This window comes from Felis catus, chromosome B4, assembly GCF_018350175.1.
Source record: "Felis catus isolate Fca126 chromosome B4, F.catus_Fca126_mat1.0, whole genome shotgun sequence".
Lineage (NCBI taxonomy): Eukaryota > Metazoa > Chordata > Mammalia > Carnivora > Felidae > Felis > Felis catus.
Window position 1 is genome coordinate 45,440,310 of NC_058374.1, and position 72,089 is coordinate 45,512,398.

The 72,089-nt window shown below is 40.3% G+C and overlaps 5 protein-coding genes, 1 non-coding gene and 1 pseudogene across 6 annotated transcripts; 1 reads left to right on the plus strand and 6 right to left on the minus strand.

Moving 5' to 3' along the window:
• Positions 1-1,936: 1,936 nt before the first annotated feature.
• LOC109501453 lies at positions 1,937-4,946 on the plus strand (annotated as a pseudogene).
• A 3,554-nt stretch (positions 4,947-8,500) lies between these two features.
• Positions 8,501-9,436, minus strand: TAS2R7 (taste 2 receptor member 7). Its single transcript, XM_003988415.4, has one exon. The coding sequence runs from the start codon at positions 9,434-9,436 to the stop codon at positions 8,501-8,503; it is 936 nt and encodes a 311-aa protein (XP_003988464.1).
• A 4,158-nt stretch (positions 9,437-13,594) lies between these two features.
• On the minus strand, positions 13,595-14,529 carry TAS2R8 (taste 2 receptor member 8). The gene is given in 6 exon segments (XM_011283793.4): positions 13,595-13,642; positions 13,644-14,153; positions 14,155-14,172; positions 14,174-14,284; positions 14,286-14,318; positions 14,320-14,529. Coding segments are annotated over 6 exon segments (930 nt in total).
• A 1,840-nt stretch (positions 14,530-16,369) lies between these two features.
• On the minus strand, positions 16,370-17,510 carry TAS2R9 (taste 2 receptor member 9). Its single transcript, XM_003988465.5, has one exon. The coding sequence runs from the start codon at positions 17,405-17,407 to the stop codon at positions 16,394-16,396; it is 1,014 nt and encodes a 337-aa protein (XP_003988514.1). The 5' UTR covers positions 17,408-17,510; the 3' UTR covers positions 16,370-16,393.
• Positions 17,511-31,605: 14,095 nt separating this feature from the next.
• Positions 31,606-32,793, minus strand: LOC101089276 (taste receptor type 2 member 10). Its single transcript, XM_003988416.5, has one exon. The coding sequence runs from the start codon at positions 32,550-32,552 to the stop codon at positions 31,650-31,652; it is 903 nt and encodes a 300-aa protein (XP_003988465.4). The 5' UTR covers positions 32,553-32,793; the 3' UTR covers positions 31,606-31,649.
• A 19,385-nt stretch (positions 32,794-52,178) lies between these two features.
• LOC111561544 lies at positions 52,179-52,285 on the minus strand. The gene has a single exon (XR_002744192.1). It is a non-coding gene; the product is annotated as a U6 spliceosomal RNA (small nuclear RNA).
• A 653-nt stretch (positions 52,286-52,938) lies between these two features.
• LOC101080977 (taste receptor type 2 member 8-like) lies at positions 52,939-54,045 on the minus strand. Its single transcript, XM_003988466.2, has one exon. It carries the CDS (start codon positions 54,043-54,045, stop codon positions 53,116-53,118), a length of 930 nt encoding a protein of 309 aa, XP_003988515.2. The 3' UTR covers positions 52,939-53,115.
• Positions 54,046-72,089: the final 18,044 nt, after the last annotated feature.

Consider the following 72,089-nt stretch of genomic DNA (forward strand, 5'->3'; position numbering starts at 1 on the left):
AGTTCAGTTCTGAAATCAGACTTTGAACTGACCTTCTCCTTGGAAGCAGAATTAATCTCTGGTTGTGCTGGTGTTCTCAGTACCCTGATAGACTTGTCATACAATTTCTGAAGGAATGGGATCATTCTACAGATGGGATTGGGTACATTTCCCAAGGCAAAATGTATGAAGGTATATAAGCCTGAGGGTGGAAGCATTTGAAAGTGACCTGGATGAGGATTGAAGAATAAAGTAGGAGCTTTCTTTTTACTATTCCAGCAAGGTAGGAATCCCAGCTGTGATCTTTTCCAATGTTCCATTCCTTACTGAAAGCATAGGGGGGAAAAAAACCATAAAAAATAAAAATGAACAGTCCTCATAATAACACTAGTCATTAAAGATAATTGACAGTAACTTATTAGATAATGGGTTACTATCATTTCAATCTAAATACTGGCCGGCAAAGCTCATGGTCTTATATCCAAATCAATAGGTTTGCATAATTTAAAATGACTGAACAGGTGAAGACATTCACAAATAACCCATTAAATGCCCTGCTTTGTTTTCAGAAACAGATACCAAAACTGGGCTCTCCTAGTTACTCACATGCCCAGCAATATTATCTTCAGTTCAGAGCTCTCTTCCCCATTTCTTCTCTCCCAACATTGTCCAGAAGAGCTGTTTCCCAGCCCACTGGGAGGAACTTCCAGCCTGCTGACATTAAAACAAATCTCTTCATAAGGAGGTACCCCTCCTCCTACAACAGATTTTACATAAAAATTTATACCCCAGACTGAGGTATTTGCAAAGAGAATGATCACGCTACTCCTACACTCCAAAAATTTCTTTGTTGCCCATAGGATCGATCACAGTTTGTCCCTGGCAACATTCTTCACAATCTGGAAATTCACATCTCCAGCTTTCCCTTCCTGTGTTCTCTTCAATCTTACTGGATTGTTCAGCGTCCCGGGACCATCGAAAATACTACATTATATGCATAGCTTTAGCCACACGTTTCCCTTCGCCTTCTTCCCTGCCTCCGCTCTCCAAAGTCCAGATCACACAGCATCTCCTGCAGGAAGCCCTCCTTTCTCCACTGCTCTCAACTTCTATAGTTCTTTTGCCACTTTGCTGACAGTGACCATCATTTTGTACAAGCTAAATCTTCCATTAGATCTCGCATTCTTTGAGGACAGAGCAGTGTTTCACGTACCTTCATATCCTCAGTGCCAAGAATAGCACCACTTGAGGACATTGAAGAAGACAATGCAGAAGTTGTTGTTTTGCATGTGTTTGACCTTGGGGGCTTAATCATGTGATTCTAACTGAACAGGAAACACTCCCTAAAGGTGAAGTTCTTCTGCCCTACTTAGAGTTCTAGGCAACAAATTCAAGCAGTTTAAGAATAGCTTTTTTTTTTTTTTTTTTCCAGCCACGCTTAAATGCCAGTCACAGAGAGGATTCTACAGCCCGGTCATATTTTAAGGATAGGCGTGGGTACTTGTCTGTAAACTTTAATTACATGTTGTAAATTTTACTGCACAGGAGTGAAATGCCAAATCACCTTGTTCTTTTCTAGATACTTGGAAATCCTGATTACATTTGGGGAAGAATTTTCCCCATACGCAGTGAGAACGGGCCTGAACTGAGACTCACAATTAGTTACCTGTACAATATTTTGTCTTTTAAAATGGAGTTATACGGTTGGTTCCAAAGCAGGCAGAGAAACTGCAGTCTCCACTAGCATCTGCCCAGTGAGCCAAGAATCAGACTGATCCAAAACCCGATCATGCACACCTCACTATGCAAGAGCTGCTTTAGGAAGAAACCAAATGTATTTGCATTTCCACCTCTTTGGCACTGAATTGGTACGTGTGTTTGAAGGATGGAAGACAAAAGCTTACAGCTTCGTCTTCTCTGCCCTCGGAGAAGCCCTCCTGGCCCTCATCACCGGAAAATGTAGGCCTGTGCAAAGTTCGTCTCTCTCTTCCTCTTGATCAGGAGGACCTCTCAGCTGTTGAACGCGACACTGTCTGCAGTGGTGCTAATTCCAGAGAGGCCGACAGATGAGAGGCTCAGCAGCTTGGCAACCCCACGTCCCCGACCTCACTTACTCTTAGCCGCAGCTTCTGAACCAGCACCATTTCAAGGGGGCACTGACACAGCAGCCAAGTTCACTGGGGCCGGGCTGCCCTGGTGGGGGTGGCTGGCTCTGGGGCCAGAACTGGGACTGGGTTTGGGAGCCTCTCACTGGGTATGCCAGGAACCCCTCTCTGAAGCAACAGCTCTTCTCCTATGCTCTTCCGGGCTTTGCCCTCCCAGAACCGCTGGGGCTCTTTTGCCTGATGCTGGCCTTTTGCATCCTCTTGGTCATGTGAAGGAGCTGTCTCCGCCTCCCATAGGTCTTTTTCCTGTGTCTCTTCTGCCCTGGATGTGCCTTTTTCTATACCTCCCCAAGCCGCCTAGGGAAAGTGGTTGGCTCAGGGTTTGACAGAGAGAAGACAAATAAATACTGCGTTAACAAGAAAACAAAGACAAAAGAAAACAAAGCTTGCTGATATCCACTCGATGAGACATTCTATCTACCCAAAACTTAAGAAACTTCAGGACTGTGTTCTGATAGGAGCTAAGCACATCCATCTCGATTCTGTTCTTGAGAACAAGGTAGATGACCACGGGGTGGGTATGCAGACCCAATGGAGCCACAGAACGATTTGTCCCCCCGGGGCTTCCACTCTCAGTGAAAGATCATGGTGGCATTTTAGTTGCTCTGATCTGACCGTCTGGTCATATTTCATATTTAACAACTCTCAAAAAATGTAATTACCTCTTTCCCTAGGTCCCAATTACTCTGTCAATTGAATGCAATTCCTTTTGGGGAGGATTGAAACTGGGAAGGCACGTACCATGAAACTTGGCACCGTCATTCCCCAGTGGGACCCAGCCTCTTCTTCAGTCAATGAAGTGAAGTGACAAAGAGCTGGAAGCTGGAGAAGGAATAATGTTTTTCCATTACAGTAACTTCTTAGCATTCATTTTTTTTCTTACATAATCCAAGAAGCACCTTACTTGATTGTTTATCTCTCTGAGTCCTAGGAACATCATTTTTCTTAACGCTGACCACAGATTCCTGCAGATCAATACATGATGATTAGCACTCTGGCTGGCCTTGCTGCTCAATATGGTGAGGCTGGTTCCGTGTTACAACAGGCAATTCCGACGTATTCATGGGTACATGGAACCCGGGTTCCTGGCAGCCTCTCCCATCAGCCAATTCTGGCTTGCGGAGGAGTCTTCAGTAATGCCAGTGTTCCCCTCACCAGCCCATTCATGTTGCCTCAGGAAGAAAATATCTGCAGGGATCTCCTGGGGAACGTAGTGAGGCGGTGGTTTCTTGGGTCTTACGTAGTTAATCCTTTCTGACGTTACCATCTCTCTGAACTTTCCGATCCTTCTTAATACCATGTCAATGGCATTGCAGCAACTCTACCTTATACATGAGGCCAGCATTGTGTACAAGTTTCATGGAGCTTTCCCAACAGAATTTTAGGGCTGGATTTATGTGCCCTTGCCAGAATCCGAACCCTAAATCATTATGGAGGGTGCCCAGGTCAACAAATTCTCCATTCCCAGATGGCATAAAGAGAACCTTTTGATCCATCACTCTCAAGACCCGTGTCCAGTATGTTCTATTATTTCTGCTGATAATGTTAACAACATGTGCTAGTGTTAGCTTGAAGCTATATTCTTTTGGAACTTACCTTATTAGGTAAGTTTGCACTTACCTTATTAGGCTGTGTTGAAACTTTGTCCTGAAGTAATGAGGAGTGGCAGGGCATTTCTTGAGCAGAATAAATGTTAATTTGGCTCAAATGGAGTCAGTTGAACAGTTTTCAGGAGTGGGGACGCTGTCCTGCTCTTGTAAGTGGTAAGGGTTTGCCCTTGCTGGCCCCGAGGGTTCCAGGAAATCTGGACGTTTCATATTTTTAGGTTCATCCACCTAAAGAGCCCGATCTTGGGTCTGAGGGTTCCACCTTTTAACGTCAGAGATCATGATTTTAACATCATTGCCCCAGCAATTACTACCCCTCTCCTATATTATTATTCCTTTACTCTATTGAATCATTTCAATTTGCAGGCACACACTGTATCATCCAACTTAAAAACAAAACCAGTGAAAACACGAAAATTTTGTCTTGCTCCCATGCTCTGTTCTCCACTCTCCTTAATAACAAAACTTACTAAAATGTTACACATTCACCATCTCTCTGCTCTCCCATCTTGTATTCCCTCCTAAACCTTTTCCACGGAACCTAGCTTCTGTCCCTACGCTTCACTAATACTGCTCTTGCCATTGGATCATCAATTGCATCCATCTTGCCAAAACCAATGGTGACTTTGTTTTCCCAATTTTACCGTTTTTCTCAACATCATTTGAAAGCTGACCTCTCCCTCCTCCTAACACAATGACATCTCTTGCTTCTGTTCGGCCAGACATTCCGTCCTTTTTTTCGCATCTTCTTCGGAGCTCTTTCTTGTCTTTTTCTGCTGGTCCTTTCTCTGTAATTTAACCTCCAACGATTTGAATATCTCAGGGTTTAGATCTGGTGTCACTTCTCTATAACTTTTTTAGGTAATCCCATGTATATGTTGATGATGTCCAAATATTTATCTGTTATTTCAATCCTTAGGTACAGATTCATATATTCAGCTATCTATTTGACATTTTCACTTGGTTATTTCATAGACCTCTAAAATGTTACATGTTAAAAAAAATAGTTTTTTTTTTCATTTTTGCCCTCCCACCCCTTATTAACATTTGCCACTCCATTTTAGGTGGCAGTGTCACCTCAAATGCTAACGTAAAAACAATCTAAAAGTTTTCGGAATCTTCTTTTTCTTCAATTCCTTCCCTTCATCTAGCCAAGTAATAAGACTGATCTGCTTTACCTGTACAACGTATAGAATTCATCCATTTAAAAAGGTCCTAACTCAGGGCGCCTGGGTGGCTCAGTCGGGTGAGCGTCCGACTTCAGCTCAGGTCACGATCTCAGGGCTCGTGAGTTCGAACCCCGCATCAGGCTCTGGGCTGATGGCTCAGAGCCTGGAGCCTGCTTCCGATTCTGTGTCTCCCTCTCTCTCTGCCCCTCCCCCATTCATGCTCTGTCTCTCTCTGTCTCAAAAATAAACATTAAAAAATTTTAAAAAAATAAAAAAATAAAATAAATAAATAAAAAGGTCCTAACTCAGGGCACCTGGCTGGCTCAGTCAGTGCACCCTGTGACTCTTGATCTCGGGGTTGTGAGTTAGAGTCCCATATGGGGTGTAGAGATTACTTAGAAAAATAAAAATATTTAAATTTGAAAAAGTCTTGAGGTGCCTGGGTGGCTCAGTGGGTTAAGCGCCTGACTCTTGATTTTGGCTCGGGTCATGATCTCACGGTCGTGGGATCGAGTCCCACATCGAGCTCCAAGCTGAGCCTGGAGCCTGCTTAACATTCTCTCTCCTTCTCTCTCTGCCCCTCCCCCACTTGTGCACAAGCTCTCTCTCTCTCTCTCTCTTTCTCAAAAAAAAAAAAAATTAAAGGAAAGTAAGTGTGTGTCTCTTAAAAAAAGAGTCTTAAGTCTATTACCACCATCCAAATCTGAGCCACTATGATTTCTCACAGGGACCGCTTACTATACTATAACTTACTAGTTGGCCCCCTTAATTGTACTCCTCCCCATTCAACACATACCATATCTATTCTTATAACCAAAGTAAGCTGGTCTACATATAAGTGAAATTATATTACATATAGTTTCAATTCCTTCAGTGTCTTCCCATTACACTTAAAAAAATGTTTTTTAACATTTATTCATTTTTTGACAGAGAGAGACAGAGCGTGAGTGGGTGAGGGGCAGGCAGAGAGGGAGACACAGAATCCGAAGCAGGCTCCAGGCCTTAAGCCATCAGCACAGAGCCCCATGTGGGGCTCCAACTCACGGACCATGAGATCATGACCTGAGCCGAAGTCAGAAGACTGAGCCACCCAGGTGCCCGTTCCCATTATACTTAAATCTAAATTCCCTCTGATGACCTACATGGCTTTTTACAATCCTGCCAGTCACCCCTTGCTCTGGTCCTACTCTGCTTTTACTTCTTCAGACACTTGCTCCTCAGGGTACTGGCACTCACCAGGATATTATTTGTCCAAGATGGCGCATGACTGGGTTATAATTGTGACTCAAGTTTCGGCTTGAAATCTCAGTGTCTCAGGTAGGTCTAGTCTGACTACACTATGTAAAGCAATTCTTCTCCTCCAGTTATTCTCAGTTGCATCAGTCATGACTTATAACCCTGAGTTTGTTTACTTGATCGTTATCAGTCTTCCATAATGTTTTCCATGACTATGCGTTACGTGAGAGCATGGACTTTATCACATTTCATCTGTATTTATAGCACCCAGGGGCATGCTTAACACGCAGATGTTCAACGTGTGAGTGTGTATGTACTTATTAAATAAGAAATAAAAACAAGAAGGAAGGGGCACCAGGGTGGCTCGGCCACTTAAACGACCGATTTTGGCTCAGGTCATGATCTCACGGTTTGAGAATTTGAGCCCCGCGTGGGGCTCTGTGCTGACAGCTCAGAGCCTGGAGCCTGCTTCCAATTCTGTGTCTCCCTCTCTCTCTGCCCCTTCCCCCCAAAATGAATAAACAAACAAACAAACAAAAAGAAGTAATTTGTCTGCACTTTCTGTAACCAGTTGGCTATGTTCGTTCTCTTAGAGTAAGCCTAAAAAACTCTACTCCAAACACCAGGAGTAAAAGAAGTAGTACAGATGCTTCTTTCAACTCAGAGTTATTATCATTTTTGCATGATTTCTCCAAATTAATATAATCTCAGAAGCTAAGCCCCTTGTTTTGGCTACATCATTTTCATCCTCAATACGCCAGTAAGTGGAATTATGTATAGTAAGATATTCCTAATATGGCTTCTATTTCCACCTTAGTATCCTTTGCCTGGCTGTTATTCAGAGAAATTGGATACTGAGGTGTTATTTTTGTAATGTGAGTAGACAGATGATCAAGTTTCTAGGGTCCACAATATGAAGACATCAAACATGAAGTTTCCAGGATTTCCTTTAGCCCTCAGGGGTTTTTGTTGTTGTTGTTGTTGTTGTTGTTCCCTTGCCTAATAAATCTAAATAAATTGGTCTCTGCATAGGTGGGTGGTGGGGACAGGTACTCTTTAAGTCAATATTGAAAAGAATGTAAGCTTCAGTTTATGCATCTAATTGTCTATTGTTTCTTTAACTTACAAGGCAGTCAATATACATCTTTTTAAATCTATCGGTTTAATCAATATGTATCTTGCACTGTCAGATTCAGAGAAGAAAGATTACCATATGAAACTCAGGTGGAAGTAATTTTTATTTTTGCCAGAGTTATTGATGAGAATATTTATAAACATTTTCTCTTCTCCGCGCAAAGTTTATGGCTACTCAAGGCTGATTAATAACAGGGTCAATCCCTCCGCAATATCCTTTCCTCAACATAAATGACATGCTGTTGTTGAAGTTTCCCAAGTAGAAATTTCATAGATAACTTATGTATGATCCAAATAGTTTTCTGGAATGTAGAGATGCTCCGTATTGAATCAATGTCTCCTTTGACAGTTTTGACGTTTTAACATCTCAGTACATAAGTTTTTGATTGAAGATCTCATCTTATGAGGGTATCACGACAATCAGTTCCCGCTATAGTCCTAGTCTGCTAAAAGCAAACTTACGCGTTGTTTGGGGGGAGAAATATACTTCAATAAGCAATAAATAGTTCTTTTTTTAGCCAACCTTGTTTTATAGAAACTTTCTATATAAACTCTCCTTCTCTCACACAGAGAATCTTTCATTCATCTATAGTCTAAAATAATTTTTGAACTTGCTGTGACAGTATTTATTTTAATCACAATACATATCTTGCTTGTGTTAATAATCAGTATTAATTTCTGCCGCATTCCTAGAATTACATAACATTTGATTAAGGCTGTCACCATATTGAGCTTTTTCCGAAGGTGGAGACTAGTCAGATGATCTGAGAAAAATAGTGTAAGTAGGATCATGGGGACTGAGTGAGTTGCTTTTCATAAGAATGCAAATAACAAGGGGATGCTATTACAGTTGTTCTGAATTCATTGTACATTTTTGCATCTAGAGAAATGATTTAGACCTAACTATGAAAATACTCTCTCCTCTGACAGTTGATATTAGGATATTAACTTTTATATGTTCTGAAACATGTTTAAAAAAAAAAAACTCTGAAGGGAAGGAGAGAGAGAGAGAGAGAAGAGCAAGAGACAAAGAGAAAGAGGCAAAATCGTCTCTACATGGGATTTCCTAAGTTACAATTATAGTTACATTAAATATATTTAAGAGTAATTAACCATATGAAACCAACATTAATGCAAGAACTGAAGACCGCTAAGAAACATCATGTCTTCCTTTCTAGTAAATGATTGCCTTCAGATCCATTTGTGGTGATTAGTGATTTCTTCTTTTTAGGATACACTTTACTTTCCACAGCACCCTTAGAGACGCCTGCCGTAATTTATTGTTCCCCAGAATTAGAATCAATGAATGGCTTGGATAGATGAGAGCTATCAACTCACCAATCATCACAGCTAATTCAGTCTCTGGCATAAAGTAGCTGGAGGTGGCTACGAGAAAAGCCAAATAGTAAGCAATGAAAAGGAGGAGGAAGGAGATGACAGCTTTCATGGCTCCCACATGGGCTTCTATGCTGGGGTCCCTGCACCCCGTGGCACTGATCTTCATCTGCCTGGTATGTCTCCACAGGGAGAGGAGCAAGAGGAGAAATGAGATCACGGACACGGAAAAGGGGAATAGCGTCAACAGGTTGAGACAAATCTTGACGGAAGCATATTGGGCTTTATTTACTCTGCATTTCACAGTTATGTTTGTTTTCTTCTTTACCTTAACACAAGACCTGAAATCATCGTTCAGATTCTCAGAGACAACAAGGCTAATGAACACAGAGAAGGCCAAGCATCCCAGCAGGATCCTAGGAATCGCACTGTCAATTTTCCACTTCATCCAGAGGAAAAGGGGATGGAAGAAATTCGCGATCTTGAGGAAATAGAAGACGCTGAGGCAGGTGGCAAACCAGACATTTAGGTGGTTGGTGAGCGTCCAGAAGAAGTCAATGATTCTCATTTTTTTACCGGTAGTATAGACATCTGGATACAGCCCCAGTATAAAATAGTCTAATAGTATGATACATAATAGACAAATTCTGGATATGGCCAGACTTGTGAGGATTAAGTCAATGGAGGCAATCTTCCTATTCTTGATCCAGTTCATGCAGTTTACCAATCCAATGAATGCATTCCCTAAAATCCCCATTGCAAATTCTCCAGCTGCTATGAGCATCAAGGTGCTCTCCACTTTATCCAGCATGGTAAAATACAGAAATCTCCAACCGTTCCTAGTTGGACTGACGTCGTTTGATAGGTACACCTACTTCTTGGACTTTGTTGTAATTTTCTTTACCTCTCTTACTGTAGTCTCTCTTGGGATGGAGACTGGAATGATAAGTAGGGACTGGAGCTATGATCATTAAATCCTTATCAGTCTTGAGAAGTTAACGTGATTGGTAATCCCTGGCCTGGCCACCTCGTGTATCACGTGTATGTAAAACCTGTATCAGCAGGTTTTACTTTTCCACACATGGCCAGTTTAGGCTGAGCTACATTTTAGGATGCAAATTAGACCCGTTCCCTTTCATGATCCTGCACTGTCTTTCTAAGGCTATGTTTTTTTGTAAGCTTGGGATTCATTAATCTGTGGCACATACTAGTAACCTCAGGAGGACTGCTAGATTTAGCAAATAGAAACACCGGACACCCAGTTAAACCTGAATTTCAAATAAACAATGAATGATTTTTTTTTTTTTTAGCGTATGCACTAATCACATGAGATTGCTGAAGTTCAAATTTAATTGGGTATCCTGTGTTTTATCTGGCAAATCTAACCTCCACAGATTTTTCTAGCAAATAGAAAATGGGCCAAAATCGAAATTCACTTTGCAAAATGATAATATTGATTACTACGAAAAATCTAAAGTTTGGGTTAACATTCAAAACCATAGATTTTCAGGGAATTTAAAAGGTTAACGCTAAATATAGATTATTTGGTTCTAAAAAATATTTTAGCTCATTTATCTTGGTTGTTCAGATGAACATGCACAAGGTTTCATATCATAATGCATTGTCTTATTAGTCAAGTGACATTTAATGGTCATTTAGTTTGTGATGCTATATTTGTTTTTATGTTTTTAATGTTTATTTATTTTTGAGAGAGAGAGAGGGAGAGACAGAGCACGAGCAGGGGAGGGGCAGAGAGGGAGGGAGACAGAATCTGAAGTAGGCTCCAGGCTCTGAGCTGTCGGCACAGAGCCTGATGTGGGGCTTGAACTCACAAACCACAAGATCATGACTTGAGCTGAAGTCAGATGCTTAACGGAATGAGCCACCCAAGCACCCCTGTGATGCTATATATATATATATATATATATATATATAATGAGATGAAGGAGTCATAATAAAAAACAATATCGATTACCTTTATATTTTCCCTTTTCATTTAAAAGGTACTCAAGGGCAGTTGTACACATAGAAGAAGAGAGCAAAATCCTGTGTTTTGATCTACCCTCTGCCCTCTGCCATGCCAAATTGTATCTGAGAATCTACATCCTTAGCTCTTCTAGACTATTCGGCAGGACACCGATGATGAAACTTACCTCATTCCTACAGACGAACTCTCTTACCTTTATGCAGCTTCTCTAAATTTAGAGTTACTGAGAAACACTTTGCAACATAGTGTTTCCACGGAATAATTTTAGGGGTGCTCATACCTTCTTTGGGAACACATATCTTCTCATCCATCCTCAAAGGACAAACCTTCATTCCTGAGATGCCGCTCTGATTTGGGGGGGAAAACATGCCTCATTCTGTAGCCATCTTCACAGATGACTGCTTTCCTCTGAGCTTAGAAATGATCCCTGACCCAAGCACATCATTTCCTTTTCCATAGTGTCCTGGTAAATAAAGGGACTTCAGTAACTATAATCATACCTTTACCGAAATAAATTTTAGAATACGCTTTTTGGTTGTTTGCAAGTGAGAGTAGATTTTATACATAGCTGTGTAGTATAGCATGGAATTTCTGGTGCCGGTACTATGAAAGCAGGATGAAAGTTCCTTGAAAGATTAAAAATACAACTATCATATGATCCAGCAAGCCCGATTCTGGGTATTTATTTATGGATAAATCTTTTTTTATGGCTCAGTTGATTAACCATCCAACTCTGGATTTCGGCTCAGGTCATGACCTCACAATTTTGTGAGATCGAGCCCCATATTGGGTTCTGCACTGACAGTGAGCCTGCTTGGGGTTCTGTCTCTCCCTCTCTCTCTCTGCCCCTCCTCCATGCATGCTCTTTCTCTCTCTCAAAATCCATAAACTTAAAACAATAAATAAATTGAAATCGGGGTCTCAACGTGATATTTGCACTCACGTTTATTGCAGTATTATTCACGACAGCTAAATGTAGAAGCACCCTAATTGCCCCCTGACATATGAGTGAATAAAGAAAATGTGTTACATACAGACAATGGATTATCATTCAGTCTTAAAGAGAAGAAAATCTTGCAATATGCAAACACACGGGCGGACCTGGAAGACATTGGGCTAAGTGAAATAAGGTAGTTACAAGAAGGACAAATATTGCCCAGTTCCACTCATATGGGTATCTAGAATGGTCAAATCATAAAAGCAAACAGCAAAACAGTGGCTGCCAGGGCCCGAAGGGACATAAGAATGGCGAGTTGCTATCCTATGAGTATCAAGTTTCAGCTATGTGAGAAATATAGGTTCTAGAGATATGCTCTACAATATTGTGCTTACAGTTAACAACTGTTAACCATACTTTGTACACTTAAAGATTTGTGAAAAACGTAGATCTCATATTAAATGCCCTAACTACAATAAAAAAAAAAAAACAGTAAAGAAAACAGAAAAAAAAAATTTGTGCGAGAGGGTTTGGTCACCAGCTTACTACTTTGAACCTCGGTCATGGTCAGTGGAGGTATTTCAAACACTGGAGATACAGAAAACTAAATAGGGAGGAAAGGACTTCAGACTAATGGAGGGAACCCTTCCCAGAAGTACTAATCTTATAAACTATTTATTGCATCTAAACCTGCAGAAGAATTTAAAGTTCGTTGCAGTGAAGAATTAGCAGGTATTATGCAGAATACACTAATTTATCCCGTTAAGAGAACATCAGTTCTCCTGTCTCATACAACAAATAGCATCCAAAATGCTAGGATATTAGAAATATAGTTGATTAAGTTTATATACATAAGACTGTAAACATTGGGACTTTACGGAGTGAATTTTACATCATCATATGCAGAAAAATTGATAATCTTCAGGCAATTAATATTTTAGTTATAACAAAAGGAAATGAGTAGATTGAAATAGACCAGAATTTGACATAGCCAATGGCGGGAGCTGAAATGCACAGTCATTAACGGAACAGACGTGAATTTAGACGTGCCAGATCAAGTGTTTCAGTGCTACTCTAGTAACAAAGGATTTGTTGTTCACGGTAGAATGAGGTTTTTGTAGTGACTCTTTATTTTTCTTCTTTTTGTGTGCGTGTAATTTACTCTGTATGTGTTATGGGCATACATTGCTTTTTTACTGATAGCATGTAGTTACTCTACAATGTAATTACTCTACAATGTATGTTAATTTCTTCTCAATGAATTGCTTTTCTAGAGTCTTGAGTGGTAAGAGCCCTTGCAGGTCTTATTAAGAAAGGAACCTGAGCAAAGCAGTCTGATTGATATTACTTACCCCCATCCTTTTACCGAGATTGTGAAGAGCACTTAGGAATACCCTTAGGGAGAGATGCTTGAATGAGTTCTGTTCCCATCCTACTGCTGCCTGAACAGCAAGTTGTTTGTACAGAAACTTAATTTCAAGGAAAATGAATAGGAGCTTCCAGAATAAGGTCCGCCAGAATATATTATGTAGGAGACAACCTAAAGCCTCACTCACTTGGGAGGAGACAGATACATAACTAGGAAACTGAACCAGACATGGGACAGGGGAGATCCGAGTTCCTAGTTAATAATCCAAATGGGAATGACCCAACAGAGCCACCAAGGGGGCAAAATTAAGGGTCAGCAATGAAAATATGTGATAGGGAAAAAAATGAAAAAAAATCAGTGCAGTTCAGTGCACTCTACCATGGGCCAAAGTAAAATCTTGAAAGAAAGTAACTAGGCAGTACATGCCTAACCTCTGCAGTAAGGTGGCAAAAAGAGTAAGTGTGGGCTCTGAAATTCTCAGAGGAAAGAGTGAAGGTGAGAATCTGGGGTGTAAAGACACAGAAAGGATATATACATTCATGTGCTAATAGGCCTCAAGAGCACTTCAAGATGTGTACCCAAAATAAATGGGATAACAGGACGAAACAAGAATGTATTTTTTTTTTTTATTAGGCAACAAGATTTGGTTTTCAAGTTTACGTACAAAGCCAAGATTTTACATCATGCAGACCGTTTTGCCATACCTTGGCATCCTGATAGATGCCCTGCCTCAGCTTGTTATTCCCAATAATTAAAATGAGTGAATGACCAGAAGGATAGAGAATTGGTATAGCTTCTCCAAACATCACAGCGAACTTGCGTTCTTTCATAAGGTGGCTAAAAGTCACCAAAAGGGAAACCTCATAACACACAAAAAGGAGGAAGAGAAATGAAGTCATAGTTTTCATGGCTCCCGCCTGGGCCTCTGTGCTGGGACCTCCACAGCCTGTAACACTGGGTTTCATTTGCTTGACATGTCTCTGTAGGGACACAATTAAAAGAAAAAGTGAGATCAATGACACAGTCCATGGGACAATTGCCAACAGGTTAAAGAGGGTCAGCGGGTTGAAGAATTGACTCTTACTCACATGGAACATTTCAGGGCAGTTGCTTTTATGTTCTGCAATTTTATGAAACTCCTAATCATAATGTGGTGTCATTGCCAGTAGAAGGCTGACCAAGGAGGAGATGGCCAAACAGCCCAGCAGAATCCAGTGAATCACTCTGTCAATTCTCCCTCTTCAGCCAGAGAAAAAAGTGGGTGGGAGAAGTTGGCTATCTTGAGGAAATAGAAAACATTGAGTCAGGTGGCAAACCATATACTTAAGTAGTTGGCAACTGTCCAGACGATATGCATGATGGCTTTTTAGTTTAGCATTTTCATAAAAATCTGGGTAGAGATATCATTATGATGATATTTACTATCATTATACAGAGCAAACACATTCTGGAGATGGCTAGACTGGGGAGGATATAGTCAGTTGAGGAGATCTTTTTCTTCTTAATCCAGTCAATCCAGTTTACCAGTCCAGTGTATACATTCCTCAGAATTCCTATTATGAATTCTCCAGTTATTATGATCATGAAGATGTTGTCTTCTGTACAGAGCATATTGGTAGAGAGAACACCCTGGTCTCCATTATCACTGCAGATGGGCTAATTTACAGATTCTCAGTTGAAGGGTGGTAATAAGTTCTTCAAGTCATGAAATAATGCTTTCTTTTCATTCACTATTTGGATTTTGATATCATTCCAGGAGTACCAAGCTCTCTTTGGAAATAGGATGGCTTCTACATTTGTGAGGACTAAACCAACTGGTTGTTCCAAACATTTTGATGAGCTTTGAGGCTGGGCAAATTATAATCATCACCCTTTTAGTGAGTGGTAAGTGAAATGTTTGGTTGAAAATGCTCTCATACCCATTAAAAGAGATTCGATTTCATGAATTTGCAACAGGCTTCTTGCTATTAAGTTTTGAGTACTCCGTTCGACCTGTTGAACTGAGTTTCAAACAGGGAGCCACAGACAGCAGAAAAAAACCATGTATTCCATAAAAATCACAATGTGTAAAATGAAAGTTCATTTTCATCACCATAAACTGTAGGCCAATCACGAGTCAGGTTTCCTGGCTCTTGGAAATGAATTTTAGTTTTGGAAATGATCAGTACAATTGGATTAGAGAAAATTAACATTCAGTCAGAGGATAATAATTTTCATTTTCATATAAATGGTTAATCAGAGAAGGATATGGTACCAATCTAATTATACATGCTATAGTGTTATTAGTCAGGCAGGCACGTGGCAATATTTACAAATATTTTGCCTCTATGCAGTTTTTTAATAGAAGTGAAAGATGCTAGATTAAAATTTGCTAGTTTCATTTCATTGAATGTAGGAAATGCTCCCCGTCTGAAATGATCATCCCAAAATGTTGTCTCTTGGATAATACACATTTTCATATAAAATTAAGGAAGCACACTTTATTCTCTTATAATCAACTCTTTTTATAAGACTTACAACCTCACATTCTACATTGTAGTCATTTCTCCTGATGGGGCAATCACATTTTTAAAAATGTTAACCGAATAATGTTTTCAGGGAAGAAGACTAATTCTGCTATCAAATTGATTTATTCTTTCTTGGGAGACCCATTCCACAATAAATTTAAATCGAAGTAATACAAATCACAGAACGAGGGTTCTTCTTCTTGTATTTAAGTACTTAAATAATGTAAATAACATATGTAGTATATTTCCTATTTCTATTGCATATTGTGTTACAGGAAAGCATGAAATTAATAATTTAAGGAAACCTAGTTATCTGTAAAATGTTACCAGAAACAGAATAGAAAAGATAATGATGTTAAGAGAGAGAAAAAAAAAAAAACCAAACAAACAAGTCAAAGATTCTTGAGTCTAGAAGGGTAGAGAAAACATTCCAAAGAATCTTTGAGAATTGACCCTAAAGCTGGGTGGTTTTGATATACATATCCCTTAACTGTAGACCCCACACTCCTTTTCCTGGTCAAACATTTTCTTGAGATCACATCTCTTTTCCTACATTATATTTCACCCTGAAGAGGGTCTCACCCAGTGTTTTATCTCCTTCCTTAATGGGACAAATCATTCTAGAAATGGAGGGGGTAGAGCAGAAAAAATAAGAACGGACCTCCTCCGGCTCAGAAGAAGTACAGTTTCTTATAGGATCGATTTTATAGGAAGGGCTGATATGTTTTAAAACCTCTTCCCTGCAGCCTGTTTGCCTGAAATTCTTCTGCTGCTTTTTGAGCTCAAGGTTTTTACCAGAATATGACAGAAAGGAGAACCTCTTTGCCTTGGGCTCATCTTTCCTGCAGACACGAGGAAATGCACGTGGCTCCATGATAACATTTGACTTAAACAAGATGGAAATGTGAAGGAACCCAAAGGGAAATTTAGAATAATGATAGATATGCATGACTCTTAACAGCATACAATTAAGCAAATGAATGTAACCCCCGGGGAGAAGGGAGACAGTCTTTTGTTGATTTCTTTCTCCCCGTATTCAGGATTCTCTGCGGAACAAGAGGTTTCCTTCTTTTGTGGAAGCCCTTCACACACCTTAGCACCTTCAGAAAGGCCTCCCTCAGCTTGCTGTTGCCCATGATCAGGATGAATGAATGGCTTGATGGGAAAATGACAGTGACTATGCCACCAAACATCAGCACTAACCGTCCTTGGGGAATCAGGAAGCTAGAAGTGACTACAAGAAAGACTGCATAGTACATGATGAAGAAAAGCAGAAAGATGGTCACTGCCTTTATGGCCCTCATGTGTGCCTCTGTGCTACAGTCCCTGGACCCGGTGGCGTAAAGTTGCATCTGCTTAGCGTGTCTAAAGAGGGAGAAAAGTAACAAGACAAAGGAGATTAGGCACAGAGCAAAGGGAACTAGAGCCCCCAGGTTCAGGATAATCAGTTTGAAAGCGCTTGGGGCTTTACTCACTCTGAATTCCCAAGTTATGTTTTCCTCGTGATTGACTTCGACGTGACCCCAGGATCCCTCTTTCAAAAAGACACTAATAATTATGGAGGTGAGGAAGGACGCCAGAAAAAGCCCCAGGACGACTCTGGTAACGTTTAGCTTCAGCCAGAGGAACACCGGGTGGGATATGTTGGCTATCTTCAGTAAGTAGAAAATGCTGAGGCAAGCAGTGAACCAGACACTTGAATGGTTGCTCAGTGTCCAGAAAGCATCCAAGGTGTTTATTGTCTCATTTTGAGCATACGCATGTGGAGAGAGCAGCAGAACAAAGCCTTCTGCAGATACCACACACAACACACAGATTCTGGAGATGGCCAAACTCACCAGGATGATGTCAATCACGGAGCTATCTCGCCTTTGGAGCCAACCAGTGCAGTTAACCAGTACAATAAATCCATTTCCCCAGATTCCTATAGTCAATTCACCAGCAATCAAGACCATATATATTACCTCCACTGCACTTGGCATGTCAGCAGAGTTCCTGTCTGGGATATCACCGATGATGGTGTCAGCTTTCAGCTGACCAGTGAAGGATGGTGTTTAAGTCTGCCACTGTCGTCCTGCCGGGTAGTTGTCTTTTTCTGCCCTCTTTGTCGGCATTGATCCAGGTCACTGAGATAGCCAGGTCTGCCCCGGATGACAACGGCCTGCGTGCCGACTCCACTGATTGACCAGTCCTGGCTCTCAAGTGAAGAGATGATTGCAAGCCTCTAAGATGCAAATAGGAATGTATCTGATTTCTTGGATTTGCACAACCTTTCTCCTTTTAAGCTCTGTATATTTTGGAGTCTTTGAATTTAAGCTTTAGACCAGGAACTGCAAGAAAGAATCAATTACTTGGAAAACGATGGATCCAATTTAATTCGGAGACGTGGCAACATGACCACCTCTGATGACTTGCAAAGTACCCCCACGTTATGGTCCATTTTGTGCAAAATGCATGTTTGGGAGATTAAAAACGATTGCTAATTTAGAGTGTAGATAGTTAATGTGACTAATTTCAGCCTTACAGCAATGTATTCACTTCATTAATTAGAATAACTCAGGTAGGGGGGCGCCTGGGTGGCGCAGTCGGTTAAGCGTCCGACTTCAGCCAGGTCACGATCTCGCGGTCCGTGAGTTCGAGCCCCGCGTCAGGCTCTGGGCTGATGGCTCGGAGCCTGGAGCCTGTTTCCGATTCTGTGTCTCCCTCTCTCTCTGCCCCTCCCCCGTTCATGCTCTGTCTCTCTCTGTCCCAAAAATAAATAAAAAACGTTGAAGAATAACTCAGGTAGGGCAGCTGTGGTTTTCAATTTTCTAGTAAGGACGGTTATTTTATTTCCAGCTGTTTCGCCTGGGAATGGGGAAGACTGAGCACCGAAGATATTCGAGTTGTGCCTGTTATAACACAGAATTTCACCTCGGAATCTGTACTTGTATGCAGCCGATTATGCTTTGTTAAAATCTGAGTGCGATCTTCCTTATAATGCCTCTTTAATAACGGATACCAATTTCAAAGACAAAACATACTTGATCATATTGCTAGTATTTGTGTGCATTTTTGGTTGTTTCGTGATTTAAGACACATAACATCTAAATCCACAAAACAATAAACCAAGGTATAGTAATATTCTCTTGCACTGACTTTAATGTTTCACCAACTTAACATGTAAGCTGGAGGCTTCTAGGCTTTGCTATCACTGGAGGGGCTGCTCTGTTAGAGAAAAAGGGCTTGAGGTGATGATCTCAAGCAAATGCCCAACCTCATTTGTATACGTGTTTTACTTATGTTGGTGACAACAGACCCTGAGTCTGAAACATTGAGGACTGGAGACGAAGAGTGCCACCCATTAGGTGGGTTAGGAGTCAAGTACCTTTTTACATATTTAAAAGCCATTTGAATTTTTTTTGGTGGACTACTTACATATTTGCTCATTTTTCTACCCTTTTAATGAATTTCTATGGTGTTTATACCTTAGAGAAATTAACACTTTTCCCATGTTCTGTATCGACAATATTTCCCACTTTGCCATTTGTATTTAGCCTTTCCGCGTATTTTTTATTTTTATTTTTTTAATGTTTATTTATTTTTGAGAGTGAGAGTGACACAGCATGAGCAGGGGAAGGGCCGAGGGAGAGGGAGACACAGAATCGGAAGCAGGCTCCAGGCTCTGAGCAGTCACCACAGAGCCCAATATGGGACTCGAACTCACAAACCGTGAGATCATGACCTGAGCCAAAGTCGGTCAGCTCAACCAACTGAGCCACCCAGGCGCCCCTCCATGTATTTTTTAAATGTAAGCAAAAGTTTTCAAATTTCATATAGTTCTATTTATCAGTCTCTATGACTTCTGGATTTTGAATTATAGTTAGAAAATGTCTCCATTGAACTTTTCCTGTATTTTTCTCTTTTATTTGCACGATTTGTTTTTTTTTTTTAACACAACACTTAAAAAACAATTTGGGAATATATATGTATATATATCTACATTATCAAGTGTGGATCCAACTTGACTTATGGGTCCAAGATGGCTATCCACTTGTTTCAATTATATTGATTTGGTAATCCATCTTGCACCCCTGCTTGAGATGCCACCTCTATTTAAATGATAATTTCCCAGGGCACCAGTTGAGGATCTGACTTTGGCTTCGGTCATGATCTCTCAGTTTGTGAATTGGAGTCCCCCATCGGGCTCACTACCTGTCAGCAACGAGCCTGCTTCAGATCCTCTGTCTCCCTCTGTCTGCCCCTCCTACGCTTGTGCTCTCCCCAAAATAAATCAATATAAAAAAATTGTTTTAATAAAATAAAAAATAAGATAAATGATAATTTCCCTTATGTATTTGCAGATGAAGTGGCTACTGTTCTTGTCTTTTAATGCATTAGTAATGACTAAAAGGACTGTGAGTGGCATGGCTATTTCCACCTGCATAAGGAGAACTTATGACAAGTTGAGATTTTAAATTTCACCTCCTGACAGTCTGAAAACCAGAGGTCTGTGGTGGCCCTGAAAGATTCACTTGTTTTTTATGGCTGTAAGTCAGATCTAAAAGTTAATTGTGTAGATAAGAGATTTACCATATCAGAGGTATTCACAGACTCATCAAGTCTCATCGAATGAAATTTAGAGCAATGATGGGAAACGAGTAGGACCTTAAAACTGGGAATGAGGATATCTAGGTGCACTTGGATAAATAAAGCTGAGAATCTCAAACTCCTTTCTGGTGGAGGCAGTCCACCTTCCCATGTCAGAGGGAAATCTGCCTTGTTTTGCTTGAAGACCGTATAGCAACCTCACCCGGGAAAGTTACCATGCAAAGCGATGCTTATTTAAGACCCACCTCAGTCACCATTTTTGTCTCTAGACTCAGAACCAAGGTCCTACTGCAGCGAGCTCCAGGCAGTGGGGGAGAGGACAAAGCGGGAAGATAATTACAAAATCTGACCAAGAGGGAAAACATTTATCCTCCAAAAGAATTGCAAGATTTCACACATTTGTGTTGGCTGACAGTCAAAGCACACATGTAAGAACGGACTCTAAGGATTTCAGACCAAAGAGGATAGATCCCAACACTGGATCTGGATCAACGTATTGATATAGCTGCCCCTTTATAGAGTCTAGGTTCAGCATGTTCACTTGTGTCATTTCTCGAAATCTCTTGCGATCGGAAGCGCTCGAACACAAACACAGCTAGGCAGATGTTCCTTTAAATTCATTTTCTTTTCCTCGTTGAAATACGTTGTACCATTCTTTAGAATCTTACATTCTCTGTTGACATTTTCTCTTTAATTATGCTACTGATTATTGCAGGTCAAGTCAGGCAAATGACTATATTTTCCACATGTATCAAGAATGGAATGCTGCCATACTGGTCTTATTTGCAGACAGCTCGTATTTTTAATTATTCGCTGACTTCATCTACCCCCCCCCCCCCCGCCCCCGCACACACTCCAAATCCCTCGCTATGTCCACTGCAATTCACAGTAAATCATCAGCCAGAAACTTGCGTTCTCATTCATTTTTCTGACAGTTCATTTTACCTTCTTTCTTTGAGCTCAGAAGGTCTTCAACTTTGGCAGATTGGTGAAGACTGTGATGTCTTCAGAATAATTTTTTTTAAGTGAACAAAATGAAAATGCATGGAATCTTAGAGGAATCCAGATAAATTAAAGTATATATATTGTATATATTTATGTATATTTAAGTCATCTTTATACCCAATGTGGGGATCAAACTTATGACCCCAAGATCAAAAGTCTCATGCTCTTTCAACTGAGCCAGCCAAGTGCTCCAATTAAAGTATATTTTTCTGTGCTTCTCTCTTCATCTGGCAGAAAGAGCAGTAATAAAGGTAAACGATAATTTGAGGTCTCTCAAACAATAGTGATTTGTGATTTCTAGAAGTAAAAATCACAGGTACTGCTAACGTTTCTAGGATTGCTACCTGCATTCATACGTAGAAAGAATGCTAGGTTTAAGTTAAAGGTTAATGAAAAGGAAGATATAATTGGGTGCCCGGACAAGTTCATAGTCCCCTCAATTTTATCCATAGATGCCTTATTTTAAGACCTCACATTATGCTCAGTGAAATGAGTCAGGCAGAGAAAGACAGATACTGTATGTTTTCACTCATACGTGGATCCTGAGAAACTTAACAGAAGACCAGCGGGGAGGGGAAGGAAAAAAAAAAAGTTAGAAAGGGAGAGAGCCAAACCATAAGAGACTCTATTAAATACAGAGAACAAACTGAGGGTTGATGGGGGGAGTGGGAGGGAGGGGAAAGTGGGTGATGGGCATGGAGGAGGGCACCTGTTGGGATGAGCACTGGGTGTTGTATGGAAACCAATTTGACAAGAAATTATATATATATATATGTGTGTGTGTGTGTGTGTGTGTGTGTGTGTGTGTATAATATATTTTATATATTTTTATAAATTATATATATATTTTTATAAATTATATATATATATATATATATATATATATATATATATATAATAAGGCCTCACAACTAAATCCTGACTCTACTCTATGGACATTGCTTCCTCTGCACCCTTTCAAGTGGTAACTGTTCTCCCTCTCACACCCCATCGTCCAACTGAGGCAAAGCTGGCCTGGGTGTTTCCTTTCTTTGTCACTTTGAAGAGCTCATTCTCCCTACTCCCTCACAAATCACCCAGCAACTTGGAATTTCCTGTCCTCTATCTATACATTTTTCCAGTGTAATATTGCAATCATTCACCAGCCCTCCTTTTATTTTAGACTTCGGTCTATAGTTAAGTGTATTAGACTTCACCACCATTCCTTTTGCCAAAGTTCCCCCAACCATCTCTTAATTAGATAAAGTCAGCCTCTAATCTATTTCTCATGAATGGCTAGTAGATACAGTATTTCCTGAGTCCTTGTATGTTAAAAGCATCTTCCCTTCCCCAACAACCTTGGTACTTGGAAGACAGTGTGGCTAGTTAGAATATTATTGGCTCATGCTTTTTTCCTCGCGCTTAGTGTAAATTTTGCTCTCTTTTTCCTGTTGTGGACGAATGCTGTTGAGAAGCCGGATATCAGGTTTTACTCTTTCCCTTTCGAGTGACTTGTTTTCTTTGCCTGTTTACTCAGAGCCGTTTATCTTTAGCATGATGAGTAGGGGTATGTCTCTGAGCTTACCTTTCTGGAACGGTTTTCCCATGTGTGCCGTCATGCCAACGTATGGCGTCAAGAAATTTATTTATTTTTAATGTTCGTTTATCTTTTTAATGTTTATTCATTTTTGAGAGAGAGCTAGTTGGGGAGGGGTAAAGAGGGAGACAGAGGATCCAAAGCAGGCTCTGCAGTGACGACAGAAAGTCCAATCTGGGGCTCCAACCCACAAGCCAAGAGATCGTAACCTGAGCCGAGGTCTGACTCTCAATCGACTGAGCCACCCAGGCGTCCCTTTAAGAAATTTATTTTTAGGGGCGCCTGGGTGGCGCAGTCGGTTAAGCGTCCGACTTCAGCCAGGTCATGATCTCGCGGTCCGTGAGTTCGAGCCCCGCATCAGGCTCTGGGCTGATGGCTCGGAGCCTGGAGCCTGTTTCCGATTCTGTGTCTCCCTCTCTCTCTGCCCCTCCCCCGTTCATGCTCTGTCTCTCTCTGTCCCAAAAATAAATAAAAACGTTGAAAAAAAAATTAAAAAAAAAAAAGAAATTTATTTTTAAAACGCTTTCTTAAATCCTCTTTTTAAGTATTAGCCCATTTCCTTACTTTGTTTTTTCTCTTTAGGGAGCCAGTTATTTGTTTACGATGGCCTGCTTTTTCATATTTGCCTTTTCCTCTTTCATATTATTGTCTTTTACCATTTCTGTGTTCCTTCCTCCTTTCTTGTGTCTATCTTTTTTTTTTTTAATGTTTATTTATTTTTGAGACAGAGAGAGACAGAGCATGAACGGGGGAGGGTCAGAGAGAGGGAGACACAGAATCTGAAACAGGCTCCAGGCTCTGAGCTGTCAGCACAGAGCCCAACACGGGGCTCGAACTCACGGACAGCGAGATCATGACCTGAGCCGAAGTTGGCCACTTAACGACTGAGCCACCCAGGCGCCCCTCTCGTGTCTATCTTTTATCTCCTTTACTACTTTGTTAGGTCTATGTGCTCCTACGCGCACTAAAATTTCTCTTCACTTCTAGGGTGGTTTTTCTTTCTTTCAATTTTTGGTTTTATTTCTATCAGCTTCTGTGTCATGTCTTCCCATTGTTTAGAACACCTCTTCTTTGAGTGTTTCATTTATGGTTCCGGGTGTTTTTCACTTGTTTCATTCTCTTGAATTCATCTTAGCACGTGTATCAATTTCCCCCTGTTTCATGGTTGTTACTTTTCTAGTGTATATTCATGTACTGAAAATGCTGAAAAGGTTGGTTTTCCCTTTGTGTGTGTGTGTGTGTGTGTGTGTGTGTGTGTACCTGCTTTTTTTTCTGCCGTAGTTTTATATGTATGTAGATATTTTATTTTTGCTGTTATGATTACTGTTGTGGTGGTTCTTGGAATTTTAAGGCTATCCCTGCACCAACTACTAGCAAGGCAATTTTTTTTTTGACAGTTGAAGGGCTAAGGTTGAAGCTGGGTGGTCTTTAGTCATTTCTCAGCTCTGGGATCTTCTTTTTTTTTTAATTTATTTTTAATGTTTATTTATTATTGAGAGAGAGAAACAGTGTGTGAAAGGGGGAGGGACAGAGAGAGAGAGAGAGAGATGCAGAATCGGAAGCAGGCTCCAGGCTCTGAGCTGTCGGCACAGAGCCCAATGAAGGGCTTGAACCAACGAACAGTGACATCATGACCTGAGCTGAAGTCAGATGCTTTACTGACTGAGCCACCCAGGCCCCCCCTGGGATCTTCTTGAGTTACTACCGTTTGGACATTTTCATTATTATATGTCGTTATTCTATGGACAGACTTCCTCTTATTTTTCAGTTTTACCTTGTTTCTCTTACCTGTCTTGCTTGATCTTGGCTTGTGCCTCAAAGAGATGCTGCTTCAGCTTTCTGTTGTGTCTTGCTGTCTCCCTGAGAGGCGCTGCCTGCCTGACCGTGACCTCATGCCCCAAGCATTTTGCATGCCTCTTCATTGCTACTCTTCTGTAGCCAAGTGCAGTGTGCACACAGTCTAACTCATCTTTTTCTCAGGGTGTGGACCTTATGGACGGCATCTGGCTTTTGTCACTTCTAGGGTCGTTCTAAAGCCTCTGCTTCTCTGGGGGCGCCTGGGTGGCTCGGTCGGTTAAGCATCCAACTTCGGCTAAGGTCGTGATCTCCCAGTTTGTGATTCAAGCCCCACGTCAGGCTCTGGGCTGACAGCAGCTTGGAGCCTGGAGCCTGCTTCAGGTTCTAGGTCACCCTTTCTCTCTGTGTCCCTCCCCCGCTCATGTTCTGTCTCTGTCTGTCTCTGAAAAATGAATAAATGTTAAAAAAACATTTTTTTTAAACCTCTGCTTCTCTGAACAGATCACCTGGAGTTCTGAAAAACAGAATAACAATCTAATATACATAATTGTCCATTTGAAAAATATGAAAAAGCAGGGGTGCTGGGGTGGCTCAGTCAGTTAAGCATCTGACGACTCTTGATTTGGGCTCAGATCATGATCTCACGGTTCGTGAGACTGAGCCCCATATCGGTCTCTGTGCTAACAGCATGGGATCCCCTCTCTCCCTCTCTCTCTCTCTGCCCCTACCTCGCTGCCATGCTCTCTCTCTCTAAAATACAAAAAGTGGTTAAAATGGCATACTTTTTGTTGTATATATTTTACCATAATAAAAAGACATTTTAAATAAAAACAAAACTTTTAAAACTTGAAACTGCAGACCAGAAAAATAAGCAACATAGGAAAGACTAGAAATAGATAAGACAAGCTAAGCTTCTTCTTTTACTTGGGATGAAGATAAAGATATTTTTAAACCAGCACATGAAACTGTGGTATCAATAGAATATAGGAAAAGAGGGGAAGAAAATTAGAAGAAAAAAAAAAAAGAAATGAGAAGATAGAAAATTCATATAACCACATTATGGTAAGTGTAAAAATGTCCACTCAATGATCATAATTTTGAAATTCTAATATTAAACAAAGGATCAAAAATCAGATATTTGTTTTCTGCAGGAGACAATAAAAGAAAAATATAGAAATGTTGCAAATATACAGATGGAACACACAGTAATTAAATAGGAAGCAAAGTAACAAAATTAGCGATTTTTTAACATGGACAAAAGAAAATTTAAAGAAAAAACCTACATGAATGGACAAACAGGGCTTTTAATATAAGTAAACAAAATGATAATGAAAGTACTGGAAATGCTCAGGTGGCTCAGTTGGTTAAGTGTCTGACTCTTGACCTCACATCATGAGATCAAGACCTGCACTGGGCTCTGTGCTGAGTGTGGAGCCTGATTAAGATTCTCTTTCCCTCCCCCTCTGCCCCTTCCCCCCACCCCGAATCTCTCAATAAATAAATAAATAAGTGTAACGACCACAAATGCAATTAAAATTATTAATATTGCTTCAAGTTAAATGCAGCTACATGGGGCGCCTGGGTGGCTTAGTCGGTTGAGCGTCTGACTTCAGCTCAGGTCATGATCTCACGGTCTGTGAGTTTGAGCCCCGCGTCGCGTCGGGCTCTGTGCTGACAGCTCAAAGCCTGGAGCCTGTTTCAGATTCTGTGTCTCCCTCTCTCTGACCCTCCCCCAGTCATGCTCTGTCTCCCTCTGTCTCAAAAATAAATAAACATTAGAAAAAATTTTTTTAAAGAAAAAGTTAAATGCAGCTACAAATGACTCATCAATCAATCAATCACTCAGTCATCATGAATGAACGCATATCGTCAATTTCAAATTAACACATAATAAACATGGGTGTAAAAAAGCAGTATCATTAATATGGTTCATCTCATCCATGTAAGTTTGACTGTAGCACCATCAAACTCCTTTCAAGAAAACATGCAACATTCACCAAAGTAGGTCATATATTAGGCCAAATAAATCTTTCTTTTCTTTTTTTTAATTTTTTAACGTTTATTTATTTTTGAGAAGAGAGAGACAGAGCATGAGCGGGGGAGGAGAGAGAAAGAGGGAGACATGGAATCTGAAACAGGCTCCAGACTCTGAGCTGTCAGCACAGAGCCCAACGTGGGGCTCGAACCCACAGACCGCGAGATCATGCCCTGAGCCGAAGTCGGACGTTTAACTGACTGAGCCACCCGGGTGCCCCAAATAAATCTTATTCCTAGGCCAAGCATCATACAAATATGTTGCCTGACCCAACTTCAATAAAATAAAATATCAACACAGAAGCTACCTTTACAAGCCTCATATAGCTAGAGAATCATTCCGTTAACTCTTGAATTAAAAGGAAATTACAAGGAATATTTTGAAGCTCTCTGAGCTGATTGACAGTATTATAAAACTATGTGTCAACATTGCAGAACGTATCTAAATCGATATTTATGCAGAAAATATATAGCTTTGAATGCATTTACTAAAAAAAAAAAAAAAAAATAGAAGCTAGGAAAGAACAACCAACTGTTGCTTTCAAGGGTACAGAAAACCAGATGTCCGGAGAAATCCCTCCAGTCCAGAATACATTAAAAGATGGGAAAACAAGTTCATAATCACATTAAGTGCATGGCTCAGCTGCCAGGAAAATTTTTAAAAAATATTCTCAGATGCCAAAAATGGTGGGAAATTGCAGATTTTGAGGGGGAAAAAGAAGGGCTGAAAGTAGTGGGGGGAGGGGCATTTTCAACCTCCTTTATACCAGAACATACATTTTATTTTATTTTTATTTAAAAAAAATTTTTTTTAATGTTTATTTATTTTTGAGACAGAGAGAGACAGAGCATGAACGGGGGAGGGGCAGAGAGAGAGGGAGACACAGAATCGGAAGCAGGCTCCAGGCTCTGAGCCATCAGCCCAGAGCCCGACGCGGGGCTCGAACTCACGGACCGTGAGATCGTGACCTGAGCTGAAGTCGGACGCTCACCCGACTGAGCCACCCAGGCGCCCCTAGAACATACATTTTAAAGGACCATGCGCATGGCGGGTAGGGTACCTACCTTGGGCCTCTCCACGGTTAGAAGTCAGATTGAATGCAATCAATAAAGCAAGACTCCTGAAAGGCAATCCCTTAAAAGCAAATGAAAAAACTCTGGATGCCTAACAAAAGGTTAAAATTAGGGGTATTTACTTCTCGACCGCACTGAATTGAAGGGAGAATGTAATAGATCTGTTATTCTGAGAATTTCCGAGAATAAACTCGCCCACAAGCATATTTGTGACCAGAATTTGTACCACCAGTGCAGCCTAGAAAATCATGAACTGAAAATGCAATTTAAAGAAGTACAGGACAGGTGGTATCCCCCCGCAGCCTCACAAGCAAAGTCACATCCTTTCTGGCAGAGGGCACTGTAAGGACACTTTACCGCTGGGAGTTCTTTAAACAATCCCCACGGGTACAGTTCTAATGAAACCAAGTTCCAAGCAGAATCACAAAACATCCGACGACCCGGAGTCAGAATCAAGCCAGTACACGACAGCAACAAGGAAAGAAACAGATTCATAAATACGGAAAACCAGCTGATGGTTGCTAAGGGAGAGGACAACATGGGTGAAGGGGATTAGGAGGTACAAACTCCCAGTTATAAGATAAATGAGTTACTGGCAGATAAAGCACAGCGTATGGAATATAGTCCATAATGTGGTTTTATGCCCAAGAGTAGGTCACTTCACTGAGTCACCCCGGCACCCCTAAAACTTTTTAATTAATGAAAGTAAAAAAAAAAAAGAGTACAAACAATTAGCTAAATTATCGGAACTGCCAAGGCAGTAGACATTGAGAGTCGGTACTTACAGTTTATGAAAACTCTGGAAAATGTTGTTTTTATCATTCCTCAAAGAAAGTTAACCAAACAGACTTTTTTTATTTTTTGTTTTTACATTTATTTATCTTTGAGAGACAGAGAGAGCACAAATGGGGAGGGGCAGAGGGAGAAGGAGACAGAATCCAAAGCAGACTCCAGGCTCTGAGCTGTCGACACAGAGCCCAATGTGGGGCTCGAACTCACAGACCGTGAGATCACGACCTGAGCCGAAGTCGGACGCTCAACCGACTGAGCCACCCAGGCGCCCCCCAAACAGATTTTATATTCATGTATCCTGTTTTTTCTTTGATTATATTTCCCTGATTACATCAATTATTGCATAAATTACAGAAAATTTTGAAATTTACAAAACGCTAAAAGAAGAAAACAAAAATCATCTATAATCCTGCTGTTTGTGGATAAAGGACTTATCCATCTAGTTTACATATAAATGTAATCAAAACAAATTTTTAAGCAACGTACCTATGTATCTATACCTGTCTATTTTGAAATTTGTCTTGAAATCCACACAGAAACATGTTAACACTAGTTAGGTAAGTGTTACAAATATGCACAGTCTTAATTTCTCCTTCGTACTCTGTGTTTTTGAATTTTAGGTGCAGTGAAACAGTTTGATTTTATAATCAGACAAAAAAATGGATGAAAGGAACATACGCCGATAAAAACAAATCAAATGTTTTTCAAAATAGCAGTGGAAGAAATCGTAAATGTAAACAAAGGGATTTGAGTTCATATACATTACAAACTTATTGCCACAAACACCACAAATTAAGGTATTTACTGAACAGCAAATTAAGAAAAAAGATCATAACATATATGTCATAATGTTAACATATAAATTGTCAACTTGGTAAGAAACGTTACAAGGCGTGAAAAAAAAAAAACCAGAAGGAAAACAAATGAACAATTCTCCCGAATTATATGCCGTTGGTTAATAATTCTGTACAAGTGCTTAACTTCGTTAGTGATCAAATATATGCAAATGACAAAGATGTTTTGTGGTCAAAGTAATCACTTGAAAAATAATAATTTTGAATGATTTTGAGATTAATATAGGGTGGGTCATGTTTCTCGCTATCAAAATATTAGCTTACTGTTTCTGCGGGGCAACTTAGCAACTGCAAGGAATTTATCAAGTTCTTCCATATTGGAATTTTATTTATTTTTTTATTTTTATTTTTTTAACGTTTTATTTATTTTTGAGACAGAGAGAGAGCATGAACGGGGGAGGGTCAGAGAGAGGGAGACACAGAATCGGAAACAGGCTCCAGGCTCTGAGCCGTCAGCCCAGAGCCCGACGCGGGGCTTGAACTCACGGACCGTGAGATCGTGACCTGGCTGAAGTCGGCTGCTTAACCGACTGAGCCGCCCAGGCGCCCCCATATTGGAATTTTAAAAAATGTTCTATTTATTGATTTTGAGAGAGAGCGAGAAGCAAGCAGGGGAGGGGCAGAGAGAGAGAGAGGGAGAGAGAGAATCCCAAGCAGGCTACTGCCTATCAGCCCAGAGCCCACACAGGGCTCGAATGCACGACCCATGAGATCACGACCTGAGCTGGAATCACAGAGTTGGACACTTAGCCAACTGAGCCACCCAGGTGCCCTGATACTGGAATTTTTCTTTAAAAAATGATTTCAAATACTGCGCTCTCTATATACTAGTCATGCTGGACTTTCATTTCCTGCAATGCCCTCTACTCCTTGCTTTGGCACGTATGCACCCACCCCAAATCTCTCCTGTTCTGCCCACCTTACTCTAAGGCATTATTCAGATCCAAAACGAAACAAAACAAAAACATTTCAAGCTCAATGACACCTTCTCTACGCTCAGGACCAAATCAGGTCATTTGCTTAGCACCTTAGCACCCTTTAGTTTTTTTTCTCTCCCACCACCGTAAGTAGAATTGTTTAAATTATTGTTTGCTATGTATTTGCTTTTCTACCAGAATGTCTTACTCATTACATTGGCCTCTTGTTCAGTACTATAGCCTCGGCACCTAGCAGAGTTAGTGTTCAAAAACTATTAAATGAATTAAGCCCTTATATTTAGATATCTTCTAGGCCCGAGGCCATCGTATAGGGTCCATGGACTTTTACAAGTTGCCAAAATAGGTTACTCAGGTCGCATTCTGGGTTGGATACAAATATTCACTTTAAAAATCAGCATTTTAGGGACACCTGGGTGGCTCAGTCAGTTGAGCGTCCGACTTCGGCTCAGGTCATGATCTCGTGGTTCGTGAGTTCGAGCCCCGCGTCGGGCTCTGTGCTGACAGCTTGGAGCCCGGAGCCTGCTTTGGATTCTGTGTCTCCCTCTCCCTCTCTCTCTCTCCCCTCTCCTGCTTACACTCCTGTCTCTCTCTTTCTCTCAAAAATAAATAAAACGCTAAAAAAAAAATTGAAAACCAGCATTGTAAATGTCTGTGAACGCGGGTTTGTGTGTATGAATGTAAATATGTGTAAGACCCTAGAGCAGAGCATCTCACACTTCACACTGATTCTATGCTGGCTTCAGTCTTGTGTCCCTCAACACAACTCAGTGACCCTGGTGAGTCCTTTGGATCTGTACTTCTAGCAGAATCTTCGCTCAGCTCAACTCTAGTTGGTTCATGATTTTGCTTCATCTCAAATGAGTGGGTTTGAAGAATATAAAGGCTCATTTGATCAGTGCTCTGATCCCCTGTCCCCCATGTAGACTGCTTCCTGAGCTATTTCCTACAGAACACCTGCTGCTGTCACTACTGCTGCTCCATCAAACACATGCCAGTTAAAAAAAAAAAAGGAAAAAAAAAAGAACATTAAGATTTAAACAGTGAAAATAAAAGTGATCTTTTAAAAACTTTAAAATGCACACTCAAAAGCTGCATCTCGGTCTCTGTCTCTCACATCCACATTCTAAACGGCGAGATCGATTACAATTTCTTGGTCTCGCCTTCTTTTTTCTACGGGTCTTCTGGGTGAAAGGCTGTTAGTGCTTCACGGAAGTCAAGTCAAGCACCGTGAAAACTCTAGTTTTAGGTGCTTAGTCTCACCAGTGAAACCCTTACAGTGAATAGTCTCCAAGCTGTTTCTCCTCTGAGCGGTGTGTGGAAAGGCGTGAGTGCACGGAAACTGACCGAGCCACTGAATTTTCATGGTGAAGAGTGAAATTTCCTACAACGTAGTCAAAATAATTATGGGAGAGTTTAGTGACGCTCAATAACACAAGTACAACCGATGCGAGTATGTCGTGCAAGTGGAACAGAACTGCAGGGGCTTCCTCTTCACTAGAACATTCTCCGAGAACATCCATTTCTCCCCACGCGAGTCTCTGCGGCTGGGAGCAATCACCCTGTCTTAACAGCACTTGACCTGCTGCAGTGCTCTCAGAGAGGCTTGCTTTAGCTTGCTGTTTCCGAGAATGAGGATAAATGAGTGACCCCAGGGGTACAAGACTGTGGTCGTCATACCAAAAATAAACAGCAATTTTTTTTCTGGCATTGTGAAGCATGCTATTTCTATGGCCAGGCCTATAAAATGCAAGATAAAGAGGATGATGAAAGATATCAAAACTTTCATGGCTTTCATATGCGCTTCTGTACTGGGGTCTTGGAATCCAGTGACATTCAATTGCATCCGCCTGCTGTGTCTCCAAAGGGAAATGATTAACAGGAAACATGTAATCAGGAATAGCGTGAAGAGGAGAAGGACTCCTATGTTGACCAAAATCTGCTTAGTTAAGAACTCACTCTTCGGCATGTTGAGCTGCCAGGTTGCGTTTCCATTCCCCACTTTACCGTCGCTAAGAATCTTCACAATTTGAGGGAACGTAAAGAGCCATGAAATAAACAAGGATCCCATCAGAAGGGGAAGAACCCAATTGATTCTACCCTTCAACCAGAGAAACATGTGGTGGGAAAAATTTGCTATCTTCAGGAAGTAGAAGGTGCTGAGGCTGGTGGCAAACCAGATGTTTGATTGATTGATAATTATCCATAAGTAACTAATATAATCAATTAGGTGACCAGAAGAGTACATATCTGGAGAGAATATCTTTATAAATCCATCTGCCATTACTATCAATATCAGACAAATTCTGGAAGTAGCTAAGCCGGTGAAGATGAAGCCAATCATAGAAAACTTTTTGTTCTTCACACAGTCCATACAGTTTACAAGTCCAATAAATCCATTCCCTAAAACCCCCAGTACTGATTCACTAACTGCTATAAAAATGAGAAGGCCTTCCACTATGCTTAACATATCTGCCGATTCCCAGGATAGCTTCTGTTACATCTGTTTTAGATTACCTGCAGAATGAGACAAACGCTGGCTGCTTGATGGAAGAATTATGCTCTTCTCTTTCATTACACGAAGACTTGAAAGTGCCCCAATAATGCCTTGTGATGGAATCTGAAACGTCTTCATGGAGACCTCCTCAGGGACATCTATAAAACTTAGCCAGCCTGGAGAATGTGTGTCCAAACTGAAGGCTTACCTACAATTTGTTAAGATGCAAATGACAGTTTCTGTGTTGGGGATTTCACTTGTCCTCCCGGGACTATTTTGCATTTGTTAGCCTGAGTTGTGGAGTAGGAGCGCCCAACGTATATCCACGGGAAACAACACATGACCGAAACAAAACTTGGACTTCATCTTTTCTATATCAACTATAACATCATTTATGTTGTGTTTATGACAGTTTAGATGTGCATAAAGGAAAAAAGTAGTTGATAGAGGCGACAAATGAATTTAGCCAGTATAGACACTTACTCTGAATAATGAAAGGCATACAGAAACATATTTTCAGCATTTTCCTGATAATTTAGGCAAGGTATATTTCAAGTTTCAATATAAAGAGGACAATAGGTTATAACTCAATTGTATAGAAACACTAAACACTTGTTACTTTGTGTTACAGTAGGTATTAAAAATGATTAAAACATTAATGTAATACACTCGAATAATAATTTAATAATTTTGCTGCTCTACTAAAAACTTAAGCTCAACTCTGGGTATGCTAAATTTCACAAATATTATCTTACAAAATTGTTGCTGGGTTTTTCGTCTCATAAGTTATTCCATCTATGAATGCAGAAGATTATGTTGACTGCTTTTGATTTCAAAGGCTTTTATTAATAATCTTTTCATCAAGGCTGTTCCACTTTGATGGCATCCATTCATTCATTTAGTCAATGAGTATTTTACTGAGTGTCTAAATATATTATGCTCTCTCCTGGACACTGAAGAAATAAAATGATACACAGGACCTCAAAGCTTGTGTGATTCATAGAGTTTATATTCTGATGGAGGAAGCAGGAAACAATTACTTAAATCAATATATTGATCCAAACTTTTACTTTTAAAAGTAACACTTGACATTTTTTTGTGACGTTAATATGTTCCCAACGCTGTGCTAAGCACTTTATGGTCATTTTCTTGTTTCAATTTCACAAAACAGGCCTTTAAAATAGGCTCTCCTATTATCTTCATTTTAAAAATGAATAAACTAAGCTTTAGAGATGAGAACTCCCACTCATCTCGGCACAAACTCTGTGCAGAAAATTTCACAATGAGCTCACAATAAAATACCATCAAGCATAGGAACAGACTACGCATGAGTTAGGAAAGCAAAACAAACACGACCAAGCAGCAAACTTAGGCTTTACATGGACTGCACATATTGGAATTGACAGATAAGATATCTGCAGATGTAACAGCTATGTATGGAAAGTTTTAAAAAAAATAAAGGGTGCAAAGGCAATTTCAGAGAAGAACAAAAATAAGATACTGTCAGAAAGAAATGGGAACATTTGGGGACAAATCTTTTAGAAATAAAAAATAAATGATATTTGGGGCACCTGGGCGGTCAGTCAGTTAAGTGTCTGACTTAGGTTCAGGTCATGAACTCACGGTTTCGTGGGTTCGAGCCCTGCGTAGTTGCTCTGTGCTGACAGCTCAGAACCTGGAGCCTGCTTTGGATTCTGTGTCTCCCTCTTCTCTCTGCCCCTCCCCCCACTTGCTCTCTGCCTCTCTCTTTCTCTCAAAAATGAATAAATGTTGAAAAAAATTCAGTGAAATAAATTCTATTCCATGGAAATGTGCTAAACACTCCAAATAAAAGACTAACGTTAACAGCCAGGATTGTTAAAACCGTTTGTTTATTTATTTATTTTTAGGGAGGGGGAGAGAGAGAACACAGGAGAGCAGGGGAGAGAGAAAATCCCAAGCAGGCTCCATGCTGTCAGCCCAGAGCTGGACAGGGGGCTGGATCTCACGGACGACGGGATCATGACCTGAGCCGAAATCAAGAGTCAGACGCTTAACGGACTGAGCCACCAGGCGCTCCACTGTTATGGTTTTCTAGAAGGTACAGACCTTGCACATATTTTAAAGTTAGGTACGTCTATCTTTCCCCTTACATTGTCAAGCTCTTCCTCTGTGATTCAAAATGCCTTCTTGAGATTAAACGTACAGCTTTATTTTCTTTTAGTCCTTTTATAGTGTTTATTAAATAAATTTTTTAAAAATTAGGGTGTTAAGCTCACACCCCCTCTTCCCCCCCAACCACCACCAAATAGTTTCCGTACTTACTAAGGTTCTTGGTTGCATAATCAGAAACTAACTTAATTTAAACGGAAAAATAATCTTTCAGAAGCTTGTGCGTAACTCACAGAAATGAGAAATAGACTGGAAAATCAACCTGAGGCAATAACCAAGAAAGGGCATATACAGGTAACCTGCAGCCACAAGAAGTCGTTGTAGGTCGTCGCCTTCCCCACTGTCATGGGACACTCATGCCGTGACTGTAGGTTCACCACCTTCTCACCAGGAGCTTTGGTGGTGCAATATGAAACTGGCCCCTGTAGGCAGAAGTCAGGGAGAGGCCCAAGAAAGAGGCAGGCCAGTCCATGTTGACAAGGGGCAGCTTTAATAATAGCAAAGGGAACTTACCTACAAAGCTTGCCTTGGGCAGCAGCAAGACAAGTGAATCCCTGTACCCACTCTCCAAATCTGAAGAGTTTATAAAGAGGCCCTAATGGGGCTCATACTCCATGCATCTGCTTTCACCATCACATCACCAACTCAAGACTGTCCCAGAGCAGCCTCTGGGAGTGGAAAAGCCAAGTGGAACCCACATTCCAAGTACAGGAGAGGGAGTGAGGAAGCCTTCAAGTGTCTGGGTTCAGCTCATGGGTCAATTGGTGTCATATCTTTTCTCCATTACCTTCCCCAACACTCTACTCCTCCTGACCAGTTCTTACAATCTTTTACACCCAACTTTTTTCTCTTTTTTAATTTGAGAGAGAGAGAGAGAGAGGACATGTGGGAGAGAGAGGCAGAGGGAGAGAGAAACTTAAGCAGGCTCCATGCTTAGCCTGGAGCCCCACCCTGGGCTCAATCCCCCAACCCCGGATCATGACCTAAGCCAAAATCAAGAGTCGAACACTCGACCAACTGAGACACCCATTGCCCCAACATCTGCCTCTTTTGCAATGGGCCCTGAGTGGTCAGCAAGGGGCTATATTAGCATGGATGTGGTTCTTATGGAAGCGCTCTGGCTGCCTTGGAGGCTGCTGTGAGAGAAAACACCGGTTAGGACAATAATTTTTCTTCAAATGTTTATTTAAATTCTAGTTAGTTAGCATACAGAGTAATATTGTTTTCAGGAGTAGAATTTAGTAATACATCTTTCCTGCATACAGAGTTGACATTCTCATGTCCTTTTCTTATCTTAGCTTGTCTTTCAACTTCTAGACATGAGTTTCAGCCTTCAGCCAGGCATCAGTGGCCAGCTAGAACTGCCCATCATGGAGGCCAGACCACTGGCCAGACCACAGTGCTCCCTTCCTTGCCACAGTGAGTAATGTACTGTGCATTGTTCCACCAACAAGTGCATTTTCTGGCATCCCTTTGCTCACGAGGTGGTCCATATGTATCTGATATATGGGCCACCTCTCCCCACCTAGAGGTTGATGGCCAATTCGAGATCTCCCCATAGAATGCCTCTTTTCCAAGGCCCATTTCTTTAGACTCCTGCCTGGCTCACCAATTGTAGGCTCACAACCCTCTTAGAAGCTTTCTTGGAAACTGGCTCCTGTATGCAGAGGAGAGGGAGAAACCAAAGAAAGAGGCAGGCCACTCTCCATGTTGGTAGCTGGCATTTTAATAACGGCAAAGGGAATTTAAATACGAGGCTTGTCTTGAGCAGTAGTAAGACAAATGGGTCTCCACACCCACACTCTAAATCTTAGAAGCTTATAAAGAGGCACTAATCGGGCTTGGTCACATACACCATGCAGGTGTCTCACTCTGTTTTCAACATCACATTACTATCTCAAGGCCATATCTTGGGGCAGGCTCTGGGAGCAGAAAAGCAAGTGGAACCCATATTCCAAGGACAAGGGGAAGGGTGAAGAGCCTCCAAATACCCAGGTTCAACTTTTGGGTCAATTGGCAGTCACATCTCTTTTTTTGTTTTTTGTTTTTTGTTTTTTTTTTTATTTAAAAAAATTTTTTTTTTCAACGTTTATTTATTTTTGGGGCAGAGAGAGACAGAGCATGAACGGGGGAGGGGCAGAGAGAGAGGGAGACACAGAATCGGAAACAGGCTCCAGGCTCTGAGCCATCAGCCCAGAGCCCGACGCGGGGCTCGAACTCACGGACCGTGAGATCGTGACCTGGCTGAAGTCGGACACTTAACCGACTGCGCCACCCAGGCGCCCCTCTCTTTTTTTGTTTTTAATGTTTATGTATTTATGTATTTATTTATTTATTCACTTATTCATTTATTTATTCTTGAGAGAGAAAGAGCAGTCACATCTTTTTTGATCACGTTTCCCAAGCCATCACCCCTGCCATCATTAAATTCACTGCCATGAAAAAAGAACACTTGACACCTTTGCAGTCACTCGAAAGAATCTCTAACAGACACGCATCTTTGGATCACTTCTGCAAGGTTCAAAGGAAGCTATCATCTAAAGGGAGCTCTCAGAGGTCAGAAAAAGCAGCTGCCTTGACTCAGATCCAATCCTGTATAAATCATTTTCATTGTATGACAGATTGTTGCTGCATCCACCTTGTGATATGGCGGAACTGAGAATGTTCAATTCATGATGGGTAGCTCTGGTCTCATAGTCACTGGGTATCCCTTGGTTAGGTGTACAATCTGTACTAGGGTTTAGTAACACAGCATGAGTAGTTCTCTCTGCAGAAGGTAAGGCCTTATCCCAGTATTCTTAGGGTTCTGGGCCGCAATTCCATCAGGGCTTTCACATGACATCTTTATCTACCTCTCATAGCATTGACTCTACAAGGTCATGTGGCCCAAGTGCCAGGACAGCTTGCACCACAGACTGGACCCGCTACAGAGGCCTCCTTTGCTTCGGCCCCTTTCTCTCTTGAACACCTTCATTGAGATTAGCATAGCTTCCCCCTTCATTCATTCATGACCTTGTTCAAATGCTACCTTCTCGGTGATACTTTTCTTGGCCATCCTATTTAAAATTGCAACACTTCCACTCTCCTGCTTCATTTTCTTCATTGTAGTTATCAATATCGAATATAATTTATTTTTATTATTACTCACATATGAGTACAAAGAGGAGGGTATTTTGTTTATTTGTCTACAGCTATATCCCCAATAGACTACCAAAAATGTATTGTAATGAAAGAATAAATAAATGCTCAACTAGTATGTAATTTCTCTTTGGAACTTCTTTGAAAAACCTGTCAATGGACTTCCAGTTTCTGGTTCCACAGGTAAGGAGCTTGGAGGTCACTATGCCACCCTAACAAGTATAAAACTGAACATTATATTTAATGTACATATATATACGCTTATGTATACTTTTATATAGACAGCAATAATACAAGGGATGGAAGGAGTTATGATTATTTTGTAATTATAAAGTACCTGCATTATCCACGAAGTGATGCCATGTTATTTGCAAGTAGACTTGGGGAGAGCTTGGCTGGCTCAGTCTGTGGAGCGTGGGACTCTTGATCTCAGAGTTGTAAGTCAAAATCCCACATCGGGTGTAGAGATTATTTAAAAATTAAAAAAAAAAAATCTTTGGGGCGCCTGGGTGGCTCAGTCGGTTGAGCATCCAGCTTCGGCTCAGGTCATGATCTCGCAGTCTGTGAGTTTGAGCTCCGAGTTGGGCTCTGTGCTGGCAGCTCAGAGCCTGGAGCCTGCTTCGGATTCTGTGTCTCCCTCTCTCTCTGCCCCTCCCCTGCTCATGCTCTGTCTCTCTCTGTCTCAAAAATAAACAAACATTAAAAAAAAACTTTTTTAATCTTAAAAAAAAAGAAAGTGAACTTGGATTAATTGCAAATGAATATTGCAAATTCTTAAGCAACCATTAAAAAAGGTAATTATAAAAAAAAGAAGTATAGCTTATATGCTAAGCAAGGAGAGAAAAAGGATTATATAAAATTTTCGGTTGAAGCCACAAAAGGCAGAAAAAAGTGGAAGACAAATATAAGAATAAAGAGCAAGGGCAACAAATAGAAAGGAGTAATAAATATAATAGATATTATCCAACAGTATCGATAATCATTTTGAATGTTAATCATCTAAATGTACCACCTAAAAGATAGAGACTGTGAGATTAGATTTAAAAAACCTAAAATATGTTTGTCTAAAAAAAAAACACTTTAAATATGAAGACACATATAGATTAAATATAAATGAATAGAGAAAAATATACCAAGCTAACACTAATCCAAAGAAAGCAGAAATAGCCGTACTGAAGTCTGGTCTGTTTTCAAAGCAAGGAAAGTTATCAGGAAGATCATTAAATAATGATAAAGGGGTCAGACTCCAAAGAGACATAATAATCCTTAACACTTTAATGCCCAAAAATAGAGCATCAAACTACACGAGGCAAATGCTGATAGACCTGCGAGGAGAAACAGATGGATGAATACACAATAATAGTTCGATATTCCAACAGTCTTCAGTAAAGATGGACCAATCTAGCAGGCATAAAATCTGTGAGGACATAGTTGAACTCAATAACACCATCGATCAACAGGATATAATTGAAACATATAGACTCTTCATCGAACAACAGTAGATTATACATTTCTCTCAAGCTCACCTGGAATATTCATCAAAATAGACCACCCTCTCGGCCACAAAGTGCACCTTCACAAATCTAAAGAATAGAAGTCATGCAATATCTGCCTTCAGACCAGAATGGGATTAATAGTCAATAAGAGAAAGATAACTGGAAAATCCCCAAAGAGGGAGATTAAACAACACGTTTCTAAATGTGTCTAAAGCTCAAAGAAATAATCTCAAGAGAAATTTAAAATACTTTGAACTCGGGGCGCCTGGGTGGCACAGTCGGTTAAGCGTCCGACTTCAGCCAGGTCACGATCTCGCAGTCTGTGAGTTCGAGCCCCGCGTCGGGCTCTGGGCTGATGGCTCGGACCCTGGAGCCTGTTTCCGATTCTGTGTCTCCCTCTCTCTCTGCCCCTCCCCTGTTCATGCTCTGTCTCTCTCTGTCCCAAAAATAAATAAACGTTGAAAAAAAAAATTTTTTTTAAATAAAATAAAATACTTTGAACTAAATAAAAATGAAAACACAACTTTTCAAAATTTGGTGGATGCAGGGAAAGCAGAGCTTAGAGGGAAATGTATAGCATTGAATGCATATATTAGAAAAGAAGAAAGACCTAAAATTGATCAACTAAGCCTCCACCTGAGGAAACGAGAAAAAGAAGAACAAATCCAACCCAATAAACAAAAGAAAAGAAATAATAAGACTTTGATCAGAAAATGATGAAATTTAAAACAGGAAATCAGTGGGCAAATATCAATAAAACAAAAAGCCGCTTCTTTGAATGGTCAATAAAACTGATAAGCTTCTTAAACTAACAAAGAAAAGAAAGCGAGGACACAAATTACTGATATCACAAATGAGAGGGACGTCACTACTAATCCCATAAAGGTTTTTAAGCAAAATCCGATCTGAAGAGTAGAGAATTTGTTTTTAGTTAGCATTGCTACAAGTTATGATTTGGTTTTTAGATGAATCAAAGTACCCACAGTTAAGACCCAGGACTCAAACTTATTATACCCACATTCTGTTCTATATAAAATTATATATGAACTACCAGGAAAATTTCCAACACTGAATATGAAAACAATTAATCTATTGACAAATATTTATAACTGTTCTGATATTACCAGGGCTCTATGGGGATGCTCTTAGTACCAAGATGGACTTGTTCTGAGAAGGTCTCACAACAAGAAGCTCTCCAGACATCAACAGTTCTACCATTCAACTCAGTTCTGACATTATTTACTGGGAGATAGCATCAGACTCCACAGGTTAAGGGCTCAGTCCTGCATGACTGCACCCCTCCGCCCCCATTTCAGATGCCAGTCACTAACCCAGGCTGTTACCTGTACCTCTGAACTAACTATAAATCGGAGATCCCTCTTTGGGTTTGCTTAATTTCCTAAGCAGCTCGCAGAACTCAGAGAAACATTTTACTTACTACATTATCAATTTATTATAAAAGGGTATGCCTCAGAAACAGCCAGACGGAAGAGATGCATAGGGCAAGATAGGGCAAGGTATGCAGGAAAAGGTGCAAGCTTCTGGAACCTCTCCAAGCCTGCCACTCCCCCTGAACCTCCAGATGTTTGCCAAACTCTGAATCTTGTCCTTTTCAGGTACAGAAGAGTGATTAACACATGGGAATGCTTCCTACATTATTTGACAAGGTCAAATGTATTAGGTCATAATTTAAACTGTCCTTTTTTCATTGGGAATTAAGAACATTCATAGATTCAGGGCAACTGGGTGGCTCAGGCAGTTAAGCATCCGACTCTTGATTTCAGCTCAGGTCATAACCTTACGATCATGAGATGAAGCCCCGCATCGGGCTCCGGGCTGAGTGTGGAGGCTGCTTGGGATTCTCTCTCTCTCTGCCCCTCCCCATGCTCAAAAATTAATAAATAAATATTAAGAAAAGCTAAAAAAAAAAAAGAAGAAGAAGAAGAAGAACATTAAGAGATTCAAGGGACCTTGATGGTGGAACATTTCTTGGTTGGTAAACAAAAATTCCACTCAAACATCATTTACAATTATAGTATTAATATAAGTGCGATGAAATTTTTTTTCTGTTTGCAATATATCTTTATTCTTTTTCTTTTAATATATGAAATTTATTGTCAAATTGGTTTCCATACAACACCCAGCGCTCATCTCAAAAGATGCCCTCTTCAATACCCATCACCCACCCCCCCTCCCTCCCACCCAAAATTGTATTAATAACAACAAGAATTCTATGAACTATGCCAGAATCCAGAAATACCTGTTTTGGTTAGATGCTCAAATTCTTTGATAAAATACACACCGTAGCATAATACTATGCCTACATATTTTTTGTAGTAAGTGTGTGGGAGAAGAGGGGAATATAAGATAATTATTTCATTTAGCTTTCTTGCCAAAATGTTGGAAAACAAAAATGTATTTGCTTGTGGGGCTCCTCGGTGGCTCAGTTGGTTAAGCATCGGACCTCAGCTCAGGTCAGAATCTCACAGTCTGGGAGTTCAAGCCCTTCATGGGGCTCTGTGCTGACAGCTCAGAGCCTGGAGCCTGCTTCGGATTCTGTGTCTCCTTCCCTCTCTCCCCCTCCGCCGTTTGTGCTCTGTCTCTTTATCTCAAATATAAATATTTTTTTTAAGTTTTAATAAAAGTTTTAAAAAATGTATATGCTGGAGTCTGCATGAGGAAACACTAGATACACAAAACTATGAAAAGTAATTATTTCTGGAGGGGTTTCAGTTTGGGTTTATTTGAATTTGCACTGAAGATGTACTTCCAAAAATATCAAAGTATTGTAATATAATTGAAGATAAATATGTCTTTTGGTCTTCCATCCATGGTTCCTGGCACACAGTTCCCAAAACTCTCGGAATTTCCTAAGTGATATGAGCAGTGGAGGCATCCTTCATTATAATTCATAGTCTCTTGTCCTCAGTTCCTGAAATTGCTTCAGAACCATAAAGGTGAAATGGGTCCACATCTGGGAAGAGTTGAAATGATACTCAGTGACACAGTACAGATACGAAAGGAAGAATCCGGTGAATCAAGGAAGATCACACAGAATTCTTGCCGCCTTCTCTCACAGGCCGACCTGTGTAGCTGAAAGTGCCTTTCCTTTCAGATAATGCTTCAAGTGCCAAAGAATCCCCAAGAAGAATTTCCTCCGTTGGCTGTTTCCAAAAATCACGACGTGAGCGACCTGAAAGGTATAGAATTCTTATCCTGTAACCAAACATCCAAACCAAGCCAGCTTGCTCTGCAACCAGAAATACTCCCACAAGTGTCATGAAAAAGGTCAATTGATGCAGTGCAAAGAACACAAGAAATTAAAACACAGTTGTTATCACTCTGAAATAGGCCTCCATGCTGGGGCCTCTCGAATCCCTGATGAGCTCAATGTGCTTCGTGTATTTCAACAAGAAACAAGCAGCAGAAAAAAAGAAAATCAAGGAAAGGGAGACGGGACAGAGGAACCTGTAGGGCCCAAAGCAGGCCGCCCCACAATGTGCCACTTTGGCATACTAATTATTTAAATAAAAGTTACTTGGGGGCGCCTGGGTGGCTCAGTTGGTTGAGAGGCCAACTCTTGATTTTGGCTCAGGTCATGATCTCGCAGTCTGTGGGTTTGAACCCTGCATCTGGCTCTGTGCTGACAGTGTGGAGCCTGCTTGGGGTTCTCGTTCTCTCTCTTTCTGCCCCTCCCTCACTCACAAGTGCACCCACAGTCTCTCTCTCTCTCTCTCTCTCTCTCTCTCTCTCTCTCTTTGTTATTGTTTTTGGAGATGATATCAGAAGACATCAAAACTATGTAGCAAAGGAAAGCTCATGAACAGGAAGGTTATAGATACTGCTTTCAGCAGAAGCATGAAAACTACCTCATTCACCTTTTGGGATGAGCACTGGGTGTTGTATGGAAACCAATTTGTCAATAAATTTCATATAGAAGATAAAAAAAAAAACTACCTCATTAATGCTCCATTTTAGCCAAAGGGAAAGCGAATCTGAGAAATAGGCATTCAGGAAGGAAAAAAAAAAAAAAAGACATCAGGACGAGTAGCAAAACAAGTGCTCAAGTGGTTGGGTAGTATCCAGATACTAGTTAGGACATGGTTTCTTTCCATAGTATGGGGGAGTTTCCCATACAACGGCACTGAACACAAATTGACAATTGTTAGCCACAACCGACTGATCCTAGCAAAGTCCGAACTAATAAGAATAAACGCAACCAAGCATAACTTCTGAAATGTTACTTGCGAGTCCAATGAATCCAATTCCTTAAAATACCCATTATGTCCCACTTGTTACACCTATGGGAACTTTCTCCAATGTATTCAACATGGCTGCAAACGGAAGACTCTAATCTGCAGTTTGTTGACTGATACCCACATGATTTACTAGATAACGGTATGGAGTTTATGTTTAATTAGGCAATAGTATCCTACTTGTTTTTTACCGTGGCTCTTTTTTGCTATGCAGCCCAGTAACGTGCAATGCAGCTGTGGAATGACTCTCTGTAACATCCATTGAACATTTCCAACCAGCTCTGCTGAGGATTTCCAGTCTTGGTCCAGATGTCAGCCAGAAACTGTAAATAGCCTGTGTAGAGAGATGGTTCAAAGACCAGGTTCTCATTTGCTAATATGTAAATAAAGGCACGGATTAACTTTCACTCTTTTGAATAAAAATCCCTCTCCTCTTTCAAGGAGCTGCTTTGTTTGGTTTGCAAGTCTAAATTGTGAAATAGGTACCTCTGTCAAATGACATAAATTCAACCGAGTGAGTAAAACTTAAAAATCGAATTGGCTTTATTAATCAATTCATGAATCAAACAGCATCCCACCTAGCAAGTAGCGGGGAGCTCCAAAGGGTTACAGAAAAGGAAATGTTTTTAAAGGTAGACAGGAAGTGGAAAAAAAGAAGATTTTAACAAAGATCCATTGTTTTAGGCAAGGTCACCCTCCTAAGGGGAATGGAAGGGGGCTATCAGTAAATTTCCTAGGGCTGATCAGGAGATTCCATTTTGATTGGTTAAAGGTTATATTGTAGGGTGGGTTGAAAATACAGTTAGGTTAGGTATTAAGTCTTGGTTTATTGACTTGGGAACTTAACCCAAGTGACATACCATTTTGGACCTGTGGTTTTCTTTTTAATACCCCCAACACTAATTTTCACCACGTTAAAATATCTCCACATGCAGGCAAAGCTAGCAATCCCTACATTTCTGATTACTATACACTCATCGTGCAGGTCACTGCATTACAGAGTAAAACACAGGGTTTGTAATTTTCAGAAAACTTGGCAAGCAATATAGAAATCTAACCTTGGTATCATAATTCCCAAGGAAACGTAGGCCTTTCCTTGCCTTTCCTACTAGCTAGTTTGCTAGTTGGAGGATGCTCTGGGACTAACTGAACTTTAGCACCTCACCCTCTAAACACAGACAAATCTACCATAAAGGAGAACCCACCAACAATCTACACACGGTCCAAGGAGAGTTTCACCATCCTGTTTTTTGGTAGCAAAATACGTTCGGAGGAACGTATTTCATGCCCTGAGGACCAGGGATGAAATAAGAGTTTAGGGGATTAATGACACCTCTTTTTCTCCCTCCACCCTCCAGTGTACCCAAAATAACTCTCTTTCTCTAGTCTATTGTCTTATGTTGGATTAGTCATTCCATAGACTAGGGAGAGTTCACAAAGGCTAGTTCTTAATTTCTCAGACAAATCCAATATCAGTTCTGCAATTATGGCTCCTAGTCCTTTGCAGATCATCTAGTCACGGAAGCCGGAAATCTATGCCAAGCTGAGTTCCCTGCTACTCGCTACCAAAACCAGTTAATTTCATGCTCTTTTTTTTTTTAATTTTTTTTTTCAACGTTTATTTATCTTTGGGACAGAGAGAGACAGAGCATGAACGGGGGAGGGGCAGAGAGAGAGGGAGACACAGAATCGGAAACAGGCTCCAGGCTCTGAGCCATCAGCCCAGAGCTTGACGCGGGGCTCGAACTCCCGGACCGCGAGATCGTGACCTGGCTGAAGTCGGACGCTTAACCGACTGCGCCACCCAGGCGCCCCAATTTCATGCTCTTAATAGCTCTCAAATCTATCCTTTTTCGCCAAGCCTGTGGCAACTATCTTAGTTCAGACTCATTTTTGCCACAGCCTGGAAGAATAGTCTCCTCATCATTCACTCGACTTACAATCTTATCCGTTTATAGCAATCCTTTCCCTCAAGTGTGTATATGGTCTTCTTTAGCGAAAACCTGACCGCTATTTCCAGGATAAAGTCCAAATGCATCGATACTTTCATGCTTTATTCCTGGCACTCATCCCTCTTCTGACTCTTGCAGATATTGTTTTAGATACAGTTGCTTCTAGAAAAATGTCCCTCTTGAGGTGCCTGGGTGGCTCAGCTGGCTGAGCGTCCCACTTTGGCTCAGGTCATGATCTCACAGTTCGTGAGTTCCAGCTCCGCGTGGGTCTCTGTGCTGATGAGCCTGGAGCCTGCTTCAGATTCTGTGTCTCCCTCTCTCTCTGCCCCTCCCCCACTCGTTCCCTCTCTCTCTCTCTCTCTCTGTTTCTCAAAAATAAACATACTTTAAAAAAAAGAAACTGACTTTTCGAAAAATCTTCCTCTTCATCTAAAATTGGATTTGGTGCCTTTTTTTTTTCCATCCTGTATCTCTCTAATTATAGTATATTTTGTGCTTTATTATTACTGTTTTGTGGGCTGTCATTTTTTGTATAGAAGCAAAATTCTGATGTTTCACTGTCAAAATCCTCTCAGTAAACGCAAAACCTGACAAATAGTAAACAATAAAATTTGCTGGATTAGAATAAACACCATCATAGAAAGTTTTAGACATATATAAAAGTAGATAAAAATTAAAATACCAATCATGTGTTAATATTTATGCTGATTGCCTTCCAGTATTTTAATATTTAACTACTCATGAGTTATCATTATACACAGTTAGAATCATACTATTTTTGTAATGCTGACGTCTACTTTTTAATTACTAGCTTTAGAAGCTAAGGCCTTTTATGAGTTTTATAAATTGTCCACAACAATGATTCTAAGAGCCTACTAACATTACATCAGGACCTGTAACACTTTTATTTCAAGTAATCCCTTATTATGAGGGTACTTTTATCTCCTTTTTGTTCTACTTTATTTTCTCTGTTATGTACAGCACGGCAATGTTTATCTAAGTATATGTAAATATTATTCTTAGATGAAACTTCAGCCCATGAGATTATGATTTTAAATGTATAAGCATTTTTACATTTTCTGATGCATATTTTCTTTTCTTTTTAAATCTGTATTTTGAGAGAGACACACAGAGAGAAAGAGAGAGAAAACACAAGCGGGGGAGGGGCAGAGAGAGAGGGACAGAGAGAATCCCACACAGGCTCCACTGGCCCGATGGGCTGAGCCCAATGCCGGGCTCAAACTCTGGAACTGTGAGATCACGACCTGAGCCTAAATCAAGAGTCGATGGATACTTAACCTACTGAGCCACCCAGACGCCCCTGATGCATATTTTTCAATCCAAATTGTTATTGGCCTGTGCAAAGTTACTACCATTAGTTAATAAAAAAATACTTAATTTAGAAAGTGGAACATGGCATTTTTCCATCGTGAAGTATCTGTTCATATTCATAACTTGTTTATTTGAGGAGTGTTAGTGATTTTCTTATGTATTTTCACCAATTCTTTTTATGTTGGAGTTGCAAGCACATTTCCTGTTTCCTCTAAAAATGAATGAATGAATGAATGAAAGAATGAATGAATCTCAGTTATCATTTGCTTTTTAACTTACTTTAGAAGTTATTAATTCATATTCAAAAAATTCATTCATAGTCACCAATGGAATATTGATCAACATCTATACTCTTCCCCTTCCAGACAGAAAATCTTTAATATCTTTACTTCCAAACTCTTTACCCCACGATTTCCACTATTGTGATAACTTGGAACTTAGTTCCAGGTTAATACTATTTTGCCTTTCTTTTTTTTTTTTTAACGTTTATTTATTTTTGAGACAGAGAGAGACAGAGCATGAACGGGGGAGGGTCAGAGAGAGGGAGACACAGAATCTGAAACAGGCTCCAGGCTCTGAGCGGTCAGCACAGAGCCCGACGCGGGGCTCGAACTCACGGACCGCGAGATCGTGACCTGAGCCGAAGTTGGCCGCTTAACCGACTGAGCCACCCAGGCGCCCCTATTTTGCCTTTCTTTATTAGCTCATCAAACTGCACAGATCTAGTAACAACAGCTTTCTAAACAAAAGTTTTATTTTTCTCATCTCAAGTACAACACAGTACAAAAAAATCATATTTAAAATTAGCTGGGACACTTAAAAGAGACTTAGGAATAGAGTCAATAAAAAAAAAAAAAGCAGAACACCTAAAAGGAAAGAATAACTGTGAAATGTTATTAAATAACCTAAAAGAAGGCTTATGGAAACTAATTTGGATGTTATATTCTTAGAAGGAAATGCAGGGTTGCCTGGGTGGCTTGGTCGGTTAAGTGTCCGACGTCAGCTCAGGTCACGATCTCATGAGCTCTCAAGTTTGAGCCCCATGCCAGGCTCTCTCCTGGCAGTGCAGAGCCCTCTTTGGATCCTCTGTCCCCCTCTCTCTCTCCCCTCCCCAGCTTCTGCCCACTCTCTCTCTGTCTCCAAAATAATAAACATTTTTTAAAAAGAGAAGGAAATTCAGTATGTTTTAGAGAAATCTATAACTTCAGTGCAAGTCTAGTAAGAATCCCAACAGTATATTTTATGGGATTTGAGAAGTTGATTCTGAGAATCCCTTAGAAGAGGAAATGTTGCAGAATCGATAAGAAAGTGAAGAAGAATGAGAGGCCACACATTGGCAGACTGATCTGACAGTGACTGTTTAAAAAATAAATTTGAACATAATTATGAGGAACACATACAAAAGTTCATCACGTTTAGCTCTAACTACCAATGTCTTCACACAGTTATACCATTCCTGGCCGCTGTGGACATTGGAGTTTGCTACCTTTACATAAAGGTACATTACTTAAAAGTTTATTGGCCGTCCATTCAAACTAGTCAGATTTCCTACCTCACAAAGTATATGAAAGTAACTAGGAGTTTGATTGAAGATATAACAGTTAAAAAAACATGCGTACAAGACAAAAAAAAAAAACTAACAAAAAACAAAACAAACAAATTAGGGAGATATTTTTTAAAAATTGAATGTGAAAGGGGTGCCTGGGTGGCTCAGTCGGTTAAGCGGCAGACTTCGGCTCAGGTCATGATCTCGTGGTCTGTGAGTTCGAGCCCCGCGTCGGGCTCTGCGCTGACAGCTCAGAGCCTGGAGCCTGTTTCAGATTCTGTGTCTCCCTCCCTCTCTGACCTTCCTCCATTCATGCTCTGTCTCTCTCTGTCTCAAAAATGAATAAACATTAAAAAAAAATTTTTTTTAATTGAATGTGAAAGTCCTCTTATGAGCTGAATTCAAAATTCCAGAACTGGGGAGGTTGGTAGGGAATGAATGAAATAGAGGATTAAGAGGACACTTATGGTGATGAGCACTGAATAATGTATAGAAATACTGAATCATTATATTGTACACCTGAAATGAATATAACACTGTATATTAATTATACTCAATTAAGAAAAACATAAAGAACAAAATCTCAGAACCATAAAAGAAACAAGGGAGAAATTTAGCACATAGAACGGAAAAATAATTCCATGAAAAATAATACCATAGCAAAATTTTTAAAAAGAAATAATTTATTGGAAAATATTTGCAACGTTTGTGACACACAGAGATAATATTCATAATTAATGAGGGAGTCTTATGGGTTCATAAGAAAAAGTTAAATAGTCTTGTTAGAAAAGGGATAAGGTTTATGACAAGACCAATAACTAAATTAAGAAAAATTGTGCAGTATCTCAGTTTCTTTCAAGTTGTAAAGGACGCCATTTTCCCCAAAACAAGCAGTCCATCTGCCCCCACAGAAATTCTGCAAAGTCATAGCTCCACTTCCTTGTCCAACATAATTACCAGACCCAGGGTCTCCTACCCATGATGCTCTGGTCTTTAGGCAACTGGTGACTTTAACTTGGAGTGAGAAAATTGACTTTAGTTCCCTCTACCTACCAAGGCATATCCTAGATTAAGGTCATAAAATCAAATGTGCTGGATGGGAACATAAAGGTGTAATGTTGCTGAGTGCAGACCACTGAAGGTTCTAGGTGTGGAAAATTAGAGACACAATAGTTGAAAGTATAAGTATATTAGTCAAGACAAGAAACAAAACAAAAACAAACACACAAAAAACAACAACAATGAAAATCACATACATGAGCTAAATCTTGCCCACTGATATCACCCGCAAGTATAGATATTAAAAATTCACATTGAGGCAAATCACACCAATGAAAGAGAAATACTAGCTTGAACACACAAAAGAACAAACCTTCAAGAAAATGCAGGGAATGCAAAGGACACAGAATACTAAATCAATATAACACCCAGCACTGTTGGTAGATCAGAGGAATTTGAGAGGCTTTCATAACTATATATCGATAATATTATCGCATAGTAAAATGGCAAACAGAATACTTGGAACTTAAAATCACCTCTGTCTCTTTAATTATTAGTATAGTCGTGCTGAATTAGAGAAGAGACTCTTCGGAATCTCAAATTAGTGAGCTGGAAGTTCCAGCCTAATAATTTGTGTAAAATGTTTCAGAAGAAATAAGAAAGAAAAATTCTGACAAAGTAATGAGGACACTTGTAAAATAATAATATAATATAAATGTCTATCTGCTGGTATTTGAAAAATACAAGAAGATAAATGAGAAGAAATAATCAAATAATGGGGGAAAACTCTTAGCCAAATAAAACTCTGGATTGAAAGGGTATTCCAAGGGCTAAACTGAGGACATTCTTGAGGCTTTAATAGAAAGAGAACACCCATAATTATAGTAATAATAAAAATTAAAAAAAAAACAAATAAGCAAACTCCACAGCTAGATATATTGGAGAAAGTTATAGATTGCAACAGTAAAGATCAATGCTTCAAACTTTCAAACGCTGTTTGATTCGTATACCACAGGAAAAATTACAATTCTCAGGATCAGACTCCTAACTTAGGCTGCTACAAAAGACATCCACAGTCTCTCAACCAGTTTCTGGCTACAGTTTCAGACATCATATCTGTATTGGAGTAAATCAACATAGCATATGCAATTATTCATCTATCAATGTTTTTGTTTTTGGGTTTTTTTGTTTGTTTGTTTGTTTGCTGTAGCACTGTAATAAAGTGTAACTGTGACTATAATAGCTTTTTCTGAGGTCCCTGAGCATTTCTCTGAGTCATTAAACATAAGGGTGGCCTTGGGGACCCCTGACATAGATGCCTACAAAAAAATGAGTCTGCATTAAAATATCTGGTATGATTGACAGCTTTCCTTAGCCAAAAGAGAACCCGAGGGGGACACTGGCTGTTTAACTTTGTTGCAATCATAAAGAAACCAAAAGCAGCAGGAATGCTGGGGAGAAGAACAAGAATCAGCAATGAAACAACCTTTCCCACATCAGGTGTTCAGGCTTGAATAGGATCTGAAAAAGGTAAGTGAGAAAAGTTGGATATTAAATGACAGATTTAAACTTTGGTTTTGGTCTGGATTGGACGCGACGTATAGCTGCTGTAGGATCTGCCTAAGGTTTTATCCTGGCAAAAGAAGAACTCAGCAAAATAGGGTTGTAGGGGCCTTGGGGGAAAGAATAAATTTGCTTTCTACTTTCATGCTACTGAAGTCCAACTTTTTGAAAATAAGGTGCATTTATACCTCACCTAGACAAAGCTTTTCAAATATTCTACCCTCTTAAAATGTAGGCATCCCATACCTAAATTAAACTGCCCAAGGAAGGAACCAAAAGCAAGTGATCACTTATTATGCTAAGTAAAGTAAGTCAGGCAGAGAAAGACAAATACTGTATGTTAGTTATATGTGGAATCTGAAAAAGATGAACATGCGAAAAGAGGGGCTGGGGTTGAGGATACTGGGGAGATGTTGTGTAGGAGTACAAAGTTACAGCTAGTAGATAAATAAGTTCTGGAAGTCTAATGTACGACACAGTGATTATAGCCAACAGCGTAACTTATAAACTTCAAATTTGCTAAGAGAGTAGATCTGAATTGCTCTCAACACACCAAAAAGAACTGATAATTATGTAGCATCATAGAGGTGTTAGCTAATGCCACAGTGGTAATCATATGGCAATATATAAATGTATCCAACCAACACTTTGTATACCTCAGACTTACACATGTCAGTTACATGTCAGTTACATCTCCATTTTTAAAAAAAATCAGTTCTACCCTATTCATTTTTCTATGATATATTCTATAGGCCTTTAAAACAACTTATTTTTAAAAAAAATAAATACATTTTTTCTCATACACCAATGGAAAGTCAAACAGCAAACTTAAATCCTGTTGCTTAAAAACTAGAACATCTATGAGAGAGAAAGGTGAAATAAATAAAATAAATTTTTATTTACTGGGGGCTGGGGGTAGCAAGCAACCTCTGTCAAAACATGAGATTCCTGATAACCCAGAATTAATGAGTAATAATTGGTACCGAAACTGGCACTATACCTGGGGAATAAGAAAAATATGAAACTATTCTGCATTGTGTTTTCTGTATTTTTTTTCATACAAAATAACCTCTATAGTACCCTAGACTTTGAGCCTTGTATTTTGGGGGGTAAGAGGCACCAAGCTATTTTATTTGAATGAACAGTACAAATGAAAGAAGTTTAAAAAAAATACGGAGTGCTTTGTGAATGTGTGCATCAACCTTGGGTAGGGGCCGTGCTAATCTCTGTATCATTCCAATTTCTAGTAAATGTGCTGCCCAAGTGAAGACACCTTGTATTTTCTAAGCCTTGTGTTTTCATTCATTTATTTATTTGAAACCACCTTTGCCATATATTTTTAAAAATTTTTAACGTTTTATTTACTTTTGAGAGACAGAGGGAGAGAGCATGAGCAGGAGCGGGGAAGAGAGTGAGGGAGACATGGAATCTGAAGCAGGCTCAGGGTCCGAGCTGTCAGCACAGAGCCTGACGTGGGACTCAACCCCATGGACCATGAGATCATGACCTGAGCTGAAGTCAGATGCTTAACGACTGAGACACTCAGGCGCCCCCAACTTTGGCATATATTTAAGAAATAGTAGGGTTCTCATGGGCTCTCCAACAGGACTTCTAGGCACAGGCTGTGGATGCATCACCAAAAATTTGTCATGCCAGTTCGTTCTATGTTCATCCTTTCCCAAATACCACTTTAAGTCATGGTTAGCCATCAGCCACAGGTAATAAGGTTTTAGAATGTCCAAATATTCATTTCATGAATTCTGGGGGTTTTCTGTCTCTGAGACTTGCTACACTTAATTTTGTACAGTTGTAATCTAGCCACAAGTAAATTTCTGTCTTCCCGAGTCTTTTCTCGTCTCTCATCAAATTCCCATTGCCTTGGTGATATATTCTAATTTTACAATTAATTACATCATCACTATTCTGATGGAAACACAGCAAAATCTTTTTCTTTTAACTTATTCGAGGCAGATGTTTTCAGTAAGATGCAATGACCCTGTCGCAAAACAGAATAAAGGAAGTGGAGAGGAAGGAAAGAAACGCACATGGAGTTCTATTCATTATCTTCACTCTTGACAAAATCGCAGTCATTACAGGCATGTTTTATGGGCGTGTGGGTTTCCTTAGATGCAGGCACTTCAGCTTCTTCAGGACACAGAGAGAAGCCTGTTTCAATTTGCTGGTCCATAAAATCAGAAGAAATGTATGGCCAGATGGATATAAAAATACTAGTGTATTAGCAAAAATCTTTGCCACCAAACTATCTAGGATGACGTAGGCCAAATTCATCATAATAGTGCTCAAATAGTACATAAAGAAGAAGAGTAGGAATGAAATCATAGCCTTCATGGCTCTCACGTGAACTTTTGTGGTAGGATCCCCACCTCTGCCCTTCATCTGCCTGGTGTGGCTCCATAAGGAACAGATCAAAAGGACAAAGGAAGCCAGAGACACTGCAAAGGGGATGATGAACATTATGTTCAGGAGCATATGAGACAAAAATAACTCATATGTTCTCATTGTGAAACTCACTGTCCAATTTCTTTCCGCGTTTACCTTGTTTTTGATCAGACTCGTGAACACTGTATCCTTAAAGGGAAGAGACAAGCAGAAAGAGAAGACTGCGGCCAGTACAATCGTGAGAAGCACTTTGTGAATTCTCCATTTTATCCAGAGGAAAAGAGGGTTGGAAAAGTTGGCTATCTTGAAGAAATAGAAGACACTGAGGCAGGTGGTACAGGTTATGCAGAAATAATTGGATCCTGTCCAGAGGATTTCAAACCTTATTAGTTGATTATTCTTGTTCCATATTTCTTCACAAGGTACATCTAAACCTATGCCTAAAATTATTATGCACAACAGAACTATTCTGGAAATAGCTAGGCAGGTAATAATAAAGTCAATTACGAAGAATTTCCAGTTCCTGATCCAGTCAATACAGTTAACCAATATAATGAATCCATTTCCCAAAATCCCCATTATGAATTCTCCAGCAAACAGTATCATAAATACATTCTTCAATATGCTTGCCATGCCCGCTGATAGTCAAGCTCTCTCTTCAATACTCCTCTGATTTGTGAATTAAGTGTTATGGATTTATGGATCCAAAGCTTTAATGTTCAATAAGTTTCTTTTTCCTGTACTTTGATATCCACTGGCAAAGAGAAGATTGCCTCCAGGATGCTCCCAAAGTCTTAGTTATCTTTTGGAAAAACTACCTTTAGTCCTCTCAAGATCCGAGCTAGTGATTTTTCAAGGCAAATAGCATATTACCTGCTGCTGTCACACTGCTTGTAATTTGTATGCAAAGCTATTCATTAAGATTTGAATCCTGGTTTGTTAAAACACAAACCAGAGCTTGAGTTTTACATATTTTTTACAACATCTTTTTTTCTTTTAAGATTCAGACGTTTTTGATTCACTCACCTCAGGTATGAGCGAGAAACCTGAAAACCCAATCTAAAAAATATGGTGACTCGGTCTGGGTGCTCTGAGAGGCAAGCAAACTACCAGGGGAAATGCCCCAGTGGGAAACGAAGGAGTGAGCAGGAGAAGGTTGGGGGAGTTGTTCTACTATACGCAAGTCCGAGTTCTGTGGAAGAAGGAAGGAAAGGAGGTAGACCTTGGGTAGCGGAGCTATCCTAAGAGAGGTTCAAGAAAATCGGTGGGAATTTGCAAGTCCATGGCGCCCATCAGAGGTGGCCTGAGTCTCCCAGGAGTGGTCCTGCCATCGAATCTCTGCCCAGATCAATCGTGGGTGGCGAGCCGCTCATAGAAGAGGTTGGGGTGATGGGTTGCAGAGCACAGGGACACGAGCCTGCCAGCTGTTGGGGAAATAGAATTAAAAGCAAAATCTCCTGCTAACGCAGAAAACCTCTCTGCCAAGGAAGTAGAGAAAGAAAAGAGTTTCATTATCGGACAAAGCATTAAACCAGAATCTGATGCATCATCTCACAGGAAATTTACAAAAACAGAAAGAAAGCTCACCCTTTTATATAGTGCAAACAGCTACAATCCGTTACATACATGTTCTCAAGGTAAACAATAACTAGTCCAGCAGTAGGAAACCTGGGCAGCCCTATTTAACACAGGTGGTTTGTCCTAAATTTACTTGGTATTGGGTTGACCATCTGTGTTAGTTAACGGGCTTTAGACAAAGGAAAAATAAATTCATATATTTATGACAGGAGGCAGCTTTGCAACGTGGAGTCAGGCACTAGCTGAAGTCGGGCTCTGGTCCTCTCATCGAAACTGGGAGATAGGGGTGCTTATTTCTAATAGGGAGAATTAAGCCACTTGTTTTCATTTGTATTTGCCCTTACGTAGCTGGTTAGGTTCCCCTGAGTCAGATTGTTTAGAGGCACATTTTCCTAACCACCACAGGCAGCAAGTATCTTAATTTACAAAGTTTACCTTCACCTACTCACTTCACCAATACATATTATGTATAGATTACTCAAAGTTTACGTAAATACAGAAAATCTGCCGTCCAAAGTTACACCAGGATTTCTCGGAGTCTAGGGCAGCTGTGAAACGTGGCTGCAAGTGCTTTAACTCTCTCCTTTGACTGAGATCTGGGGTCTGCCATCCCTCTCCTTGAAGCGGAGTGGGCTTGTGACTGCCTCGCCCAATATATTATAGGGGAAATGACATTATAGGAGCTCTCAGGCTGTCCTAAAAAAGAAGCCATGCAGTTTTCGCTTTAATCACTAGAACATTTTCTCTGAGAGTCCTGAGGGGTCTGTCGGAAGTTTGACGAATCTGAGACGAGTCTGCGGGGAGGAAACCCAACCCACATGAACAGGATCATGTAGGTAATCTGGTTAAACACTCAAACTGAGCCCAGATTTTTAATCACGCCACTGCAGTGACAGATCTGTGAGTGAAGAATCTGCTTGGCGATTCCAGACTCTTCCATTTGAGCCACATTCAGCTGCTGGAGTCTTCTGAGGTTGAAGCCCCAGACATTTTGGAGCAGAGATAGGCTGTCCTGCTGTGTCCTGTCTAAATTCCTGACTCACAGCATCTGGGAGCATAATAAGATAGTTGTTGTTTTGTACCACTAAATTTTGGATATTTTATTATTTATTTATATTTTATTTTATTTTTTTCATGTTTATTTATTTTGGGAGAGAGAGACAGAGTGTGAGTGGGAGAGGGACAGAGAGGGAGGGAGACCCAGAATCCGAAGCAGGCTCCAGGCTCCGAGCTGTCAGCACAGAGCCCGGTGCAGGGTTTGAACCCACGAACCGCGGGATCATGACCTGAGCTGGAGCCGGATGCTTAACCGACTGAGCCACCCAGGTGCCCCAAGAATTTTGGATATTTTAAAGGGCAATATGTATCCAGAACAAAATGACTTAGCATATAGATAGAAAAAGTCTTTTATTTTTCCAGCTGCCCATCTGTCTCTATCCCCCAACACAAATAACGTAACTTTTGTTAGACAAAATTACAATACTTAAAAGATAGGCAAAGGATTTGAACAGACATTTCTACAAGGAAGACATACAAATGATCAATAGCACATGAGTAAATACTATACGTTACTTGTCATCAGGGAAATACAAATTCAAACCATAATGACCAGAATTCAAAAGTCAAGTAATAGCGAGTGTTGGCCAGAATGTGGAGAGATAAGAACCTCATATATTGAGAGTATAAAATAGTCCTACTGCTTTGGAAGACAGTCTAGCAGTTCCTCAAGAGATTAAACACAGAGTTACCATGACCCAGGAATTCCATACCTAGGTATAAACCCAGGAGAAATAAAACACATGTTCACACAAACACTTGTGTATGAATTTAAAAAAAAAATTTTTTTTTTCATGTCTATTTATTTTTGACAGAGAAAGACAAAGCATGAGCAGGGGAGGGTCAGGCAGAGAGGCACAACGAGAATTCCAAACAGTCTCTGTCCTGTCAACACCGAGCTTGATGCGGGCTCGAAGCCACGAACTGTGAGATCATGACCTGAGCCGAGATCGAGAGTCAGATGCTGAACCGACTGAGCCACCCAGGCGCCCTTGTGTTATGAATTTTTATAGCAGCATTATTTGTAGTAGCCAAATGATGGAAACAGCTCAAAATGTTCAGCAAGGGACGAATGCATAAACCAGATGTGCTCTATCCATATAATGGAGTATTGTTCGGCCATACAAAGGGGCAGAGTACTGATACATGATGAACCTTGAGAGCATTATGCTAAGTGGAAGAAACCAGTCACGACAGACCACATATTATATGATTCTAATACGAACTAAGTTTAAAATAGGAAAATCTATAGTTACAGGGAATAGATTCGTGGTTGCTTAGAGCTGGGGTGGGGTGGGTGTGGGATGATGAAGAGGCAGGGAGATGATGGCTAAAGGGTACAGGTCTTTGTGAGGTGAAAAAATGTTCTAAAATTGACTGGTGAGGGTTGCACGTATCTGTGAGACTCCTAAAACCTTTCAAATGTACACTTAAATGAGTGAGTTGTATGGCATGTGAATTATATTTCAACGAAACTGTTTAAGAAAAAAAGATACAGGAGCGCCTGGGTGGCTCAGTTGGTTATGCGTGTCCGACTTAGGCTCAGGTCATGATCTCATGGTTTTTGGGTTCGAGCCCCGCGTCAGGCTCTGTGCTGGCAGCTCAGAGCCTGCAGCCTGCTTCAGATTTTGTGTGTGTGTGTCTCTCTTTGCTCCTCCCCTGCTCACACTCTGTCTCTCTCTCTCTCTCAAAACTAAATAAAAGATTTTAAAAAAGGATATAGGGGTACCTGGTGGGGCTCAGTCGGTTGAGTGTCCAACTCCTGATTTCTGCTGCGGTCATGATCTCACAGCTCATGAGATTGAACCCAGTGTTGGACTCTGTGCTGAGTGCAGAGAGTGCTTCGGATTCTCTCTCTCCCTCTCTCTCTCTGCCCCTTCCCTGCTCTCTCTCTCTCTCAAAAATAAATAAACATTAAAAAAAAAAAAGGTATATAAGATGTTTTCCTTATAAACCATGAGTATAATATCTGTGTATATTTTTCATAACTTTCTTCTACATTGGAGTGATCCTATTTGCTTAGTTATGTTTAATTCTGATCTATAAATAAAAATTCTTTATTTCTGGGTTATAAATAAAAATATCAAAAACCATATTAATTTCACTTTTGCTGACTCTATTATGAAGGAGCTTTTTACTGCTCATATGAAGCATGATAGGATAGGCTATGATGTAACATCCAAAATGTCAGTTTCGTACAAGTTTCATTTCTGGGTTCACATTCCATAACCAATTTAGTTTAAAATTGCAGGGTGGAGTAGGGGAAGTTCTCCTCCATGTAATCTCCCAGAAATGCAGGCTACTGGAATGTAACACCCAACATTTGGCCTTCAAATTACTTTCCTGGGAAAGAGAGGGACAAGGAAGTTCATGCTCAAACTGTTAAATAAATCAGTACCAAAGTGACACATAAGTTTGCTTCAAGCCCATTGGCCTGAACAAATCACAAACCCCATACTAATTGCAAGGGCCTGGGAAATCTGAGATAGCTCAGAGATGTTCAATGTCTCTTCCACGGTTCACACTTGTAGTCATAAAATACAATCTCACTCCCTCCTCATTGGTGTAGAACACATTTAACTCCTCTCCCCAAGAAAGATAACCCAAAGACCAAAGCTCAAATACCTACAGCTCAAATTCTAACATCTCTGGTCTGGACTTGGCACCTTTTGACATAGAGATTTGTAAAGTAAAACAACAGATAACTTGTTCTTATCCACTCTCCCCCCTACACATCCAGTGCTCAATAGTGACGTAGGGACAGGTTAGCTGAAAATAAACAAGCATCTTTATTCATTGTGCCTTATTGTTCTCAGACATGTTCATTTCTTTGTTTTGTTTTCCTAATACATTCCTCTAATAGAGACGATCTTAATGGTCATCTGGGAATCAAATCATGAGATCATGACCTGATTACAAATCAAGAGTTGGAGACTTAACTGACTGAACCACCCAGGTGCCCTTCTTATTAAAGAGTTTTAAGAACTCTTTATAGACATGCCTGGGTGGCTCAGTCAGTTAAGCCTCCAACTCTTTTTTTTTGGTAAGTTTTATTTATTTATTTGTTTTGAGAGAAAATCCCAAGCAGGTTCTGCACTATCAGCGCAGAGCCCAACTCAGAGCTCAATCCCAAGAACCATGAGATCACGACCTGAGCCGAAATCAAGAGTCGGACGCTAAACGGACTGAGCCACCCAGGTGCCCCAAGCCTCCAACTCTTGATCTCGGCTCAGGTCATGATCTCGCAGTTAGTGAGTTCAAGCCCGGAGTTGGGCTCCTCAATGTTAGCATAGGGCCTGCTTGAGAGTCTCTTTCTCTATCTCTGCCCTTCCCCCTCCTCCGCTTTCTCTAGCATGCACACACTCTGTCAAAATAAATAAACACACAAAAAATGTTTTTAAAAATTCTTTACATATTTTAGATAGCAGTGAATTGTGAATATAGATTCCTATTTTTGGCTTGCCTCTTTATTCTCTTAACAACGTCATTTATTTTTTAATTTTTAATTTTTTTTAAGTTTATTTATTTTGAGAGAGTGTGTGAACAGGGGAGGGGCAGAGAAAGAAGGAGAGAGGGAATCCCAAGCAGGCTCTGCACTGTCAGCACAGAGCCCGAAACAGGGTTTCTATAATCCAGATTCTATAATCCAGTTAGAGTACACTTTTGTACGTGTTGCAAGGTGTAGTTGTTTGTTTTTTTATCTTTTGCATATGGATATTTAATTGTTCTTATACGTTAGTTGAAAAGAAAATCTTTCTTCACTGAATTGTCTTTTTACATTTGTTGAAAATGAATTGTTAATACATGTAAGTCTCTTTCTTAGCTGTCTATTCTGTTCTATTCTGTTTGTGTATTTTTACACCAATACCACATTGTCTCAATCTGTGTAGATTTGTAAGTCTTGACATCAGGTAGAGTAAGTCTTCCAGATTTGTTTTACCTTTTCTTTTGTTTGTTGGTTTGTGTTTGTTATTCTGTTTCTTTGCATTCCCATATATTTTTTAGAACTAGCATGTTAATTTCTACAAAAAAAGTCTGCTGGAATTTTATCGGGATTGCACTGAATCAATTTAAGCAAAAATGACATCTGAAAAAATACTGTGGGGGCACCTGGTGGCTCAGTTAAGCATCTGACTTCGGCTCAGGTCATGATCTCATGGTTTGTGAGTTCAAGCCCCGTGTCAGGCTCTGTGCTGACAGCTCGGAGCCTAGAGCCTGCTTCGGATTCTGTGTCTCTGTCTCTCTTTGCCCCTCCCCCATTTGTGCTCTGTCTGTCTCTATCAAAAATAAATAAAATGTAAAAAAAAAATTTTTTTTAAATACTGTGTTTTCCAATGATGAATAATATATAGCTTTTAATTTACTTGAATGTATTGTAATTTTCAGTGTACATATTTTTTAACACTTTTTATTATGTTTGTCTTTAAGTATTTCATATTTTTATGATATTGCAAATGATAGTTTTTTTTTTATTTCACTTTCTGATTGTTGTTGCTGGTATATAGAAATATAATTATTTTTACGTGTTGATCCTTTATCCTACAACCTTGTCACACTCACTTATTAGTTTTAGTAGTTTTTTTATTTTGAGGTCTTTTTGTTTTTTTGTTTTGCAGATTCCATGGAATCTTCTACTAGATGGTCATGTCATCTGTAAGTAAAGACAGTTTTATTTCCTCTTGTAGAATATGGATTCCTTCTTTTTTTTCCTTGCCTTATTGCACTGGCTACAACCTTCAGTATCATGTTAATTAGAAGTATTGACAGTGAATTTTCTTGCTTTGTTTGGATATTAGGACAACGTGGTCAGTTCTCCTCTATTAAATATGCATTTAGCTCTGGCTTTTTCTTTGGTGCTCTGTATCAAGTTTAGAAATGTCTTGGGGCGCCTGGGTGGCGCAGTCGGTTAAGCGTCCGACTTCAGCCAGGTCATGATCTCGCGGTCCGTGAGTTCGAGCCCCGCGTTGGGCTCTGGGCTGATGGCTCAGAGCCTGGAGCCTGTTTCCGATTCTGTGTCTCCCTCTCTCTCTGCCCCTCCCCCGTTCATGCTCTGTCTCTCTCTGTCCCAAAAATAAATAAACGTTGAAAAAAAAATTAAAAAAAAAAAAAAGAAATGTCTCATCTCGTCCTAGTTTACTGGGAGGTTTTTATCAATAGAACTTGGGTTTTATCAAATGATTTTTTTGCCCTATTGAGATAACCATGTGATTTTTCTTCTTTAATCTTTTGTATGATGACATACATTGACTTTTCTAATATTAAACTAACTTTACATCTTTTGATAAACTCTACTGTGTATTGATATATTATCCTTTTTATATGCTGATGTATTTGATTTACTTTTTGTTGAGGATTTTTGCATCTATGTCCATAAGTAACTGTTGTCTATAATTTCTTTCTGGTGATATCTATGTCTGGTTTGTTTGTTTTTTAATGGTAATGTTGGCCTCATAAAGTGAGTTGGGAAATACTTCCTTGTATTCTATTTTCAGGAAGATATTGTGCAGAATTATTATTATCCTTTTTCTAATTTTTTTTTCAACATTTATTTATTTTTGGGACAGAGAGAGACAGAGCGTGAACGGGGGAGGGGCAGAGAGAGAGGGAGACACAGAATCGGAAACAGGCTCCAGGCTTCGAGCCATCAGCCCAGAGCCCAACGCGGGGCTCGAACTCCCGGACTGTGAGATCGTGACCTGGCTGAAGTCGGACGCTTAACCGACTGCGCCACCCAGGCGCCCCTATTATCCTTTTTCAAATATTTGGCAGACTTTGCAAGTGAAATCATCTGGGCTTGGAATTTTCTATTTTAAAAGATTTTAAATTATAAGTTTAACTTCTTTAATAAATGTCTTTTCAGGTTATCTATTTTTTCTTGAGTGAGTTTTCATATTTTATAGAGCTCAAGGAATTGACCCATTTCATTTAGGTTGTCAAATAATGGGCAAGAGTTGTTTGTAGTATTACTGTTTAATGTCAGTAGTCTGAGGATATCTTCTTTAATTCCTAATATTGATAATTTGTGTCTCCTTTTTTCTTTATCAATCTAGCTAGTATTTTATGAATTATATTGATATTTTCTAAAAAACTAAGTTTTTGTTTTATTGGGTTTTTTCCTTTTGTTTTACTGTTTTCAATTCCATTGATTTCTGAACTTTTAAAAAATTATTACCATTTCCTACCTCAGCTTTCTTTGGGCTTAATTTGCTCTTTTAATTTACTTGTTTTTTTAAGTTGTAATCTTAGCCTATTGGTATAAGACCTTTCATCTTCTCTAATATAAGAATTTTCTGCAATAAATTTCCCTCGAAGCACTAGTTTAACTGCAACCTTCTAATTTTGCTATGTTTTTTTTTTTTTACTTCAAAATGTTCATAATTTCCCTTGAGTCTTTATCTTTGATGTATTTAGAAGCATGTTGTTCTATTTTAAATATTTATGGTATCCAGATTCTTTTTGTCTTACTATTTTTTTCATTTAAATCTTATAGTCAAATAACATACTTTGTATAATTTTAATTATTTTATTTGCTTTTTAAGGCTTGTTTTACGAGCCAGAATATGTCTACCACGGTGAAGTTTCCATGTGCAAATGAAACATGCATTCTGCTGTTGTTGGAGAGAATATTTTATTAATGCCCATTAAACCAAGTTAATAGTGGTGTTTCAGTCTTTAATGTCCTTACTAATTTTCTGTGTACCTACTCTGTTGATTACTGAATGAAGACTGTTGTGGTTTCCAAGTGGATTGTGGGTTTGCTTTTTTCTCCTTTCAGTGCTATCAATTCATACTTCATGTATTGTGTAATTCTCTAGCTACATGTGTACGTACTTAGGACGTTTATGTCTTCTCAGGAATTGACTTTTTGTCATTTTTTAAATATTCTATCTCTAGTATTTTTTTCTTGTTCGGAAGTCTGCATTATGTGATATTAGTACAGCTTCTTCAGTTTATCTTTATTGACGTTTTCATGGTGCCACCTTTTCCATGTTTTTATCGTCAACTTACGTATGTCAACTTATTTATATTAAAGTGAGGTTTTTTATTTATTTATTTTTTTTTTTTCCCCAATATATGAAGTTTATTGTCAAATTGGTTTCCATACAACACCCAGTGCTCATCCCAAAAGGTGACCTAAAGTGAGGTTTTTTTAGACTGCACATAGTTGGATCTTGTTTTTTCTCTAGTCAATCTGACAATCTCTGTTTTCTTTCTTGGTTTGTTTAGACCATTTATATTAAATGTGTCAGTATATTAGTCTTTAAATATATCAATTTATTATTTTTTAGATTCATTCCCTCTGGGTTTGATTCCACTGGTCTTCATTTCCCGTCCTTTAAAAATATTAATTGCTTTTAATCTGCCATTTTATCTATTAGCTTTTTGGTTTTAGAAATTGAGCACCCAGGCTGGTTTATGCAAACCAGCCCCACAGTCTTTTCCGTCCTCTATCTAGTTTGCATCTCCTGTGAGGGTTCCAGTCAGCGCTTCACCCAAGAGCCCATGGCGACTTACTACTGCCCCCTAGAGGACTGAGGAAGTCACTAGCAGGAGCCAGGCCTGCTCTGCCAGGAAGTACTTTGTGTTAATGACCCCTCAGAGCATGAATATCTTGAGGTGAATCTGGAGTCGCTTAGTCTCTCAGCCTCTCCTTTCCTCACCAGAAAAAAAAAAATGGGGATAATAATGCCTCATACACAGGATTGTGGTGAGAACCAAACAAGATAGTAGCACATGTGAAACCTTATGCTTTGGGATATTCATAGTAGTAATAGGAGATAGAAGTAGTAATAGTTGTTGCTTTTTTACTATTACCTACAATTCTCCTTCAGGATCCTGCTGGGGTTAGGATACTGTTTGCAGGAAGATGCTCCCTTTGACTCAGAATAGCCAGCAGGCTCAAAGGGCTTTTGAGGAACTGAAGCCGTGGTTAGGGGCCTCCTGGACTAACGCTTCATGACTCACCACGATACTTGGTCTGAAATTCAGTCCTGTGCTCGGACACAAAACAGCACGTTGAGGGTTCAGTAAAGCATTGTTTGGCTCTTGCCCAGATGACAAACCTGCAACCTTGTGCCAGGAGAGGAGTCACTTCAACCATCTAGTGAAACTAGAATTTCTCCCCTGCCCCCTCTGAAAGGTGGATAAATGGTGCTTCTGGTAAGAAGTCCATGCAACACAATTTCACAAAGGACCTTTTCAATGTTTCCTTGCTTCTTCACTCCCAGTTTCTTCTTCTGGCATTCTCTCTAGGGGCATCTCATTGCATGGTCCAGGATTTTATTTTATTTTTTTTCTTACTTCTTTCTTACTTCTTTTCTTACTTCCCCGCCCCCCCCCCCCCCGCCGCCATTCTCTTCCTCCCAGTGCTCCTTCTGTTGGCTCTCCACTTATCAGATGCTAGGTTTGAGGTTCTTTACTGCATATGAATGAATGATAAAGCACAGTAGCTAAAAGAGAGAGCAAATGATTTTGGCCTCATTGGCAGCATGCCCATAACCTGGTCACCTAGGCTAGGCAGCCACAATGACTGGGTATCTTTCACTGTAACTCAAAAAGACCCTGGTTATATGCTCATCAGGTCTACATGGTTATAATGTTCTTTGGCGAGCAAGCCCCCAAATGTCTGGATTGTGCATTCTATGGGAGAGACTGAAAAGTCAGGTTCTAGACTTCATCCATTAAGTGAAAAAATGGAAGGAGTAGCCCATTTTAGAGTTGATTCCATTCTGGTTTGTGCACCTTGGGAATAGCTATTTTCCTAGCTCCTTGCCCCCTTTCGGCTTTTCTTTTTAGTTTTCGTGGACCTGGAAGGCTTATAGAGGGAATGTCCTTGGAATTTTTATTCTGTTCCAGTCTGACCAGTTCACATATAAAGGCACAGTATTGAATTCTCCCTGACACCCTCAAAGAAAGGTGGTGTAGGGGGCTCTGAGCATACTCCTGGTTGTGAGATCTTCCAGACTTTCTGCACTTGGCAGTTTAGAGACTTGTGGTGAGAGCATATTCGATTCTATGTGTGCTTTTTGTTTCAGATATACCTCTCTAAAAAAGATTAGCTTGGAATGGGAACAATATAAAGATGGTGAAGATATTATTGCAAGAAAGTAATTTGACCTGTTCTTTTTTTTTTTTTTTTTTTTTTGCTTATCTACACATAATCAACAACTAAATTACTGTCACTCAACAAATATCAAGATGTGAGAACTTGAGCACAACCCCAGAATCGACCACTGCCCTAGGGCCCACCACCACCACAAGGCCAACTACTACCCGAGGACCAACTACAGACCCAGGGCTGTCCACCAGCCCAGAGTTCACCAACACTTCACAGACAACCAATGGCCATGAGTCAACCTTCCTAGAGTTGACAAATGCCCTATAGTTGACCACTGCCTTAGAACTGACCCCTGCCCTTCCTAGTTGGTCATGGATCTAGAGCTGACCAACCCCCCTTAAGATGACCACATGTCAGAGTCCACCACTGTCCTGCAGTCAACCACTGCCCCCGTATGCACCACTTCTCGAGAGTCAACCACGGCCCTAAAGTCGACCACTTCTCTAGACTCAACCACTGCTCCAGAGTTGACCACTACCCTGGCACCAGCCACGGTTCTTCAGTTGACCAATGCTCCTGAGTCAACCACCACCCATGAATTGACCACTTCCCCTGAGTCCACCACTTGTCTAGAGTCCACCACCATCCCAGAGTATTCGAGGTGGTTGCAAATGGCAAGCTTTTGTTTCTTTATTTTTTATGCCAAAGTATCGGCACATCTTGCAGTTGATTTCTAGGTTTATACCACTGTGGTCAGAAAAGACGTTTGACGTGATTTCAGTCTTCTTAATTTTATCGAGACTTGTTTGTGGCCCCGCATTTGATCTATCCTGGAAAATATTCCATGTACATTTGAGAAGAATGTGTATTCTGTTTCCTTTGGATGGAATGTTTTGTATATGTCTGTAAGTCCATCTGTTCTTTTATGGTAAGTCTGTTGACAGCAAGTTCTGTTAGCTCTCTTTCATCTGAGGAACTGATTGAGTTCCTCTTCCTCTTCAGTACTGAAGGATGTTTTCACTGGATATAGCATCCTGGATTGATAGTTGTTTTAATAATTTAAAAGTATTCTGCTACTCCCCTGGTCTTCATGGTTTCTTTCTTTTTAAAAAAAATTTTTTTTTCATGTTTATTTATTTTTGAAGGAAAGAGAAACAGAGTGTGAGTGGGGGAGGGGCAGAGAGAGTGAGAGACACAGAATCCGAAGCAGGCTCCAGGCTCTGAGCCATCAGCAGAGCGCGACGCAGGGCCCGAGCTCACAAACAGCGAGATCATGACCTGAGCCGAAGTTGGACGTTCAACCGACTGAGCCACCCAGGCGCCCCTGGTCTTCATGGTTTCTAATGATACTTCCGCTGATATTCAGATTGTTTTCCCCTATAAGTAACATTATTTCTATGTCATTGCTTTCAAGATTTTTTCTTCGTCTTTAATTATCAGAAATTTGACAATGGTGTTTCTTGGTGTAGATTTCCTTGTGCATATCCTGGTTGGGCTTTGCTCAGCTTTTCAAGCCTATAAGTTTATGGTTTGGGGCCAAATTTGACAACTTTTCAGACATTATTTCTTTGAGTACATTTTCAGGCCCATCCTCTTTCTTCTCTCTTCCTGGGACTCAGATGACATAGACCTTAGATCATTTGTTACGGTCTCTCACGTCCTTGAGGCTCTACCCATGTTTTTTAATTATTTTATCTTGTGTTCTTCAGATTATATGATTTCCATTGATTCAAACTCAAGAGCACCGACTCTTTTCTCTGTCACTTCCTTTCTGCTATTGATTAAACTCCAGATTTTTTAATTTTTAAAGTTCAGATTTATATTTTTAGTTCCAAAGTTCATATTTCATTCTTTTATATAGGTTCAATTTCTCTGCTGAGAAGGTATTTTTCTTTCCATGTATTTTGAAAGCGTCTACTTTTATCTCAGAGAGGATAGCTATAGCAACTGCTCCAAAGTCTTTGATCATGCCTATATCTAAAGTTTTTGAGAGTCAGCATTCATTGATGGTTTTACCCCTTGAGAATTGCTCAGGGTTGTTTGTTTGTTTGTTTGTTTTTAACGTACAGGGATTTGCTCTGTTTCTAACTGCCAAAAGGTTTTATAAGGAAAATTTTGGACATCAGAGAATAGAGACAACCACGCTAAATCTTGATCTATCCCCTGGTAGCAAATGGCAGGGGAGTTTGTCCCACAAACACATTTTCCTTCTTGCAGTTTTCCCCTGGATGGTTCCCTCTGGCCCTTATGAGACAAGGTAGAAGTGTTTAACACCATACTACACACACAGATATAAAAATAACAAAAATAAGGGCATTGAGTAGTCCCAAAAGGTCCCACTCAACAAAGTTCAACTTTTTCTTCTTTAATGCAGTGTTCGTTCAGACGTTATCAGTTGAACTCGGTCAGTTCTTCATTCTTTTTCCCCGTAACGACAGCAGAGTTAAACATCTGCTTGTTAGGGGCTATGACAGGGGATCCTGAGATCTTCTGGGTGCGGATTTGTGGAATGCAGGAGCATGGGGCTAGGTGGAGAGGAATAGCTAGAGTATCTAGGAGGCTTTTTTCTCCTCTGGTCCCAGTGTCTGCCTCCTTTCCAGTGCACCTCCCAGTGTCTTTGGAGCCTGCAGGTTCAGGTTTTCTCTTTTTTTGCACTCCCTCCTCCCCCCGCCACAGGCCACTGTGGCTCTATCCTGTATGCCTTAGTGTTTATTGTTGTGCCCGGTGCTTCTCCACCCACCTCCTAGAACCAAGTAGAATGGTGACTTGACCGTCTATATTCAACAGAGCCCTGGGAGTTTGGGTTCTTACCCTCCTTGGTACTTTGAAACATATCTGGATGAGGGCACAGGGCCTTTGGGGCAGAGCAATCTCAACCTCAACCTAAATTCTTAAAGAAACTGAGGTCAGAGTGGAGGGGAAGAAAGGATCAGAGAGATACGGACAAAATGTCTCTATGCCAGGAGCAAAAGACATTGACTTTCTTTTTTTCTTTTTAATTTTTTTAATGTTTATTTATTTTTGAGAGACAGAGAGAGATCAAGTGTGAGCAGGAGAGGGACAGAGAGAGAGAGAGAGAGAGGGAGGCATAGAATCCCAAGCAGCCTCCAGGATCTGAGCTTTCAGCACAGAACCCAATGCGGGGCTTGAACCCATGAACCATGAGATCATGACCTGAGCTGAAATCAGATGCTTATCCAAATGAGCCACCCAGGCGCCCCCACATTTACTTTCAAAATCAAACACTGCAGTGGCTGCTCATGGCTCAACTGAATAAATAGCTAATGTTTTAGGTCTACCCAAAGGTCTGTACCAGCTTTGGGAAATCCTTAATCCTTCTATCTGTCACAGAGAGCAAAAAAAAAAAAAAAGTGCCATTTGAGTGGCACACTTCAATCCTACCACCTCACTCAGCTTTCAACCACTTCTCAATCCTACTCAATAGTAAGCCACAAAATGGAGGACTGTTTGTTGAATAAATGACTATGCAGTTTGGCCAACATGCCAGCTACCAATTCCTATGGACTTCCTCAAATACTATTAATCAGTCTGCAGAGCCCTTGACCTTGTGTCTAGAAGGCCTTTGGCAGTGCTCCAACTTTATTGCCAAAATAATTTTAAGCTAGTAAAGTAGCCCACCACTTGTAGTACAGAAGACATTAGACTATTTGTCATTCAGAGAAGAGAAGAAACAGTAGCACCCAGAGGAACATGAGAACACTGGTTCCCCAAGCTTCAATCCCCTCAGGGAGGTAAGATGACAGCCAAATGTCACATGTGCATGCAGTGAGATGCAACACCAGAGGAATGCTGAAATTAGGAAATTCTGATCTTATAAACGCTGATCGCTGTGGGTGACTTATCTATCTTCTCTTCTGGGGAAAGAAAGAGACCTTATCTTGACACTGGAGCATAAGCAAATTTCTCTAGGGAGAGAAAGAAGCTCTATCTTTAAACAAATCTGCCCTCTGACCAAGAGGGATACACCATTGTAAAATTCCAAGCCTTCGTGCCAGGGCCAGGTCTAGAGTGAGGCAAGAGAGAAAACATTGAAGGAGGTATACCCTTAAAGGGCCCCGAAGCTTGTTAAATTTTGCCCCCTCGCTACCTTGCTTACTTCCCTCTAGCCCAGGTCTGGCCATTTGCTAATCAAGCACACTCTTTACACAGAAAAGAAGACATAGGCCATGCAGAAGTGCAACACATCCAGGGAGATTTTCTCCCAACACATGTCACAAAGATCACGTTGACCTAAGGTGCTCAGCATCGTGGAGTCTACTGAATCACGGTGTCTATCATGATCTGTGACAATGACGCTAAATTACCTACCCTCTGAGCATCATACAGTCAACCTGGGGTTGCCTATACCCATAATATTTCTAGTGCTTCTAATATTCCTTCCATAGGAGTATTAAATTAGTTACTTGGAGAGGGAGTGGTACAGTTACCCCGTTTAGGATAATTCTGCTTAACTTCTGCCTTATATGTTGTGAGTAGTTGTTCAGTTTCGAAGAGACTGCTCACGAAACGTGCAACAGCTAGAGGCACTGGGCACCGGCTATTAACCAAGTGTCTCCATTTAGTATCTAGAGTTAGAGATTATCTTGAGCATCCTTTCTATCAAGCATTTGTCAAGATTCTACTTGTTTCTCCATAAAGTATCACAGCTCTTTCCTCTGGATTCCAAGATCACTTGATCACTGCTAGGAACTACCCGTGTAATCCTTTGGACAATTACCGGTCATGAGTGAGTTACCTTGAAGGTGAACATAAAATGGTGCCAGGTAATCAAGAAAGCATGGGAAAACTTCAGGTAACTGGGGTAAGTTCTTTCTCTTCCAGTATTCTGGTTTCCTCCTTTAAATGTCTAGTTTTCAGTAACGTTGCTGATTACAGGTAGGGAATTGTGTTGTCAGCTAGCTTTCCTTCTTCTTGGCATCATCTGTCCGCACAATTATCCAAGACCCCAAGTCTACATCAATTTCCTCCCAAACTTAATCTTTAGCTACTTTATAGTACAGACATAGAGGTTTTCGTCCCAGCATCAAATTCTTATTATATTTTTTTCATTTCTCTCTCTCTGTCTCTTTTTGTCGGAAAGACTCTGTGGGTCTTAAAGGCAATCTGGCTGCTGCTACCCATCTATGTTACCATACAGGATTGAAATGTCAAAGCAGACTCATGTAAATCAAATATCTCACCCTACGCCCAAACTTACTGGCGGTTAAAAGAAGACAGATAAGCACGGATGTAGCATCTCTTGCTGGAGGACCCGAAATCTATCCAGGGTAGCTTTTAAAACAATGTCTCTTTCTCTCACGTGAAGAGACGTTCTAGTTTTGGATTGAGAGGTGAATTCAAAGAGGTAAGAGGGCCGGCAGGAGAAGGTCTGTAATGGGGTAACACCCGCAGTCTGAGATCGCCGACGCAAGTGTTAAGGACTGGAAGGAAAGTGAGTATTCTTGTTTTTTTTTATTTTTATTTTTTTTTAATTTTTATTTTTTCAACATTTATTTATTTTTGGGACAGAGAGAGACAGAGCATGAACGGGGGAGGGGCAGAGAGAGAGGGAGACACAGAATCGGAAACAGGCTCCAGGCTCTGAGCCATCAGCCCAGAGCCCGACGCGGGGCTTGAACTCACGGACCGCGCGATCGTGACCTGGCTGAAGTCGGACGCTTAACCGACTGCGCCACCCAGGCGCCCCAGAGTATTCTTGTTTTTTAAAGGTTATGTCATTTCACGGCTTAAGTTCATGTTCACCACGATAGGAAAAAGAAAGGAAGAAAAGTAGAACATTAATGAGTGAAAGAAAATATTTGGAAATTCAGACTGAGAGCTTCCGAGAGATAACTGTACGTCCCTGAGATTTCAAACGAGAGTTCAGTTCCCAGGAAAAGACTGCCAAGCACAAGATGCTTACAAAATCATGGGGGCTAAGAAATGAAGAGCACCCTATTAACAGGGACATGGCTTTGGGGATTTCTATTCCTTACCTCAAAGAGACAAACTCTATGTTGTCCACCTGTCACCAGCAGATCTTTTAACTGGAGGCCATCGCAGGGGTTCAGGGATCAGCAATTAGTAAAGAACAGCCCAAATCCTTCTTATCTCCAAGCAAGGCCTGGTTGGGAGCCAGTGTGAGCTGGGGCTGCGTGTGAAGAAGCTAGAGGGCCCTATGATGGTAAGTTAGGCAATGCAGAGATGAGGAAGTCAGGCTACATACAGTATATGCACAGCATTGTATTGAGTACTTACTTTGTTTTTTCAACTGTAACCTCTCTTACTGAGTCTGTGCTTTTCACTCGTATATCTTTCTAAAAACAGGGCTTCTCAGCCTCGGCATTATTGACATTTTCTGCTAGATAATTCTTCGTTGCGGGGCATAATGTTCACGCTAGGATAGTTACCAACGTCTCTGGCCTCTTACAGCTACCAGATAAAATTCCAGATGCTCAGTTACGTTTGGAGTTCAGATAAGCAACCAATAATTGGCATTGTCTATCTCATTATCATGTCTTCCTAGGTCCAGAATTGGTCCCCCATAGCATGTGTACTTGTACTCATACAGACCTGTCCCAAGAAATACTAACAGAAAAAAAGATTTAAAAAAAAAATCTGATTAGTATTTAATTGAGCCTTCTGTATTTTTATTTGCTATTATCTGGCGACCTTATACTAAATGCCAATAGCATGTTCCCAATTTTGTAATGTCTCCTAGGGGGCAAAATCATCCTGTTTTGAGAACCATTGTCCTAAAGAGATTATATGTGTCCTTTCCAGATGAGGGCCTCATAGACTATTCTCCAGATACTTAATTTTTACACATCCCTTTAAAAATCTCTTTAGGGGCGCCTGGGTGGCGCAGTCGGTTAAGCGTCCGACTTCAGCCAGGTCACGATCGCGCGGTCCGTGAGTTCGAGCCCCGCGTCGGGCTCTGGGCTGACGGCTTGGAGCCTGGAGCCTGTTTCCGATTCTGTGTCTC

Excerpts from the sequence above, each read along its gene's own strand:
- LOC101089276 (XM_003988416.5), bottom strand. The coding sequence starts at position 32,552 with ATGTTAAGCATAGTGGAAGGCCTTCTCATTTTTATAGCAGTTAGTGAA.
- TAS2R9 (XM_003988465.5), bottom strand. The coding sequence starts at position 17,407 with ATGCCAAGTGCAGTGGAGGTAATATATATGGTCTTGATTGCTGGTGAA.
- TAS2R7 (XM_003988415.4), bottom strand. The coding sequence starts at position 9,436 with ATGCTGGATAAAGTGGAGAGCACCTTGATGCTCATAGCAGCTGGAGAA.
- LOC101080977 (XM_003988466.2), bottom strand. The coding sequence starts at position 54,045 with ATGGCAAGCATATTGAAGAATGTATTTATGATACTGTTTGCTGGAGAA.